Source organism: Cupressus sempervirens, chromosome 3, assembly GCF_028749045.1.
Source record: "Cupressus sempervirens isolate cs-2001-9-10 chromosome 3, ASM2874904v1, whole genome shotgun sequence".
Taxonomy (NCBI): Eukaryota; Viridiplantae; Streptophyta; class Pinopsida; order Cupressales; family Cupressaceae; genus Cupressus; species Cupressus sempervirens.
The window spans coordinates 351,698,763-351,770,851 of record NC_143120.1 but is presented as its reverse complement, the minus strand read 5'-3'; the positions used below and the strand labels follow the sequence as shown (position 1 = coordinate 351,770,851).

Genomic DNA, 72,089 nt, shown 5'->3' with positions numbered 1-72,089 from the left:
AGTAGGATCCCTAGGATCTATGTTTGAATTGGTGAAAATAAGGTCATAAGAATCATGTTTTTCAATGAGTCCTAGATTTAAGTAAGATATTTCATGAGAAGTAATGTGTGGTATTCTATTTATAAGGCACTTTTAGGAGGATAAACAAAACTCAAAAAGGCCTCATTAGAAGGTATATCAATTAAATGCATAGAAAGAGGTTGGTCAACTAAATGTTTCTCGTGAGGAAGGGAATAGTCCATGCTCATATCTAAGGGTTCATACCAAATAAGAGAATCGTCCAAGGATGGAGAAAACATACATTAGAGGAGGAATTTTCACGAGGAAGAGAGTGGTCGATATTCATGTCCAAGGGCTCATCCCAAATAGTAGCACTATCAAGGTTAGGAACATCATGAATCACTAAAGGTTGATCAACATCATCTTTAGGAAGATGAGTCTCAATAAGAGAACATATCGAAGCATCATCATATGCATAAAATGGAATGTCTCGAATATTATGCAAATAGTTTGAAAATAAAGATAACAACCCCATCGAAAGGAAATGCAATGTAAAATTGAACTAGATGCAATTTTTTTGTATTTTCAAAATGCAAATATATGAAAAGGAGACCTAAATACAACTAATGCAAGAAATAGCATATAAAGTAGATCTAGATACACCAAAATATAGCATACAAAGAGAGATAATGAAAATCTAACTCCAATAAGAAAGGGGAACGATGTCGAGTACACCAAAATGTTTAGTGGTAAAATGGAAGCACTTTAATAAGGATGTAGACTTCCACTTTACTAGGTCACTAAGCCATTCAAATATGCGTGTGAGTGAAAGAGAGGAATTTCCAGGTATGATTCCACTTATGATCCAAATTAGACTAGCTAGATCCCAATGGAAGAAAGAGACCTAATACTAAATTCGAATTATAAAGGGGAATGCAATACAAGGAAATGTACTCTCTTTGGCCCTTAATAGGATAATGTGAATGTAGAATTGAACTAATTGCTTAAATAGTGTAAATCTAGATGTTATGTAAACACAATTAGCCCAATTAAGATATAAATACAGGGTAAAGATATGAAAGGAAATAAAATATGACTCATCTTGAAATGTATAAAGGAAGATGTAGTTTCACTTCAAAACTCTCGGATCTAAATTGTATCCCAATATCCTTCTGCGGATCTCAGAATAAAATAACAAAAGGAACAAAACTCAAAAATCTCCTCAAAATCTGAGACTAAAGGTCAAGTCAACTTGGGAAGATATCTTCCAATGAGGTTGACGTAGTTTGGTGATCTACAACTAATGACTCCAAAAATCTTGTGAACAATAGGTTTCAGATTTATAATCCTTTTCGCTCCCAACCTACAAGTCAACACATATAAGAAAAGTTTGGGATTGGGGTTTGATGAGGGCTTGCCTTGGTCAAGCCCTAGATTAAGGAATTAATTGTGATTGAAAAATGTAAATGTAAAGGAAATGCTTGCATTTAGTAGATCTAAATAATATCAAGTGGAAGGTGCAATTATCTCCATAGATGTGATCGCCTTTGATAAGTGATCAAGTATGTAAGTGTAATAGCCTTGACTCAAAGAAACCATAAGGAAATCAAAGAATCCAAAACCTCATGTATGGAAATGTATGTGACATGTCATGGATGTATAATACAAGAACTTGAATAGATTGGAATGATGGATCTTCTCCTTCGAGCCAAACTCCACTACCACCTTGAAGGAAGAAGCTTGATGCAAGAAGGAGAAGCTTGGACTTGAATGCTTCAAGAAGAATGCCTTGAATACTTCCTTGATTATGGAGTTTAAATAACTTGAGAATGAGATGATATGAAAATGAAACCCCCAAGCCTCCTTTTATACTAGTTTTTGGATAGGAAAACAACTCAGGTTGACTAGGTAACAATCACAAACTAATTAAACCCCCGAGGCCTTTCGGGACCCGAGCTCTCAAACTATCGGGGACTAGGTTGACCTGGGACCTGGGACCTGGGACCTAAGAGGACCAAGGTTGACCTAGTCTACACTACGTCAATCTTAGTTGACTTGGTTTTGGAGGTCCAGTCCTGGGTGCCACAGAAAGTGGTAGGAGCTTATGTAGGTAAAATTGGAAGATGGTGATTTGAACATGAGATATGGTCAAAAGGGTATTAAAATGACACCTAGAAGACCAAGTCAGAAAGAAAGAGAGATGAAGAAACATGGAATGGAAGATGAGAGGAGAAAAAGAGACCAAACCCACACTAAGGAGGGCTAAAGGGTCTCAAAATAAAGTGCATCCATTTTAAGATGGTACACAAGCTACATTGAGTGACAAGGTAAAAGAAGGAAGACAGTGTTCACCAAGTGACTATTGTTGTCACCAAGCAGTTGGCAAAGAAAGTTAAAGATTTGTGTTAACTGAGTAATCATGTGTTAACCGAGTGATGTTTTACCCAAAAGAAATGTTATGTTCACTAAGTAACAATTGGAAGAACAAGTTTATAAATATTGAATTTGAGGCCGACTTTTGGTGAAAATAAAGAATGTTCGAGAAGTTTAAATGCCAAAGTCAAAGTTTTATACAATATCTGTAGCTGAGAAAATACAATGAAGATCTGGTGATGGAGATTGAAGAAGGATAAGGATGAGCATGAAATTATATGAATGGTCATTTTTCTAAGTGACTAAATGCAATGAATCTGAGATCAACAATTGTGGTTAAGTGGCAAAACCTGGAAGAATCTGGAAGTAGAGAGACTACTATTTAAGGAGGAGTTGGAATAAGTTTTTGGTTGCTAATTGTTGGTGGAATTTTTGGATAAAGAAGATAAAAGTGTGAAGTTGTTGAAGTTGTAAGAAGCAAGGAGAATTGAGCAGAGCGGAGTTAAGTGAAAGTGTAAAGGAGTGAATCGGCCAATAAAAAACCAGAAAGAAGAAGACAAAGCATAACAAAGATCTGAACCAATAAGGTAGTACTAAACCTAACATATCATTTAAATTTTTACTTTCTTAACATTGTAGCAGAAAAATATCTTAACCAAGTGGACCTAACAAGTATGTGAAATCTTATATGGTAACATCGATTAGTGATATTTGTAAGTCCTTTAGAGCAGGCCACTCTTTAGACAGGATCAAGGAGTGATAAGGTCTAGATGATCTTTTGGTGTAAATCCTCTAACCAAGTCACATTAACAATGTGCATGTAAACTTTTAACAAGGTGGGCTCCTAGAAAAGATCACTTCAAAAGAGTGAAATTATTTGGATTCTCAGTCTTAGGTGGGTTTTCCCTTTACAGAGTTTCCACTTTTAAAATCTTGGTGTCAAATGTGTGTTTGTTGTTATGTTGCAAGTTGATTTTTTTTTTTTTAATCTTTTACTACAAGTCGGTAACAACTAGGTAACAATAAGTTATAATACTGATATTTGATAAAGTAATGAATAGTGAGTTGACAATTTGGTGTAAATTGATTATAAGAGTTAATTTTCAAGTTGAATGGGATCACCAAGTAATTGCTATTGATGTTTATGAAGTTTGAATTGGTATTAAAGCATATGAAGGGACTATAGGATAAGTGGTCATAACTAATTCGCCCCCCACCCCCCCTTATCTAAAATTAATGGTCTCATATTTTTCCACTCATTTTAAAGGATCCATTATCTATATGTTGGTTTCATCTTTTATACTATGATGGCATTCCCTAAATGGACTTGTTTTTTTATGATCTTTATCTCTAATGGGATTGATATTAATATCCTTCTTTTCAAGATCTTCCTTGTATTGAAGCATTTAATCTTATATAATTAATTTATGTACTAAGTTATGTAATCTCTCTCTCTCTCTCTCTCTCTCTCTCTCTCTCTCTCTCTCTCTCTCTCTCTCTCTCTCTCTCTCTCTCTCATTTTATGATTGTACATCATTTATGGTATGAAATTTTTTGTTCCAACAAGGTAATTAAATATTTTCTTGACAATTTATTTCATGTCTCAAAGGGCATGTCTATCATAAAATGTTCTTCCATTTAGGGACTAAATAGTTGATTTTTATGTAAATCATTCACTCCCCTTTGTGGAATTATTTATGTTATAATATAATGTTTGTTTTGCATAAATGTGTTTGTTTAACACAGAGATTTTTTTCTTTTTCAAGAGATTGCATCCTGATATAAAACTTATTTTTTCTTGAATGTACATGCCTGTTATAAAAGATCTACCACTTAGGGTATGCAATGTATTATATTTTCCCTTACCTTCACACTTGGTGGGGGTGCAAATTTCAAATGTCAATATCCTATTGTCCTTCCTTATAAGGATTTAATTTCCTTGGTAAAGTGGCATTTTTTATAATGTAACATTGTTTTCTTATAAGGATTTTTTCTATTTTGATTTCAAAATCTCTTTATGCAATAGGTGTGTGTCCTAAATCATAACCTCTTACTCATTTGAAAAACTATGTTCATCATAAACTATGTTTTTTTTTTTCTTTTTTGCTCAATAAAAGGCATATGGTCTTCATATAAATTTTACATTTTACATTTTGCACCCCATTCAAATGCAGGCATTGGGGGGAAAAGAAAAACTCCAGCATAGACCAATCCTAAATTGGTAAATGCATTATGCCCACCCTAGTTGAGTTAGATATTAGCAGCTCTTTTAGTTACTTTACACTATCAACCAAAATTATATTAAGATCTGATAAATACTAAAAAAATCTGAATTATATAACTTTGTTGATGTGTTTTACAAGATACGCAAAGATACCCTTTAATAACTCTTCGAAATATTGGACATAAGCTACCACCTATAATAGCCTTAATTGACCAACTAAGGTCAATAGATTGGTTATTAATCAACCAAGCTGGTATTTGTAATAAAATCCTCTAATTTATCTATTGTAGATTATCATTATGTTGGATGGCTGATCAATGAACTCAATGCATTTTGTGATTTTGAATAATTTTGAACTGCCACCTATTAAAATGTTACATATTACTTTGTTTACTGTATAAATAAACAATTGAATTGCAAATACTTACAAAAATTTCTAATATAATAGGTCCACAAGCATGAAATAACAAGCTTTTTTATTGTTTAAATTAACTTTAATTTTTTTACATTTTTGAAAAACTATATGACATCAAACTACAAACAATCTTTTGCACCAAAATAAAATTAAAAAATTCTTATGCTTGATGTACACAACAGGTTTTTAATGCCCAAATTATACTTGATTAAAAAATAGTAGGAAAAAATATCCAAAATAAATTACAAACAAATAATTTTATCAATCTTGAGTGTCTTACAAATCATATCCCAAAAGGATTCAAAAAAATACTTACGTTTAGATATGATTATGGTTTTGTACAGGGCATGGAAGGTCCTAAAAGGGTGACTTTTAAATATTAATTTGGAAACATATAGTGAAATTAAATTGTGTGTGTATTGTTTTATTATTGTACATTATTTCTAGTATGAATTTTTTTGTTCGAACAAGGTAATTAAATCTTTGCTTGACAATTTATTTCATGCCTCAAAGGGCATGTCTATCATAAAATGTTCTTCCATTTAGGGGCTAAATAGTTGATTTTTATGTAAATCATTCACTCCCCCTTGTGGAATTATTTATGTTATAATATAATGTTTGTTTTGCATAAATGTGTTTGTTTAACATAAAGATTTTTTTCTTTTTCAAGAGATTGCATCCTAATATACAACTTGTTTTTTCTTGAATGTACATGCCTATTATAAAAGATCTACCACTTAAGGTATGCAATGTATTATATTTTCCCTTACCTTCACACACTTGGTGGGGGTGTAGATTTCACATGTCAATATCCTCTTGTCTTTCCTTATAATGATTTAGTTTCCTTGATATAGTGGCATTTGTTATAACATAACATTGGCTTCTTATAAGAATTTTTTCTATTTTGATTTTAAAATCTCTTTATGCATTAGGTGTGTATCCTAAATCATAATCTCTTCTTTATTTGAAAAACTATGTTCATCCTAAACTATGTTTTCTTTTTCTTTTTTGCTCAATAAAAGGCATGTGGTCTTCATTATCTTATTAATATAAATAAATTTTACATTTTACATTTTGCACCCCATTCAAATGCAAGCATTGGGGAGAAAAGAAAAGCTCTAGCGTAGACCAATCCTAAATTTGTAAATACATTATGCCCACCCTAGTTAAGTCACATATTAGCAGCTCATTTAGCTACTTTACATTATCAACCAGAATTATATTAAGATCTGATAAATGCTAAAAAAAATCTGAATTATATAACTTTTTTGATGTATTTTACAAGATACACAAAGATGTCCTTTAATGGCTCTTCAAAATATTGGACATAAGCTACCACCTATAATAGCCTTAATCGACCAACTAAGATCAAGAGATTGGTTATTAATCAAACCAAGCTGGTATTTGTAATACTAATTTATCTATTGTAGATTATTATGTTGGATGGTTGATCAATGAACTCAATACATTTTGTGATTTTGGATAATTTTGAATTGTCACCTATTAAATGTTACATATTACTTTGTTTATTGTATAAATAATCAATTGAATTGCAAATACTTATAAAAATTTCTAATAAAATAGGTCCACAAGCATGAAATAACAAGTTTTTTTGTTGTTTCAATTAACTTTAATTTTATTATATTTTTGAAAAGCTATGACATCAAACTATGAAAATCTTTTGCACCAAAATAAAATACAAAAATTATGAGTTTAGGTCAACTTATGCTTGATGTACACAAGGAGTTTTTAATGCACAAATTATACTTGATAAAAAAAATAGTAGGCAAAATATCCAAAATAAATTACAAACAAATAATTTTATCAATCTTGGGTGTCTTACAATTCATATCCCAAAAGGATTAAAAAATATACCTACATTTAGATTAGATTATAGTTCTATACAGGGCATGGAGGTCCTTAAAAGGTGGCTTTTAAATATTAATTCGTAAACATATAGTGAAAATGAAATTTTATCATTTAGGCATTAATATAGATTACATATTTGAAAACTATATTTCTTCTAATGACTTTGAATCTTTAAGTGCTTCCAATTTTTAGATCACTATATCAATTGGGATGAATTCTAAAAATCAAGGAAATACTCACCCTCATTTAAACCTTGCTATAAGATCTTTTATTTTTCCATCCACTCATTTCAAGATTCTATCTTTTATTTTGTGTATAGCTTCTACTGGATCATACATTGTTAAAGTATTTGTTTATGGTGAAGATCAACTTAATCTAGGGTCTTTCCAAGATATTTGTCATTTCTTCCCTTGTCTCTTGTTGTAGTGTGTAAGAACCACATCCTAGTCAACAAATGTCACATCATATAATGCTTGAAATGCAAAAAAGTCGAGAGAAAATCCTAGTTGAAAAGTCAAAACCATTTCATTAACCATGTTGGAGTTCTTTGGGGTAAAGAACATATCAGGTAGATTTAAACCTGATACCAAGAAACAAAGACCAGGGACAAGCCTAAGGATGAGCTAAATCGTATGTTCAGCAAGGCTAAATTTTAGTTTTGGACCAATTAATAGAGTCATCAGGACTCACTTCACTTTAGGCTCTGCTAAGCCAAGGCGAGCAAACCTAAGAGATTTGTCTAATTTATCTTGATACTTCTTCTCTGCAAGACTATCCCCTATAGAAGAAATGGTCAATATCTTTTATGATTTGCTGACAAACTTTCTGATTACAGTAGCTAATTACAACCAAAGAGTAACAGCAAATAAGCCATGACCGACATTTCTAGTTCTTCAAAACATAAAATGGGAAATTGATATTCATTTAAAGATTTAGTTTCTCAACATAACCTGGGTATGCAACAACAGAGAACATGTATCCTTCAAGCTGACTAGTCCCTTATCCATTGAGCATCAACTAAACCTTAACATGCAAATGGACATCCTAATATACTCATATATCCAGATATCTGATCTATCTATCTGACTTGCAAATAGACATCTGTCTTCATAACAACTCTCATACTTACTATGAAATCCTTTTGATGTAACCTGCAATCCTATCAGTATAAACAAGCATTTACTTGGCTCTTTGTTCCAATAGCAAGCTTATCCCAACATACAACCTTAAGGGATTGCAATTGAGTTCAAGCTCTTCGTTCTCAAACACAAAACATTGCAGATAACAAAGGAAGGAGACGAGAATCAGAATGAAACTAAAAGAAATGAAGCTCTTGCATTAATTTCCTTGAAAACTAATACATCATCAGTGTGTTAACACTCAGAAAATACACAAAGGATGACTGTGTAATATAAAATGCTTCAAAAGAAATACACTATGTTGTTCATAACAGAGGAACATTGGGAAAATTGGTATCACAGTAAAGGGAAGGGATTTCAACTAGACTAGAACCACAAAGTGATTACACTGTAATGAAAAGTATCCCAAAACTGGAACCCTTACAAAGAGCAGAGAAGGAAGATATATAGGAGAGAAGATATTTCAGAATCTGGAAGGTGAAATTGACATATGTCCCCTTTGAAAATGTCTTCAATATGAAGTTGCTGAAACTAAACTTACTTCAACTGCCTACAATTGAGATCATAAATGAAGCCAAAATATCTGATATATCCTCCTTTTAATAATCTGCAAAATATCCTATGGAAAAAATATTAGGAATTCATTACAAACTATACTGAGGCTTTAAAAATCTAATCTTTGCTTGTTATATCTGCTTTGCCGAGCAATTCAACTACACTGTTGCCAAAAACATAACCACTCCCAACTTCTTTAAAAAAACCATCAAATCATCTTCAAAAATGTTGATAAAGTCAAATCTGATGAAATTCTATCTATAACTGATTGCAATTTCATCTGCAACATAAAATCTAAATTTTCCACTAAGAAGCTCTCGGGAATCAGAAAACCTCCTGTAGCGGCTACCAGTTGATACCTGCACAAAATCTGACTGCAAAAATGGAGAGTTCATCTTTTTCTAATTCCGACAGTATATTACATTATACATTTTGGACAAAATAAGCCCCCCTAAGAGCATTCTAAAAATCTGGCCTCCATGACTGGACAGAGCAATAAATTTTGAAAAATTTAAAAGTTCATATAGTATAAACTATATAAAACTTAAAAATAAATCAAATGTTTCAATTTTAAAATCTAAGCATTGGAATGTTTATGGATTTGAATTTTTAAATCATTTTTCCTTTTTTCCCTTTGCCACTTGTCCATCTTCTTTTTGCTGAATGGGGCCCTTTTTACATTTCATTTCAAACATATGAAATTTTAAAAATAATATGCATTGAAATCCCAATCATACATTTATATTTGATTTTCATCTTTTTAATTGCAAATCCATATTTTGAAATCATCCTTTATTTTAATAGATATAATTAATATATTAATCATTTAACTCCCCTTGTCGCATCTCATTTCTTTTGATTCCATCCTCCAACTATACAATGACATTGTAATATTGCATGGCTTTCTCCCAAGCCTCTTGATCCTATGGCAAAGGGACCCCCTCATCGTAATATCGTGGCATGAAATTCGTAAGGTCCTGGGGCACCAAGACAACAGTCAGGTACATATGCATGAAAATGTATTCATAGGGGCTCAAAATATCTCAAAATTTGGAATAGGCACTCAAAATGGGAATGCAACTTTGAGTGCCACCAAACCATAAACACAATTGACAATTGTTACCATAACAAGTGCAATTACAATACTTTGCCAAGATGTTGATCTTCATCGTACATCCATCAATATGCACATTTACCAACTACGATTATTTAAGATACATTATCCATTTACATATTTACATCATAATGATCATCTCATGATGATAGTTTACAGTATATATATATATATATATCATTGAAGAGTTAACAAGATGCCTCGAACATGTGTCCTATAAGATTTGGGGTCCAAAGCCATCGGACGTCGTTCGTCTGCTATCTGAGAGAAGAGTGTGGCCCAGATGCTTTTACCACGCCAACCACAAAGTATTTAGCTCCCCCGGGGCCCATCCTAACATGAAGGATGCCCTAACCCTGGTACGAGAAGCCTAGCAACTCAAAACAAGAGGGTCGGGTGGATTTGGTGCAGCCGTGTGACATACTACTTTACACATATGCTTAAGTAGCCTAAACACAGAATGTGGCAGGGAAAAATACAATTGCATGCATATATGCAGTAAAAGAAATCATAGCACATCTACTCACATGCTGGAATGAAATTTTAGCACATCTACTCATATGCAGAAAAGTAAAGTACGACATATCTACACCTCTGCGTAAATGAAATAGCTTAGCCAAGCATTTTAAGTGTCGGAATTAACTGAAAGAAGAAACAAAATGTCATGAATGCATTCAATCAGGACTGGCGGATAGAAAGAAATAAAACATCCTGAATCCATCTCTAACCCTCCCTCTATAGCCTCATTACACCCAACCATTAGGAAGTTTAAACGTAAGCTCAGAGTATGTTATGTTTAGAAGTAAACTTGAATAATCCTACGCACTTTGACAATTTCCTCAAGATAAGAGTATGTTCAGTTAAAAGAAATAAAACTAAGGAACACATAATACTTCAAATAAGAACTTCGTGCACTTTACTTAAGAGAGTTTCACATATAAGCTCTAGTAATAAGGCTTTCAGTGGTACTTCCACAGATTCCAATATATATGTAAAAATACACTCAACTAACAAAAACTTCAAAATAAATCAGAGGGTTCATAAAACAAGACATGAGATCAGATTCCCCAAACAACATCATGGTATGAAGGCTGCATCCAAGGATGTTAACAACAATTCTCAATTCCATTGTCCTACATAGATGCTTGCGCGTCCAGGCTAAATTCTACTTAAGAACTTTACTCATACTCCCTTACTATTCTGCAGTGTTTAGAATCTATTCAGCATCTATCCATTGGAAATTATGTGTGCTCTAATGCAATTTGTAGTCAAAGTGTTATCATACTTCAACGCTTACGAATCGATGGTGTAATCAGAAAACAACAGTTTAGGTACCATACCCGAGAGTTGTAATCTTTGTTTAGTTAATTAGTATGCACAGGTTACAAATTCCGAGGCAAATCCCCATTGGCTCTTTACAAGGTTTCAACACAGATATATTTGGTTTTTAATTCTATTTGTTCCAATTAACTCACAGTGAGCGGCTCTTAGGTTATATCCCAAATAGATGTGCTTAAAACTAAGACATCAATCTCACTTTCAAGATTTACTTCAGTCTACGATGTTAAGGCCATTGGTAAGGATTTTTGGATGTCTCAATAATTACCAGGCAAGATTTATTGTCCCATGGCATAATTTTTACAAACGGGTCTTATCATGCTTAATTCAAGGTTCCAGTACAAGCATTAGAGATATTCAGGAAAGCTTTCAAATTTATATGCAATGATCCCCTGTTACACGATAGAATCCACACGATTTCATTTACATGTGACCCAGCACGTAGTTGTTTTGCTTATGGCTGAGGGGTATTTGAAAAACATCGTTTAGGTATTGTAAAATCCTGTCAGTGAATTCTTTTCTATAGACTTGGCTCAATGAGTGGGGTATTAACTAGACACATCTAGTTTTCATTACGCTGCATAGCTAGAACATACCGGCTAATGAGAAACAAAATAAAGAAACATGCATTAATGCTCCGAAAGCTACTACCAAGGTTGACAGATTTGGAATTAATGTTTGATTTACCCTGAGGTACGAACTAAGTAACGACATTTCTGATTTACATGTTATTTCTGATTTAAATGTACTCATGCAGATAACTCAAGCATAGACATCGCATACGCCCATCAATAACAGACATCTAATTTACTAGAGTTAAACATATCGATTCAACTGGAGAAAAATCAGAGATTACAAAATGAGCCTACAAATAGGTCAATAGTTGGAAATTTACACGTCTGAATGAAAAAGACATTTATTGTAAAATGGTGTTTTATATAAAGAAAGTGGAACCTGGAATCACACCCGATGCTTGTCAATCTATCAGCCGCTTTCCCTTCTTGTCTCTGCCATCCATAACTATTTTTTTTAAACCCCATAACTGACCCAATTTTATCTTTTACCTTCTATTGTTTTGCTTCCCGAATAGTATCAATCTTTTGTGTTAATATGTTAGAAGGAAAAGAACAAAGTGGGGTTATAGAGAGTTATTGCTTATATGATTCCACTTGATTGTATTGTGTCAAGATAACTATTAGCAATTGACTCTAAAGTACATAATCTCTTCTAGTAATTTGAAAGAATTTGGTTATTCTTTTCTTTATTTTTTTTAAAATAAATAAAGTAATCACTAATTGCATATATTAGATTAATATCGTTATCTTATTTTCATCGCATTCTATCATTCAAGGGTTAGGGCAGAAATAAAACACAAGTTATGATTTAAATCAACATTTTCAAATCGAAGTGGTGTGTGGGTTGTTTAAATATCCGACCACCCCTTCCGAGAGGCTACCCTTCCCTACCTCAACCTCACCCTCATCTTGTTGAAGAATACGAAAGTTAAAAAGAAGAACAAGAACACCTCTAATGACATGATCCTCTTGCTCAACTAGATTCAGAGTCAGAAAATTATTGTGTGGATGGAGAGTGCCATGGGATGGACCGCGTGGGTTGATGCTTATGATGGTATACTTCACTAGTCTTTGTTATTGGTTAATGTACTTGGACTTTCTAATACTCTCGTTATGAAGTTGTGCCTCTGAATTTGTACTCTTCATTGTAACTCTCTTTTTTTATCTCCTTACAATTAATACATATATATATATATATATATATATATATATATATATATATATATATATATATATATATAATTTAAAAATCAATTTTAAAAATTAAAAGTTAAATAAATAGAGATCACAACATGAGCTAATCTGGATATCGCAAGTAATTTTTTTAAAATAAATAGAAGAAAATAAAAACAATAGTTAAAAGTGGAGATAACACAAGAGATAAAAGTGGAGTGAGATATGAAATGGCCGGTAAATAATTAACGAGAATAATTTACAATTTTCTAGCCAAACTGACAACTTTTCTAACAAAAATTCAATTTTAGGGAACAAAGTTCACACAAATAGCCTATCAGCTAAATAATCATGAGCATCATATCATGAACCAACACAACATTGTAATGCCTACTCCTACTTGACTTTTCTGTTGTATTGCCGGATTCTTTTAGGTCAATTTTTTTATTTTGTTTTATGATTATCGGTACTTGGTTACTGGATTTGATTAGATGTTTTTTACTCAGTTGATTTATGTGATGAGTTAGTTGTTTCAAGTGTTTATGATTATTTCAATGATATTATATGTATGTTCATTTAATGAATCTCAGTTATTTCATGGTGTTAGTTAGAGGAATGATTTATATGCAGTTCCTACAATTACTTACCCCATACTTGCATGTGTATGGTGTACATGTATGTTTTCTTTATATTTGATGTTTCTGATGTGGTTGAGGAAGGGAGTCATAGTCACCTACTAGTCGGGATCTATACAATGTACCACTTCCTGCCATTGTTTGTTTAGTTTAGAATATATGTGTTTGTACATGCATGAATTTTATGTAGATTGCAAGTACCGAGTATCGACTTTCCTGAATTGCTAGGATGAGCGAACCCTATCGTAGTATTTCAATGGAATAAATGGGGAGATAACTCTTGAATCCAAATCCTAACCTAAGTCAATTGTCATAGAAAATAGGACAAATATTTGAGTTAGTTTCACTCTTCCGAATTCATCAAGTGACATGAATTCGTGATTATAACCTTTGAGTTTGATTTAGTTTTATGTTCTGTATGATGGGTTGTCATATTTGGTTTTGTGGGTCTGTGATGATTTTCTCTTTTAATTAAATTAAATTAAAAGATAATTTAATGAAAATTTAATAAACAAAATTTAGTATTTAATTATATTTAATTAATTAAGTAAAAGAATTAAATTTAAAAGATTTTATTGAAGTTCTAATTTAGGTATATTTATATTTATTTAATTTAATAATTATTATTTAAGAGTTTTATTTTAATAATAAACTCTAAATAATGTTATTAATTAAATTAATAAATATATTATTAATTAAACACTTCAGAAATTAATTAAGGAAGAAAGAAAATTAATTTAATAAAGATATTTTAAATTGCTAAAAGTTTGTGCATGAAAAGGCAAAAGGTAATAAAGTAATAAACAGTAATTGATCAGTGAGTTGCCTCTCATGATTGCACAATTAGAGCCCCAAATTAGGGGAGAACTCTCTATCAGAGATCTAGAGCTCATTTTGCAATTACACAAGTTTTGAAGAAGCGATTTTTAGATAAGGAAGTTTTTCAGAACGAAGGGGATTTTCTCGCATGCTTCGTGCATTTTTGTGTTTATGTGTTTGTGTGTTAGCATTAGATCTAAGTAGGATCTCGTGGTTTAATTGTACTATAGATTTCCATTTTTCGAATTCCTATCTTCTTCGTGTCTGGATAAATTTGCTTTCAGAGTTTTTAATGTGTTTGAAAAACCCTTATGTTGAAATCTTCTCTGCCTTGTTCTTAATACGTCTTTGAGCAAAGTAATTTGATTGAAACTCTTGTTTGAGAAAATTGAATTTTCGTTATAGAATTATTTGTGATTTAATCTAAAACCTCATAATAGGTTTATTGTTCTTTGTTTCGAAAACATCTGTGAATTATTATAGCTTTGAAATCTTTGTCTGATTGACTAGAAAATGGGATGAGGGTTTGGAAAGTTTCCATTTTTAGTAGGTTTCTATTTTTGAAAAGTTTATATTTTTAGGAGGTTTCCATTTTGGAAAGTTTCCATTTTTAGTAATTTTTTATTTTTGAAAATTTTCTATTTTTAGTAAGTTTCCACTTTTGGAAAGTTTCCATTTTTAGTAATTTTTCATTTTTGGAAAGTTACTATTTTTCGTAAGTTTTCATTTTGGAAATTTTATATTTTTAGCAGGTTTCTATTTTTTGAAACTTTCTATTTTTAGTAAGTTTTCATTTTTGGAAAGTTTATATTTTTAGTAAGTTTCCATTTTTAAAAAATTTCTGTTTTTAGAGGTTTCAATTTGGGAAAGTTTCTATTTTTCACAAGTTTCTATTTCGGGAAAGTTTTTATTTTAGCAGGTTTCCTTTTTGGGAAAGTTTTTTCAAAGTTTAATAAAATTAAAATTATTATGGTAATAATTGATAATTATTATTATTAATTTTAATAAGTATTGTTAAACTTTTAAATTTAATTATTTGAAATTTTGATTTGTTACTTTGTTATTTAAATATAATTATAAAGTAAATTGAAAATCAAAGAAATTAATTGGGAGAATTAATGGTTATCTTTAGTAAACTTAGGTTGTGCTTGATGATTTGATTTTATATGAAAATGATTTATAACACTAGGGGATTTTTATGATACAAAAACTTTAGTAATTAACACACTTTAAAAAGATGAAAAATGTGATGTGTATGTTCACTGAACTTTTATGTTTTGATAATGAATTGAACTATGAAACAATGTTTAAACAACTTTATATGAATTGTTGAATCGTTTAGAATTCTAGTGAACTCGAAAACCTTAGTAAATCTGGTAATTAGAGAAATGGAAACTGAAACCCTTTTTGAGATTGCAAACATTATGAACTATAATATTTGAAAAAATGAAAATTAAAACTTGAAAACCTTTAATGAAAATTAAACCATTGTGTTTTCTATACCTAATATTTTGTGGAAGGTACTTTTGTATGTACTCTTTTTATGACATGTGATTTTACTGTTGGGTGTCAAGTTGACTTAGTACTTTGACCTAATCAAGATGTTTAGCAAAGGCTCGAGAGTTATATTTTATGATGTCATGATGATGTTTTGATCACGATCTTTTATACTTAACCATGGTAATGTGTCATGTATGCTCTATGAAGTGTTTTGATCTATTGATTGTTATTGCTTTCCAGTGTTCTTGTGTGAAACTGAGGTGAATAGTGTGACATATCTGATATAACCTTGAGTCTACAATCAGTTGTATTTGGATTGTTTTTCAATCGCTTGTATAGGACTGAGGTAATTAAATGATTTATTTTTGTGATGTCATGTTGTGACATGGATTTGGTTTATGTGTACTTGATTTTGGGATCAGTAATGTTAGGATGATTGTATTGCTGAAATATGTGATTATGATCAATGATTTTCAGTACTTATCAGTTGCTTGTTTAAGAACTAATGTATGGTACATGGTCTTTTATGATCTTCTTGCTTTACTAAGCTTAGGGTAGATTATTTGTATGTCATGTTAGGAAGTGGCTTGCAATGGAGGTCGGAGCCCTAAAGAGGCTGCCTAGATAACCCATTGTTAGTTGTTTTAATAAGTGATAACATTTTATTAAATGGGTTTAAAATGAATTAACAAGATATTGGTACTACATAAAGTCACTAGAGGGCCAAAGGATTAAAAGACTAGTCGGGTAACCTTAGAGCTGACTCGTTACTATGCCTTGTCTATATGAAAGAATACTGATGTCGCATAGAGACACTAGGGGATCGGAATCCAGAGAGGTTGCCAGGGTAACCTTAGAGTTGGCTCATGCGATGACACTTGCCCACTTGCATAGTAGATTTCCTACGTGTCTATGTTGCCTCTGAGTTTAGTTGATACTTGTGTCTTGGTACCCTTTGAGATAGTTTGCTTCCAGGTGATTCTTTGAACCTAGCTGTTGGTTTTGACTTTTGAGTTGTTTATCCTATTTGGAACTTGAGTTTATCTCCTCAATGCATTGGGAGTTGGACCTTTTTGGGTTCCACGAGGTCGGATGGTAGTGCTTTTTCTTATACCATTGAGATCCGACCATCGGATGTCGTTGCTAGATGTGTTTGTGCAGTTGTTCCTTTCTATCCGATCCTATATTGCTATGATGGATGGTTATACTATTAATATATTGTATTTGATTTCATAGATCTTACAATATGACGTAATCTATTGCATGATGTATATTATTTCAGCCCTTCAAACCCTGTGACTTGTACAGTGGATGAAGGTGCATTATGATTATTGCCAAGTGGCATCTTATATGATTGTATATTATGTAATTGGATTTGTACTTGTAATTATTCTTTGATGTGGATTTATTTTATTATTGGATTTAGTGTTAATTAAACTCAAATGTGATCCAACGTCACAGAACTCTAAGAGATGTAATTTATTTTATGGTTTGTGTTTATGTATGTGATTATGCTTCTGCTATATTTTATCTTGTTATTTATTATCTTTCAAAAAGAAATATTTGGCAAACTTAATGAAACTTTAGGTTAATTTCTTTTGGGTTCCCTGGCAGGGCATTATAGCATCATCATATAAGTGAAATGCAACATCCTCATAAACCTACATCTATGCATCAAATTAATCATCGAATCACATTAATTAATGCATCACATGTTAAATCACAAATTAGATAATCAACTCTAATTTTCTTAACCAATGCTTAAACAAGAGTTGACCAAATCAAAGTCCGCTAAATCGCCTAAAAATGTCAACAAGCAAGACGTGACAAAGTCTTCATTGTGATTCCACCAAAATAGTTTTAACAACAATACATTCAAAATAATTTTAAATTTTTTGTATAACTTACATCAAACATCTCAATATTTAACAAAAAAAGTCCAAAAGATTAATCAATGTTAAAAAAATTGTAGAGACCACAATTTCTTCAAATATTCTCTAAATGATATAAAAAATTAATTATTAAAAACTTGAAAAAAAAAATAAAAAATAATAATATCACAAGTTTTAAGAATGTCTACTTTATAGTTTAAACTCTTTAAAAAATTTACCTTAATGTTTCCTCATAGTGTCAAATAAAATCTTCTATCTCTGTATCAAAAGAAAAGTGATGAGCGTACCCTACCGTATAATGCCGGTAAGAACCTCCAAATTCTGCTACTGGCTCTCCATCGCTGAACTGGGAATCAACATATGGCTCCAATCTCTGACTCCGAGTGACTGTAAGTCGGATAGGTCCCTGTGCACTCTGCTCAACAAACCCCTCCTCGAGATCCCTGTGAGGTAGCATAGTAGAAAGGACCCCTATAATCTTCTCAACCAATCTACAAATAACACTAGTATCTTGGATGAGAACACCTTCTGTCACTTTATGCGAGTCCAAATGAACACATGCACTATCCAGCAAATACTCCATGAACGGTTCAGTGCAGTAAAAATTATATGAGGAAACATTAACATACTCCCCTTTACACCACAATTGGTCCTCCTGTAAGGGTGGCGTACTCAACTGTACCACACTATCAACTATCTGAGAAGAATCAATCTAGAAACTTGACTCTACCGGTATCCCGAACTCATTAGAACCAGCTACTACCAAATCCTGAATATGTGTGTCAGCCTCAACAATATGCTCCTTAGTAGCAACTGCGGAAGTGTTCTTACCATCATCCACCTCAATAGTCAAATGAACTAGGTCTGGGGCTGGTTTTGACCGCAAATGTTCCAACTCCACGGTCACCTCTTTTAATTGAAGTTGCGATTTTTGTAGATCTCGCTGTGTGTCCTCTAACGCCTCAGTAGTCGCTATGAGCTCCTGGGAAAGCTCACTCACCTCCTCTTCACGATCCAAGAGTGCCTCATATGCTGTACTCCCCCACTCAACCAGGTGATCACGGTCGGCTACCAGTCGTAAGTAATCCTGCTTCAAAATCCGGACAGCTTCACTCAAGGCATGAATCTCTGCCAAAGGAAAGTAACCACCACTGGACTCATCTGTCATAGCAGTACCCCACCCAGTAACGGCCATTAACTGACGAGCAGTATCAAAATGCTCACAAGCGATAGCAATGTCTCGCTTACTAACTTTCAATTGACTAGTCACATGATGGCTCTGGCTGAACTGTCTCCTACAAACCTCTTCTGGTGCCCTGTCTAAAAGAGTATCTTCAAGGTCACTGGTTTCTAGAGTATTATCATTCATATCTCGCGAATCATCTCCAAAACTCATATCCTCATCCGGAGTGTCAAAATCTGTAGTACTGCTGTTAAACTCCCCTGTTCCCAAAGAATTTGTCAAGGAAGCTGAATCTTCAAAATTGTTCACTTCATTCTCTCGGATGTCATCAAGGCCAAAACGATCTTGGGACTCATCTGTACATGCTTCCAAATATGAAAAATCTTCAACACCTTTTAGCAAGAATGGTTGTCTGCATATATGAACCAAACCCAATACCGGTGTATAAAAACTAATACCAACATCGGTCAAGCTGTTGGCACAAAGAAAGACAACACCGGGTATTCTGCTAATCCAGTCCATGATAGTATTTAAACAATCGCTGCTACCATTAAGTGTTCTCCAGTCAATTGAATCCCAAACGCTGCGGAAACATTCTTGAGTCCATATCCGTAAACAAGGAACAGCTAGTAACTCAAGCAAACTACTTACCTGAGTAATGTGACCAATACCAACTAACTCCTCATATTTGTTTGACATTGTCCTTGTATCCTGGATGTGAATGCAAGATGAACTCGTAGCATTATCAGCAACCTCATATGATCCCTCTTCTGTCAAAAACTGAGTGCAAGATGAACTTAAGCTCAGCTCCATGTCGTGCTCATGCCCATGTTTCTTCCCGTCCTGTAATGCCAATGAAGTATTTGCCCGAGAAACTTGAGTGTCTTCAAGCTTGCAAGAAACCTTGTCAGTTTCCTCCTTCCTTCTCAAGACATCTGAGTAGTCTCTGACAAGTCTAAGAAGATGGTCACGATCTGATAGAAGATGCAAATAGCTCAACTTCATCGTCCCCATTCCCTCTCTAATCGCCTGTAAGTCAACGCAAGAGGACTTTGCCTGATTTCCCCTATGTCTTCTCTGTAACTGAATCATCTGGATGTGATCCTCCAACATGTCCCGCATCTTGTCATGATGAGATAAGGAAGTCACAATACTATCTTCACTTACCTTCAGCTGGCTAGTCCAATCATGTGAAGTACTACCAGTTTCATCCGAAGCATCTAACTGAGCCTGGTACTCTCTCTCAGCAAAATCATGGATACTCAGTGTTTGCTCATCTCTACCTGGTATCTCATCATCAACATCCTTATCATCATCTGAACTCACTTCACTGTAATCATTGACTTTCGGAACCAAACCACCTTGAGTACCTGAGACATCACCCTTGGGAAACCTGTATACAACTGTCTCAATTGAAGTATCAAGTTGACAGTTACTATCCATCAGTGTAATATCCTTCACCACTTCTTCCTGTGACCGAACTGAAGCCTCTGACCGGTTGCACACTTGTTTCTCGAACTCCTCATTAAGGTTCCTAGTAACATCGCCCACTGTATCAGCTAGTGCTTTGCGAGAAGATTTTTCGAATCGAAATCCAGTTGACTTATTTACCTTAGTTGGGTCGGACAACCTGTCATTTAAACAGTGGTGCTTAACCAACAGTTCAGACATGTTATGTCTGATTTTTCTGAGCTCGTCCTGAATGTCTGAATAGTCCTTCTTTCCACAATTCCGACTCTGAATACTGTGTCTATTACTTGTCCAAGATTGTGTCCTTGGAGACTTTGTGCTGTACCTATACATCTTGGTTGAAGTAGAGTGTTGATCACTCATGTAAGTCGGTTCTCACCCCACAGGATGGAAAGAAAACCGCTCTGATACCACTGAAATATCCCCAACAGGATTATTGCTTCTTAGACACCAAAATACTAAAACTTCAATGATTAGGCATTTCGTCAAACAGTTAGCACCCAAGGTTGTTTAACGAACTAGTTACAAACTGATGTCAAGTTCTATCCTTGTAATCAGAGTTGTACTAATATACTATGAGATTTGTCATGAATGGAGTAATTCCTCACATAATTCACCAAGACATTTCAAATGCAAAATATAATCATACCTTTAATGTTCAGGGAGAAAGTCCTATTACAATCAAATGTTTCATTGCTTAACCATGATTCAATAATGGACCTGGACCGTAGCATCATTGTACCTTGCTCCAGAATTTAGCAATGGTTGACATTTCTCAAGCTGCGTTGTCAACTCATTTACCTTATTGCAATATCATTTGAAAACTCTCATAGCCAGTATTGTTTGTGGTATTACATGATACCATGTCACATCAACCACTGAGCTTATTCCCAGTCAAGAACAACATATCCGAATGTTGATCTCGAACTCCTCCTTCCACTGCATCTGCCAAGTTCTCAATCAGATGAAGCAGGAGTTGATTCAAACCTGAACATGTGATAGCTCTCAACTTCTTATCTCTGTCTCACGCATTTACCAATATGGGGATCGCGGGTATCTGAGGTTCACCAGTCTCGATTTCGTCCTTCTTCTATTATACTGGTCATAATTTTGAAAAATTACGATGTTCCCTGAGTAATGCCCGTTCTAAGTTCGCTACTGGCCGGGGTCAAGAAACACAGGGGCAAATGTAGATGGAGTCGTCCGTCCTTAATGTTGTCTCTGCAACTAATCCGCATGCGACTTCTTATTAATCAACTCGCTGTGATTAATGGTCTTCAATCCGAGTTTGACGCGAATGAGTTTCCCCTGTGGTGTGTGCTGGAGGAAAGCGTATCAACTTCGCGATCTGCCCTTGCATGTTTGCCAAATCTAAGCTGGCATAGATTCCAAAGAAACCGTGAGTCCTTCAAACCGTATATCCCTCTACCGTGACTGGCCTTGATTCCAATTTATTATAACTCTGAATCATTCACTCAAGTTCACTTGCGTGTGCTTATTATGTCTTCCGCAAAATACACCTTCTTGTCCTATTGTTCCGCTTCAAAGCCTGCACAATATTGGTTGTTGTCGATGATGTGTCAATTGATGATAGAATATTAAGATCTGCTGTAGGATGTTCGGCTAGGGAGTTTGCTGGAGGGTCTTAGGAATTCGCAAGAGATGAAAGATTATATCAGCTCCCACCTGTTGTAGGATTTGCTCCCGGTAGCTAAACTTGCATATAATTTAGACCCTAATGGTTCCAGCTGGCTCCTGTGATCTTGCTCCAAGGATGATGCGTCCCAATTATTACTGCTGATGGAAATATATACACTTCCAGCCGTCGCTAATAAGGATGGATCCTCTTCCTCAATCTTGGCTGACAAAGAACAAAGGCGACTCTATACTGCAGCTATCTTTATCCTACAAATAATTCACACAATGTTCCTATGAAATGACTGTAACGTCACCTCCAATCTGCAATAATTCAGATGATATTTCACACCCTCAAAATTGCGCACCTATTGAGAGTTATCGTTCTCAATGGCCAACTGTGACGATTGCGAAAACCCTAGGTTCCACAATGCACCTGTGATTGAATCACAATCTGAAACCAAAAAGAAGATAAACAACTGCTTGATTCGAATAGAGCCCCGAGGTGCCTATTTATTCTTTTCTCTCCACCTTCTCCAGAGACTTCTAGAACATTTTGATCTTATCTCTTAAGTGACTTTATTAAATATTTTATAATCCAAGTCACTTTATTAAATTAATTAAATATAAAGTTATCTTTTAATATTTATTTATTTAATAACTTTATAAGTAATTAACTTAATATCATTTATTTATTTAATTAAAATGATTAATTAGTCGTCCTCATAAAATATTCATTATTTTGGACAACCAAGTTAATCAATTTAATTAAATCGAACTGTCACCAAAAAATGGGGACATGACACTTGCACAAAAATAAACTAATAAACTAATCCAATGAGAACATACTGTAACCTAGGAACGATATACTAATTCCTAGCTCCCAATATACCCTATAACGATGATTATGTTCACAAGTTGATGCTTACTCGTAACCTATGCACACTTTATAAAGTTTAAGGACTTGATATTATTAAACTGGTCACTTTTCTTTCTTATATTTTAACAGATGAAGAATAGTACTGTAGGACTCTGTTATATGGTAACCGATCATTTCTTTCTTATACGATATTAAACCAGATGAAGACGGGTGAAGTACGATTCTGTTTTTCCTCAAGTTAATCAGAATTTAAACGTTACAAGTCTTGTGATGTTTGGTGTTTAAATATGCATATTGTTGTTTTAACTTTTATGACACAACAAAAATAAATGATCGCACAATGCCACAAAATCATTTTGATTGGTCAAATTAAGATTGTTACAACTATTTGAGTGCATTTTCTGCAGTAATGACACTTCTCTGCATCAACTTTTTGATAAAACAAAACTGCTCAAAACGGCTGGTTTTCCGAAACAGATTCATAACAGGAGGGCTGAGAACAATGTATGTCATTGATTCGTGGTCTCAAGACTGTTCGGAATTGTCGACGTCATTGAAATACTTCCATTCAGCTCTATTTCAAGATTTATGCTATGCCCTTACCTCTAGGGCACCCCAAATGTTATGTGTGGAAGGTAACTTTTATACTAGAAAGTGTTTCGTGGCTCTCTTAGGTTATACCATTCACATTCTCAAATGTTGGAATACCTTTGGTGAAGTTTCTATTTAAATAATTCTTAGTCGTTTGTTCTATGATTATACACCTTGATGACGTATCTATCATACTGTTCATTCAATTTGGCTCAAAATATGTTACACTACTTTCACCATATGAAACAGCATTCAGTGATCATCTTTTAATTTACTATTTCTATCCAACAATCGAAAGTGAATATATACATTACAAAATTTTAACACTAAATAGCTTAACAAGTCCACAGCGAAAAAAATACTTCCACAATATTGCAATAGAAAAACAGTTGATTAGGAATACAGTCCACTGTTTCTCTGCCAACTTCCTGATACAATACTAGCTCATAATCATCCAATTTGAAACCAGGGAACTTGGTCTCTATTATGTACACCATACAACTGCAGTACAACCAATTTTGGGAAAAAATGCCATGATTGTGTACGATGAGTAAGAGCATCTCAAATAGTCAAGTCAAATTGTAAAGAGAGGTCTGCACATAGATCATTCTCCTTGACATATATCAAATAGTCTAAGCCACGGGCCCTCTTTTACCAACATAAATCATCCTCCTCGACAGGAACGGTTGGCAAGCTATGTACAGCGCAGTCTTGCAGAAAACACTGTAGGTTGAAACCACAGAAAAAAAAAAGACCAAAACTGAATAAGTTATTTGGATCTCAAATTCTCTTTTCCATTCATCCCTCGACCACATTTTCCCGGACTTCCAGGACCATTTGCAGTACCACCACTTTCTTCTGAAGCACTGGTATTTCGTGTTTTTAAAGGACTTGTCATGGCACTTGCACCTTTGTGCATGCTCCTTGGCAATTTTAGAGAAATAGTTGATTCTTGAACAGAGGTATTCGATGCTTCCTCTGCAGTATGTGAGATGGGCCTTGCAGACAAAGATGTGTTACTAGCCAAGGAGGTAGCAGGAGTATCTAACTTTGTATTTGTTGTTGCCATTGTATCTTTGACCTGGGCATTAGATTGAGGTGCAACTTCCACTATCTGAATCTGTGGTTTCTTCCATTTTTTCCGTTGGTTGGCCTTAGAATTAGCTTGATCTTGAGATGCAACCTGGTATGAGAAAAAGGGCAGTGTAATTAATATATAATGAAAGTAACTACAATATGATATCCAAACCAAAAAACATAACTAAGGAACAGAAGAGTAAATACAAAATGCAGGCATACGTTAGTGTTGCCAATATCAGTTAACGGTTTACGGTGGCCAACATTCTGTTCTTGTGCCACTTCCTGATCTCTATTTGAATCAGCATGTACCTCCTGCCTTGAAAGTGATTCTTTTAATGCATTCTCTAGCAATGATGCTCCATGCACAGCAAGAGCCTTGGTTTCAGTCAAGCCATCTCCAATGTTGTTGTCAGCCCTCTTGATCTCATCCTTTCCATGGTTTTGTTGCTGCACCTTGCTCACTCCAAGAATCTCCACAGATTCTGCTACTTCCATATCATTCATAGTCAGTGGCTCCACTTCCATCTCCATATTTTCCCTGTTTGCACACTTGTTAAGCTTGCATCCACACCTAGGCCCACAGAAACTACCGGCAGCCTTGCATCCACACTTCATAGTCTTACAACCTGAGACACGACTACATGTGCAGCAACCCTCAGCATCTGATTTTGATTTAATTTCATTTTCCCCACACACAGTGTCACCCTGGGAACGCCCCAAAGATCCATTATCCTGCAAATCACTTCCTACACTGCCACTTGACTTCCTGTCTAATGGTTTAGACCCTTTTAGCCCCATAAAGACCTTGTTCTTCTTCATTGTTGCATGCTCTTCTTCTAAATCTTCAGCCCAATCCACATCCTCGTCATCAGATTGATCATCACTTGAGGTGTCCATATCTTCCTGCTCTAACATGTCAATCTCATCGATGGGTGGAAAGCTGTACATCTGGGAAATGCGTGAAGCCTATGCGGATAAATAGATAGCAAAAAGAAAGCTCGTTAGTGTGTTATGATAGAGAAATACTCAAAAGCAAAATACAAAAGGCATATACAAAAAATGTACTCAAAGCAATTTTTACTGCACCATGCTTGCTTTATGATTATACATATAAAGTATTTTAATTGTCCAAAATTTGCATATTTGGAAGATAATTAAAAATGCACAGCAAAAATAACTGAGAGAAAATTATCGCTCTGGTAGACATGCCTTGCGTAAATCATAAGGGAAACTCTCGTTCCACGTGTTTGAAATGTCAACAACAGATGCTTGGTTTTGTGGCTGTTTTGATGCAAAATGTCCCTCTGGTTGGGATGAAACAAAATTCAAATTGTTTGGATGTTTGTGAGTACCTAAGCTAACCTGTCAAATAATTAGAAAATATTAGCAAAGAGATGCCAGCAAAAACATCTCTTGAAATGTATAACAATGCTCAATCCAATTAGCAAGAATGGTGTAGCCTATAAATCAAAATCTACCTGCTCCTTTGACCGCAATTTCTTCTCTAGTTCCTCCCTTTGAGCATCACTCTGTCTTAATGCAGAGCTAAGCTTGTGCAAATTTATTTTCATCTCCCGAGTCTCTAGTTCTTTGTCTTGTAACTGGCACCTGTGAAGCCATCATCCCAGTCAGTAAATTAAATAATATATTGATTAAAAACTCCACACTTATCTCCAAAAGAAATATTCCAACTGTCAGTAAACCCATCAACCAGGTCACTAAATTAAAATAGTATGCTATTTAAAAACAACAAAATATTATCTCCAAAAAAGAGTCAAACTGTCGGTAAATTCATCAACCTAGCCAGTAAATTAAAATAATATGTTATTTAAACCAACACAATGTTATCTCCAAAAAAATGTTCAAACTGTTAGTAAACCCATCAACCCAATCAAAAATATAGTATTTAAAACCAACACAATATTATCTCAAAAAAAATTCAAAGGTTCATAAACCCATCAACCCAATAAAAGAATATAATAATAATAATATATTATAAACCAATACAATATTATCTCCACCAAATATTCAAACTGTCAGTAAACTCATCAATCCAATAACAAAAACGACGCAGCATTGTCCACAAATGTCTTATCCTTGTAATTCTTCAAAAATGAATATAACAGTGAGAAATGTACAAACACATTCAATGGTCAGCATATAATATTATAGATAAAAACTGAATGGGTGATCAATAAATAATAAAATACCTTAAACTAGCTGCCATGTTGAACAGATAACTGAGTAAAACTTTTGCATCACCCATTGATCTCAACTGATTCCAACGACCTCGCCCACCAATAAAAGTGCGCTCACGTTCTTCTGCTTCAGACAGTTGGGATGCCATGTTCACAAGGACTGCAGAACTATTGTTCAGCATCTCTTCAAGAACTTTCATCCTCGCCTCTCTTGCACGTGGAGAGGCTGAAGGAGTACCACCACTGCAATACCCGCAGCGGTAAACACACAAGTATAACAATAAATTTATAAAATATAAAAGAAATTGATGCTACCTGGACATAATGAACAGATAATTACAAAACATCGCACCTTTCATTTGCTTGCTGTAGTTTAGCTAGCTCTTTTGCCATTTCAGCTCTCCTGTATCAAAACCAGTATTGTCATGCATTAATAAATCATACAAGCATGTGGTGATTTAAGGAGGGGTCATTTGGCTATTTGGCTCTTACGATTGAGTTTGCTTTTCATACTCGGAGCGAACTTCATGTACACGAACAACAACTTCTAGCTCTTGTTCAATGGAATGCTGCAGGGCTTTCCCATTTGTCTGGAACACAGTAACCATGTTCATTGCAAAACAATATACAATACAATAGGTTTAACATAAAATATACTAGAGCAAATTGTCCCTAAGAATGCTGAACTTCAGAAAGAATTGTCGATTTAATACATGTAGCCAAAAAAGAAGAAGATTCAAGATTTAGCATCTGTGGTCTGGAATTGTATAATGCTTTTTTCATCATAATAGTACCTTTAGTACAAGTCAGGAGTATCATCAGAACTAGTCTAACAAATTTGATGTCTAAAACAAACTCATAACAGCAAAATCTGTTCAAAATTACCTGACCACTCCCACTAGCACCTCCTGCAGAAAACAAATCAAATTTGTTAAACAAAAGTTATTCAAATTATCTCCTACTTATCAAAAGTTATTCCATCAATGCAAATAACAGTCTTTACCAGTGGCATCACGTGATGAAACTTTGCGAGCTTCCAGGATCTCTTTTAGCCTCTTAGTAACCATGGCAGCCTCTTCAGTTTTCCTTTGAAGAACCTTCCAATGTGATAAATAGAGATTAGAATTTATTAACATAGATTTGTTGTTTATAAATATAAAAATTTAAATTGGTTTATCCTTACCATCTTTTGCCGTTGGTGTAATGCTTGGAGTTTATGCATCTCATATTCATTTCTCCTCCCTTCTTTTTTAAGCTATTCAAAGCAAGCAACAAACATTTTTTCATATGCCATCTTAAGTTGGAATTATAACCTCTTTGATATTATAATAAAGATTGAAAAAAGGTTCTTTAAATTTACAAAACATGAACTGCAGCATGCACAAGCACAAACTATTAGCCATCATGGTGACCTCTTAAGGTCTCTTGCTCATCAGCATCAAAAGACACAGTTTGTTTATAATCGAAGTAACAAGAAACGGAATTAGCAAGGCCAGATCCAATCGGGAATTGGCCATGAATCGGAATCAAATCGACAAATTTAAAAAATCCTTGAAATTTAGTAACTTATTTCATAAACCCTTTATCCCTGATTTGATTCACCAGTTCACAAAAAATCGTTTGGCTTGAATCGAATCACCGAATCGCGTGAATCACTGTAATTCTCGTTACTATGTTTATAATACATTCTAATGACATGCACAGTGGGTCAGCTTCCTGTGGAATGAATCTATTTGATGTTGAAAGCGGCTCAGTGTAAAATACACCATCATATCACCTTCTACTCCAGAAGGAAATTATTGTACTGAGATTTTAAGAATAATGTAAAGATTAACATGTTTTCTAGACAAGCACAAACTCATGTCTTTTGGAGTAACATGATCGACATAATCCTTCAGCACAAATTTCAACTCTGGGTCTTCTTTTATTCATTTTCAGTAATTATTTTTCTAGGTAAATAATGAATCTTTGTGTGTCTAATACCAAACAAAATCAGGAAAAGGAGAATCTTTTGTGCCTGTATTACAGGTTGGTTTGCTGGTACATACTATGGACAATGCATGTATTTGATTTTTAAAGCAATTGGTATCAAAGATAAGTTGGTTCCTTGAGTTGCGTGTGAGTTGAATGTACTTGTGTGTTATTTCTGCATGGGTTGCATATTCTTGCATATTAATCCAAAGCCTAGATTTGGGCTATACAAGACTCTCATTATAATATTAAATCTTAATCCTTATTCGGGTTGCATATTCTTGCATATTAATCCAAAGCCTAGATTTGGGCTATACAAGACTCTCATTATAATATTAAATTTTAATCCTTATTCAAATGGTATTCTTACAGTTGATCACGTTTAAGGGAACAATATGGAAAGCACTTGCAAGATGGAGAAGGTTTTGTTGACTTGCATGTGAGCTGCATTTACTGGAATGTTAATTCGTGTGGGTGTTTATTGGAAACCTAGCTTTGGTTATAGGACAGCTATCTCATTATGATAATAATCCTTTGGAATTCGTATAAGTTGCTGGTATGGATACGGGCATGAGAATCCGGTATGTGGATATGAGCAACAACAAAAAAACGGGTTTGGGTACATGGTGTGTGTAAGTATATATGTATAATCATAATTTATAAATTTGAAGAAATATACATCTCAATGTTATTGTTTATTCCTATCCTTGTTAAAGCTGCTTTCTTGAATAGGACCTTAATTAGAAAGGCCCAATTAAGGTCCTATTCCAATATCAAGATGAGTATATTTTAAAGAAATGTGCCAGGGGTGTGGCTGCTTTTAGAAACGGGATGTGCCAAGTTTTTTATTAATTTCTACTTCTCAAATCTTCACACATGGATACTTGGCTTTCACTACTACTGCTATTGTAGAATACCAGTTTCTAGGACAATGAATCTTTTCATTTTGTATAGTGTAAGTGTATGCAGGGAAGCCGTTGTTTGGGACCAGGTTTCTCATTTGTTTTATATCTTTTTAAATTCTTATAATTTGCTCTTATCACATCCCTCAATCTGTTAGGGAAGATGTTGTTGCAATAATCATTTTTTCTATTCAGACATGCTATAAATTGGATGTGATTCCTGAAATATTTAGCTTTTAAATTAACATCTGATCTTTAAAATATTTATTTCCTCCCTCATTGATAGAGTTTATGCTTGAGAGTACGACCCCGGTATGACCAGATGCACACAGGGTACACCCCTAGTGCCCCGGGGCACTCTGAGTACACATGTGCATACCCACAATGCACCCGCACCCCTAGGGTGCTCCAACAGCATACTGGAGAGCATAACCGTACCTAGGTGAACCTAAAAGGGGTACTTCTGCATACCCATCAATTGAGTTCATCATGTTTTAAGCCAACAATATGGCAAGCAACTGTAGGATGGATAAGGAGTGGCATCTTAGACTTTGTCATTTGGATGCATGTGGCTTCTTTTGAACATGGAGCTCTACCATGGGATCTATGTACATTCATACTGCAGTCCCTACTTTTGACCCTCTAATCACATTTAAAATCATCGATTAATTGCCAACTATTTGGGGTACATATGTCAGGTACTTGATTTTATACCCTGGTGTTGGAATGCATTGTATGATTAGGCATCAAATGCATGTACAAATGATGTGTCTCTCTAGGTCAAACAAAGAATTGGCAAAGTATGAAAGAAATCAATAAACCATCTCACAAATACCTGAAGAAGTTCCTTCTCACGAGAAGCTTTCCAAAACCGGAACTGCTCAGATTCTTGCTTCATTTTATGTTGCAGTTGTACCTTACCAATTATTAAAATAAAAAAAATGAACAGTTAATCTTACATCTAGAAAGTTTTGAAAATAAAAAGCATGCTGCCCTCAATTAACAAGTTAGAAGTATACCCTATGTGTCTTAATTCGTTGTATTTCTTCTTGCAATCGTTTTGCTGCTTCATCACTTTTTTGCTTTTGTTTCAAAAGTTGTGCTTGATTTTCTTGTCTTTTCTTGAGTTCAGATATCTACAGAATATAAAATCAATCTAAGCATGAGAAAAAAAGAAGGCACATTGTCATTCCCTCTCTTTATTCCAATCAGAAAACTACAAAGATGCAGTAGTTCAATTCTATACCTGAGTCTCAAGTGCCTTCAATTTTTGAATATAACTTTCTTGCATTTTCTGTGTATGTTCATCAGACGTATTTGAGATACTCTCAAGTTCAGCTTTCAGTCGTTCCATTTCTTTCTGTCATTCAACATGAATTAGGCATATTTATATGAAATATTAAAAAGAAACATTATAAGCTTCATTAACAAAAAAATACCAGTAAAGCCTTCTTCTCTTCTTCGAGCTCCATAAATTTTTTCTCAAAATGCTGCCTGAGCACTGTTGTGTCACCCTTGGCAAACATTTTCATCTCTGCCTGCAGAAAACAAATGCAAGAAGATTTAGGTTCATTAGTTGTTGGCCAAGGATAAAATTGTAAATTCTACCGAAAAGTAAGGTTTGCCTACACTTGATATAGAATAAAAGGGATAACGAAAGTGATTATGAGATTTTTTAATCAGCATTTGCATTGTGAGAAACAATTGAGTTGCATTGTTGAACAACCCATATGACTGTTCAAAAAGTTTGAAAACACAGGCTTTCTAGAAGTGAATATAATAAAGAAATGGTTATCAATAAAAATACCTTGATTATGACATCTACAGTTCTAAAATTATGCAAGATTTGAACAGCTATGTTTGACTTGTCTGAACTAGTCCATTGAATACTACATGTCTTCAGCCCAATGCAAATGGGGTCAATTTTTCACTTTTTAGGGTTTTGTTTAAGTGTTCCAGTTTTAGTCTCTGGTCTCTTGCCAGTTCAATGCTTAGAGTTCTGCCAAATTCATGAGTGTCATTAAAATGTAGAAGGAAGATAACATGACCAAATGTGTATTCTAAAGCCACAAAAGTGTTCAGAAGGGCTAAGGGACAAGATTGATATTGCTTGAGGTCAATTCTAACAACTCTTTACTTCTTAGGAAAAGTTGATTTTTATGTTTTTGCTTTTCCAAAAGTTTCATTTTTGGCCAATCAGGGTTTGCTTTTGTTTAATCTACATTTTTACTCTTTTGAAATTTCTATTTTTAGATGTTTATGTTTCTGGGAAAGGTAGAGGTGGCACCTACAACTAAGAAAATTATGAAAGCGTGGAAAGTCGTGCAGATTCTTGACTCCAGTCCAAGAAAAGATGAGAAAATTCTTGGAAAATCCTTGTTTTGGTATGTCTTGGAAAAGTCAGAAGAAAAGAACACTAATAGAAGCATGTTGAATACTACAATTTGGCTGTCTGAAAATTTTAGGATCATCTAAAATCTAGAATCACCATTATAACTTGATATCTGAAACTACTATCAAACGTCCTGACAATATATACATAGAATAGAATATAACTTAAGTATAAGAAAGGGAATTTCTTATACTTATTTATTATATTTTATATTACACCCTCCAAGCTTGAGAACCCCCATTTAGACCTGAACTCCACCCAAGAATTTATGAAAAATCCTCAAGTCACGGTCAAGAAGTCTGCCCTCTCCCATGAGGAAATCCCTTAAATTCACAAGAACTCTGCCAGGGCGAGGAAAAACTTCCCAAGTGCATGAAAACTTCACAAGTCAGCATGGAGTCTACCCAAGGAGAAGGAAAACTCCTAGTCTCGACAGATGTCCACTCAAAACAAAAAGTGAAAATTCCTTGTTTCACACCAAAGTCTGCCCAGCACCTAGGGAGTTTTTGAAGTTTTACGAAGTGTTGGAAAAATCCTCAATCCTACATCAAGCACTCCCGCACTTGGAAAAGATTCTAGAAGCATGAAGGGGTCACGACCTTAAGAAGTTCTAGAGTAAAGCAAGGTGAAGATCAATTTGAAGGAGTTCTAAAAGAAAGCAAGATGAAGATTGACCTAAAGTAGTTCTAGAAGAAAGCATAAAGAAAACAAAAAGGGGGACAAAAATATTTTTTTATCCAAGAGGATCGACCAGGTTCAAGAGAAGTTAAATAAAGCAATAAAGCAAGGAAGTCGACCTGTTTCTGACTATCAATGATTCCTATATATACATAGACTTGATGTTTATCCATTCACAAGTCAAATCAAAACTCTAGAGTTGGCAACATTTTTCTGATTTCAAAGCAAGGATTCATCAGAGTTTTCATGTTTGCTAGAAGTTGAAGACAGATTTCCATTCAAATTTCCATATTCTTCCAATTTTCAGGCAATTTTCCTAAATTTCTGGAAAGTTTTCATAAGATTTTCTAATATAATTGACAGGTTCAGTATAAGCTGACTTGAAGGAGAGTTTCAAATCAAATTCTAGATTTTTGTAGCGTCCCCTTTTTGGGACATTAGAAAAGTTATAGACATATTTGTATAATATTAAAATTGACTTAGAGAGCGTAAACTCAAATTATAAAAGGTCAATTTAGTATTATAAAGTGGGCTAAATAGGACAAATAGAGATAAGACGAAAGGCCAGGAAGGGAGTCGAAGAGTTACAGCTATGAAGATAAAAGGAGATGGGACTCATTCTTTTGGCATGCTTGATTTATTATTCAGATTTCAGTTTCTCTCTTGTGAGAGTATTCGGAAGCTTTAGCTTTCAGCCAGTATGAGGACATAGCCCCTTGTACCGGCAAACAATGGACGCAAACCCATTGTCTGTGGAGACGTCACTTCAGGTGTCTCATATGCGCTTACAAGTTTTTATCTTAGTGGTCCAATCTGACTGTAAATTTTGTGTTTAAGATTGTATTGTGAATGGTGATTATTATATTGCTGTTGTATAATGCAATAACGTTGTTTTGAGGAGTTTTATGAGAGTTTTCTAGTTTATATTGTGAGTCTATAATGCACTTTTATATGATTGAATCCTGAGTATCATTTTGAGAAAGAACGATTTAATATTTGTTGGAGTTTCTACTGGTTTCTATTGTGTTTTGTAATACATCTGCATATTTTTAGTTCTGAATATATTTTGGGGAAAAATCGAGCAAAGATCCACTTTGGGATATTACAATTTTAATCTAAAAATTCTCAGGATTGGGATAGATTCAATGAGGTTGATTTCAATATAATGCGAAAAAATCAGTGAAGAAAGTTTCTCAAATTCGCATGAAAGGTTGTGAAAAATTAATTTCCATGGAATGTTGTAAAATCTGAAGTTGTACAATAATTAATCCATGGACAGTTGAAAAAAAATCCCATAGTTGTGAAAAATCCCTAAGAATTTCCATGGGAAAAAGTTGTGAAAAAATCCTAATTCCAGTTCATGAAATGTAAAGTTTCTGCAAATTCTGCTATAAATCTAACTGATGTAATGCTTTTGCTATTGCTGAAGATGGTCTTTATCAATAATGGATGGTATATTAAGTCCTCTTCCTCTGATGTGCAGTTCTGCAATAATATATTTATTTCTGCTATAATTCGTATGAGGCAATGAATGCTAAAGGAACAGATTTAGTTTTTAATGTGTGTCCTTTATCCACAATCACACCCTATATAAATATAGCAACTAAGGGACATGTCCTTCTTTATCCACAATCACACCCTATATAAATATAGCAACGAAAGGACATGTCCCTCTCTCGTCGGCCTTAATTGCTTTCCTTGAAATCAGCATCCAGTGGAGAAAACATTTAGTTAGTGTTAAACTAACTAATTTGATCACGTTTAGACTTTAACAACAATGCCTAAAGGAGACGCCGATCACAACTAGGCTAAAGACAATTATATAGAGAGCTTTATTAATAAGGGATTTCATGCATGAACAAATCTGTACGATCTGCTAGAATCGGACCTGTGTGATTTCAGAGTTACGGAATTAACATGAAAAGTTGTAAAAAATCGGTAAGTTTTTAAAAAGATATTAATTCCAATCCATGCAAAGTTGTGAATCAGATTCGTGGATTAAGGATTTTTTTTTCCCAAGTATGATTTGTGGAGGATTTGTGTGTGTGTATGTGTGTGTAATAAAAGTAAGAGAAATATACATAATTCTAAAGCTAAATCATTTCATGGTATGAATCTATGATTCTAGTATGGATCTATGAATCTAGTATACTTGATAGTTGATCTATTTTCACAATTATAAAGATGATCAACACATTCACATTGAATTTTTTTCCCCAATTATGATTTGTGGAGGATTCATGTGTGTGTGTGTGTCTGTGTAAAATAAAAGAGAATTGTACATAATTCTAAAACTAAATCATTTCGTAGTATGAATCTATGATTCTAGTATGGATCTATGAATCTAGTATACTTGATAATTGATCTATTTTCACGATTATAAAGATGATCAACACATTCACATTGAATTACTGAATTACAAAATGAAATTATGAAAATTCAAAATATAGAGAGAAAAATAGAGAGCAAATGAACTTGCATCATGAATAAAAGGGTCGTTTTTAGGGTCTAAAGCAAAAAAAAACATTAAAATTTTAACTTGGGCCCATTGTTTTATGTTTTTGTGCCTTGTATTGCCGTGGATCCACGTTGGATCCTCGGGTTGTGGCTTGGATCCTTGAGGATACAGATAGGATCCTCAATCCTGCCTATGGATCAATCAGGATCCGCAGTCCTGCCTGATCCTCAAGGATCCAAGCCTAAATCCGAATTCGGATACGATCCGAATCCGAAACCAGTCTATCTGGGACGAATCCGACAACTAAGGAAATTTACTCATAGTTAAGACCTAAAAATGCATTTCCAAGTATGAGACTGTCATTTTCAAAAATCATCAGGTCAATTCCAGATTAAAGGTAAGATTGTTGAAGTCATTGTAATAAGTTATTGACAATTTTCTCAATGATGTTGTGCAGGTCTAATGAGGGAAACACTACAACCAACCTAGATTTCTAAAGACCGAGATGAAGGAAATGTTACAACCAACCTAGATTTCTGAAGACCAAGACCAAAGGAAGAGAATCCAAACAATATAAGGAAAGATGATATTTAAAGATGAGAAATTGTCTAAGGCATGGTCAAATCCACAAGGTAGCACCAAGTTTTCTCAAGGAAAATTCTAGAAGAAGTCCAACGGGTCACCATGAGAAGCAATATTCAAAGGCAAGAAAAAAATCATCCAAGTGTGGAAGATTCCTTAAAGTGCATCAAATTCCACCCTCCGAGCATGAAAGTACAAGAAATGTGATGAAATTCACTCATGCAAGGAGAAATATTGTTTAATTGAAAGTGCTGATTTCCACCTTATTTATAAACCCAATTTTTCACAATTAAAGCAAGTTCATTGTCATGAACAAATTTTACCAAGTGTAGGGATGTCAACTATAAAAGGGACTTCTATTTAAAAGAGGAAAAAATAATCCAACTTTAAGGAGGTTTAAACTTGATGCAATTTGGGAGTATTTTTCTAAAATCCCAAATTCCCAAAGAATTGATCAAAGCCAACTTCATTCACAGAGATAAGCATGCTGAGGAAGCTACCACCTATCTCCACCAATCAAATAGTTTCAATTCAATGAATCTGACATTATCTTCCTACTAGAAGAAAGCTCCATTTGAGGTATTCACTTTTCAGTGGCTCTCATTGGATAATCATTGTAAACCCTAATTAGGGTTTAGTTGTCTACATCTTGGTTGTTGACCTTAAGTTGATCTTGCCCCTTCCTTTGTTTTTGAACTACTATATAAAACCATCTCATTTCATTTGCACATCTTGAGTAAATTCATTGTTCAATTGTTGGTGAATTTAATATCTCTTGCAAGTTGCATTGTTTCTCGTCTCTCACTCAAAGCACATTTATTTTCAAATTGTGAAATTAAATGAAGGATTTGATGAGAAAGTTCATTGTGGAATCAATACATTCATACTTTTGATAGTTGGCTGATTTTCAAGTATGCTTGTGGTTCATACTTCTATTACTATATTCATTGTTCAAATGTTGGAGTTGCTGAATTTGGCAAAGAAAAGATTGGTTTCGGATCCCTCTTTTTGCAGCCTTGTCTCCATTATAGTTCATAGAATTATCTTCTCAACCTATGCTCTTTTGCACTTTTGTTTCAGAAATCTTTGTTAAACCTAGAAAATCCTCAAAGCGAAATTCAAAAGTTGACTGATAAAATCATGAATAGCCACATAAGTTCCCTTGGAGGTTTTCAGCAAATCATCCTACTATAAGAGTCTATCCTGAATAAAAAAATGACATGCAATTGGAACTTTACAATCATCTTTGTGATCACACAGTCTCTGTTTATGACATCGAAGATTTTGATCAGGAGAGGATAGAGTGCCCCTGGTATTTTATTAAATGTCGTCTATGTCATGAAACACACACCAACAATTCAAAAGACAGTAATCTGAAAATCAACTTACCTTTTACAATAAATGTCATCTTAACAAGGCAGCATCTATAACTATAACAGACAAGGCTCACTGGATCAATAAATAATCTTCTTAGGTAATGCCGCAGGTTCCAAACCAATTTCTTACTACTTTACCTAGCTGTGGCAACAATTTAAGTTTTAATATCCAGAAACATCTGCATTCATATTCATTGATTGTGGAAACTTGATAGATCTTATCTAGAAAAATGTTTCGAAAATATATACCATGTCTATCGTCAATGTAAATTGTAAAGTTGTAAGCAGATCTTTAACAAACAAATACACAAAGAAAATCATTTACAAATATATAGAAGGTTGTCAGTTGTCATACCTCTTTCTGCTCCAGCCGTTTATCTAGTTCTTGTAATTCTTTTCCCATTGTATCTTGCAGGTAAGAATGTTCAAGCTCTTTTGCAGTCTCTTCTTCTTCTTCCCCTTCCCTTGACTCTTCACCTACAGAGGAATCAAACTTATGATTTGGGAAGTACATCAATGATTCAATCCTAGTTAATGATGGAGATGAAAATAAAAAACAGTACTAAGTATAACAAGCAATATAGAAAATATATTAGCCTTAAAAGCAACTCTTTACGAAACTAGAGTTTGAACGAAAGGATGAAAACAAGACAGCCTATCTCTAAATTCATTAAGCTGATACAAAAATATTAATTAATCTTAAAAGAAACACTCGACGGAACAAAAGGACCAGAAAAAGAAGTAAACCTTACCTCCTAAGACTTCATGAGATGGTTCTAATGCACTGTCTTCAATATCAAGACAACCAACCAAAGAGCTAGGTCTTATAGTTCCTGTTGATTGAATATTTGTGGCAGCTTGTAGGTGCTGGACTTCATTTTCCAGGTCTTGTATCTTTGATAAGTAACTTTTAATCAAACTCACATCCTGCAGACAAATGACAAAATCCAAGCCTGTTAATGTAAAGAAAAAATTCTAAGTTTGCTCAAAACTTGGTAATTATCACTTATTATTTACATGTAGAAACAATATTTATTCATATCTGCATACCTGGCTTTGATTGGCATCATCAATCTCTTTCCATGTTTTCCCGTTGCGTAACTGCTCTATTTTGAAGCTCAATTGATCTTTCTCAACCTTAATCCCAAGCATGAAGAGAGATGTGATCACAAAAAATACAATTAAGAGACTAACGCATGTAGTATAAAATCACAAATAACCTCAAAAAATATAACTACATAGTGCCCCTCAAAACCAAATTCTACAGCAAACACTTCGGTCAAAAAATGAAATTGGAACCCCTCCAGATCACAAGATATTATGATATGTTTGTTCCGAAAAAGACATGAAATCAAAACCCATGGTTACTTTTCCAACAACAAATTGGACACAGAAGAAACCTTTGTACTGTGAAATGGAATTGGAGATTTTACTGGGATGAGGAATTTCATTGTAAATTATCTGCTTTGTTATAGTTAGCTATGGTACTGCCTATTTACATCTGGATATCATTTGGAAAGTTGCAATAGCACGTAGTTTCCTGAAAACCAATGCAAGAAGTGTGAAACAAGTTTAACACTGAACAACTAAGCTAGGAAAAAGAAATTAAATAAACCTGTGCTTCCATTGCACGATCGGCTAATATTTGTGAGTTTAAGCGACATTCCTCAAGCTCCTGACGCAGTTCTGCATTGCTTGCTTCAAGCCGTGAGATCTTATGGTTAAGAACCTGCATAAATACAGGAGATACAATGAGGAGACTTAGACTTGAATTAATAGCAAGAATGTAGAGGTCTACCTATTTTACTAGGATTCGAATTACCTGCAGCTCATCAGACGAAGAAGCTCCATTACGAGAACAAAGAAGTTCCGCTTGCAAATACTCTAGTTGATGTCGCATTCTTTGCATTTCAGCAGCCATTGGGTTGCGATTGACCTGGAAGAAAATGCACACCATGAATATAACCAATTAATGAAAGCATCAAAGTAAAACCATTGTTACAAAACTAAACTAAGATATCCAAGGAAGGAAAATATGGCCAAAGTGCCACTTACAATAGCCTTATTCTGAATGTTGCGAGCCCGATTTGCATACTTTAGAGTATTTAGAGTTTCTTCTGCATTTGTGTCAGCAGGACTAACGCATGCTGAAAAAAAACTGAAAGAAATCAGTTCCAGCTAGAACAGAAAACTTATAATGAAACTCGCAAACAAATAATAGTGAAATAGTGTAATGCAGGAATGAGAATAATAAAAATTATGTTAACTTTGCACAAAATCTATTGTCTGCACCCATATTGATAACACAAATAAACAGTGTTGTTCAACAAGACTAATTTTACACGAAATTAGTATTCAATGTTAACAACATAGTTTTCTCTCTGTAATTGGCAATTGCTAAAGGACATGAGAAGACAAGCAGTATTGCAATAGCTACACAAATAACTCCAGTGGTACATTGCACAACAAAGTCAACAACAAGTTGGATTGTTAAACTGAAACTTAGGAAGATTGGTGCACTTCAGATCACACCTCCATGGTCAAATTAATTTTACTTCACAATGACAAGAAACAATGTCAAATGGGAATATATAGCTGAAAGATGCCCTTTAACTGGTTCTACAAAACAGATAGTTACAATCATTGCAAATCAGGTGAAACTGAAATATATAATTTGGGAAGTTGTCAGTTCAGGTTTCAGTATGTGGAAGCAAAATATTTTTGTTGGGTTCGGTTTGGGTCTGTCTGGACAGAAACATTATAAAATTATATATATATATATATATATATATAGGCCTAAAAATAGTAGCTAAATTCATTATTATAAGTTATAACTTACAATATTTGTATTTAATTATATATATAATTAGCCAATGGGCTATTATACAGCATAGTCCGACTGGAAAATGTAATGTCTCACTCATCAAACAGAACTGCCTGCCAAAGGACTGCCACAAAGTGGTGACATGATTCCCGGTCAGCTTTGGCTAATTAAAAATTGGCATTAGGCCAACTCCTTATGTGGCATCTCGAAGCCAACATATGATGTCACAATCAATGTGAATACTACGTTTTGTTTTTTCATACATATGTAAATATCTAAAGTCCTTCGTCGATGGCTGTTTTGTCAATATTGGCAGTTGCATCTTTTAGTTGAATTTTTGGCTTCGAATAGGATTTGATTATATGCCAATTTCAGGGTATATCAAATTGGGTACTCAAACAACCGAACACTGGAGAGTTTTCAGGCAGTGCTGCTGCTATGTATGCTACCAACAGCAGCGGTGCAGAGTCAAGTACGAGGTTTGTGATGAGGGGAAAGAAAATCTGTATTGAGTACAGTTCACTCAAAGTAGCTCAGGCTTCATTTATGGAATCTGTCTGATTTCAATGAACCAATCATGTGTTCCAACAGACAAGGTCATGCATTTTGGTTGTGCTACTCAAAAAATGAACACTCAAGAGTTTACAGGCAGTGCTGCTGCTGGCGGTGCAACATCAAGTACGAGGTTTGCGATTGGGGGAAAGAAAATCTGTTTTGAAGTACAGCTCACTCAAAGTAGCTCAGGCTTCATTAATGTCAACATTTATGGAATCTGTCTGATTTCAATGAACCAATCATGTTTCCCACAGACAAGACCATGCATTTTGGTCGTATTGTTGCAACATTTATTATGCCAACAATATCCAGATCACGGTAACAATCAGATCAACCACAGACCCAGCCCTGGCCTGCTACCAACTTGGTTCAACCAACTGGACGACAATTATAACTATACAGATGCCTCCCAACTTTACTAGTCAGAAACGGAACGTACTTTCCACTCTGCCCTGCAGCCCTGGCCATACCGTTTTGAAACTGTCCTTTGAGGTATGTAATTCACATTATAGTTTCATTTTATTGGTGGTATGGTAGATTAATACATGGTTGCTATGGTGTTTTTGTTATGTTAAATTTGAATGTTTTGGGTATGGCTATTGTGTTTGTGGAGTGAAACCCAACAGAGGACTTCAGCATAAACAGTGAACATATATTTCACTCATAATGCCTTTGCAATTTATCAATCTTTGGTAGTATTAAATTGGTATAACATCTGAGACTTCGGGTATAACTATCATTTAGTTTTTCTTGTCTTGAAACAAATCTGAGAAAATAGTTGTGGTTACACTAAAATTGACAAGTAAACAAATTAGGAACTGGGTTTAGTGTACAGAGCCGGTTATTACATTATGTTCTATGATTTATTTTTTAGATTTTTTAAGAGCCTGTGCCCTTTTTGCTGGACTGGTCATTATTGATGTTTTGTGCAATGGATTTATTGTTTTATCTTAATTGTGTTTGGTCTAAGTTGTTGCATTTCTCCCCATGCTATGTACATTCCATATCTTGTTTTTGGAGTTGACTACATAAAGCTTTAAATTTGTGGGCATCTAAAATTCCAATTGTACTGATTTGGGGTCTCAATGTATTTGTGTTTCTCTAGTCATATAAAGCTTATAGTGTTATATTTGTCGAAAGCTTTGGCATAAAAAGGAACTTCTGTCAGCAGTAGCTCAATTAACTTCTTACGCAAAATTTGTTTGTAGATCATTAGTTACTATGATGTCTAGGCACTCCGCCAGCATTCTGCTGAAGTCCTCTTTCGCCACAACATGCAGAAGAGTGAGGTGCTGAGCATCTGGAGCCATTGTATTTGCCGAAACAATCTACCCATATTTTCTCAGATAATCAGATATTTCATACTCATCGTGCTAACTATTGTCCTGTTCTTCCCAGAACTCTGTCAGGGCCCCGCCATTTGATTGGTAGTTCTCCATTATAATTTGAAATATAGCATATCTCTAGCATGATGCAGAAAATTTTCAAAAGCACATGGAGTCTCCTTAATTTAAACTGTCAGATTTGTGATATAAATCTGCCAGACTGATATATAAAGGAAAAGCATAGGTGATTTATATGTTCACTTGTCAGTCATGCCAAAAGTAATCTATTATCCATAGTTACACTGCCCTGCGAGATGGGGGAACGGCAGGATGAGGGGACAGAGGGGCCTTGATTTGGGGACGGCACGAGGACGGCCACAATGGACAAGGGGTGGCGGGGGGAGCAAGGATGTATATACTATATATATGGTACTTAAAATGCTAGTTATGAAAATATGTACTACAATTATACAATATAACAATAAAAAATTAAAATTGAACATTGCATTGAAGTTCTGAACTGGAACGTCATGATTCATGATCAAATGACAAACACAATGAACATTGACATTGGACATCAGCAACTATTAGTCTATATATCAGTCTTCAGATCAATAGTATGAATAGCTAGATTCTACTATCTAAAAGTAATCAATGATCATATGAGTCATGACTCATAAGTCATCACATAAAGATGATTACAATAAGTATCATGTGCCATGAATCATGATATCAAAATAAGTATATAATATCATAATGCAAACAAAAACTACAAGCCTCCCCACACCCACAATAAAGGAGACTCTGTTGCGTCCCCCCGCAATAAAGGAGACTTCATTGCATCCCCTTGCAATATAGGAGACTTAGTCGCGTCCCCCCACACCCACACATAGGAGACGTCTCACCATTTCGGAGAAATCTCCCTGTCTCCGACAGAGGTGGCGCTCTAAGTGGCGCCACCTGAAATGCTGAGACGCCATCCCCTAGTCCTGGGGACGTCCCCATCTCCGAGACGGCCCAGTTTTGGGGAAGGGACGCGTCCTCGTGTTACACTGCTATTATCAGAATAAGGTTGGTGGTGGTACCCATGGTTAAATTCTATTGTAGGTTTGATAGGTATTCAAGTTGAATCTCACATTTTCAATTTGTATTCTTATTGGACATTTTCAATATCTTATGTCTATTTATAATTTTAAATTTCTACTATGTGAGCTATTATAAATATAAGATCTTTAAGTTTTGGTTTTCTTTGTATAACAATTTGTTTGGATGCATCTTACATAATATTCGGTGTCACCGCATGAAAGTAAAGTTTGAAAGTAGTTGAGTTAGATATTGATGAAAATGATGTAGTATAAAATACATAACTTTTTGAAACAATAGTGGGGTTAGTATACCTTTTTCTTTGTTTTTATTTCCTATAATAAATGAGGATATCCAAAATATTTTATTAAAATTTTCAAAGGAATGTGAACTCTTGAGAAGAGTTCTCTCATTGTGGAGGCACCTGAGAAGGCATTTGAACATGCTTGCAAGTAGTTGGACAGAGAGTTTGTAATTTTGAAATTAAGATATCCATTAATGCAATTAGTTTAGTACTTCATCAAAAGTTCAAACGAGTTATTTTGTTTAGTCTATACTAACATATACTTAATAACATGCTGTCAAAATTTTAAGAAAAATATAGAAATATCTCAAATATAGAAATTCTACTTTTGGAAGAAAATCTTGATAAATGTGATATTGCTATAAGGATTTAACTGTGTAGAGTTTAACTCAAAAACTACACAATTAAATCCTAACAGCAATATCACAATTTTAAAAGCAATGGAAAATATCTCGTACTTATCAATCTTAATAATAATAATAACAAAAGTTATATTTAGTAATTTAATTTTCATGGTTATTAAGATTATTAATTGTTTGATGGGAAGTGGTGCAATGGGTGATGGCATTGCTCATCCCTAGAGAATTGATTGTGGGTGTGGAGTCTCTTTTGGAATGGGCTGCCTCTGGGTTCGGGTTCAATTATAGCAAATGTTTTGATGATTGAAATGAAGGGTTGGAGGTGGGTCATTACTCCTTTCTATGGTGGCCCTATGACTAGCGAGCTGATAAGGCAAGTATTGTTATGGCATGAGAGAATTTTAAAAAGGAAATTCAAATTTTTCAAGAAGCAAAGGGCTTCATGTGGCTCACACCCTCGTCATCATCGATCAACAACCCCTTGATGTTGAAGAGTGATGGTGAGGGTGTTTTTTCAGAATGTGTGACGCACTGCAAACGGTTTGGATTTTTGTTTTTTGGGCTGATGCTGATGGCGTTAAAATATTTGGAGATAGGCGGGTTTCTTTGTGCGAATTAAGAAAGATAAAGTGGAAGATTAATTTTTTTATTAAAAATATGAATGCTTGAATCTTTTTGATGGAAAGGGGTGGGGCATTTTAAGAATCTCACTTGCAACGATGACGCTGAAGAAATGGAAGGGGGATTCGAGCCTATGAAGTGATGAGCATGATGAAGTTGTGGTGCATGGAGGAAGTCGCGAAATAGAATTGCAGTAGGTTTGTGAAGGTCAGCGGTTTCGAACCCTAGTGTGATGTTAATGAGTGTTGATGTCAAGTCCTCAATGGCTTGTCACGGAAGACAATTTTTATGTTTTTTGGTGCCCATGATGTAGCAGTTGTTTAGCCTTATGTAATTTCGCCGATGTGGCTTATTAGGGGCGAGTTTAGAATGTATATAATAGTGTTTGTTGGTTTAGGAAGTTGGTTGTTTTTAAGAATGTTATTGTTGTAAAGATGTTTAGCCCTCTTATGTAATTATCTAAATGTATTGTTTTATTATATTTTAAAATCATATATTACTAGCAAAAAAAGATTATTAACTGTTAAAACTAAACTATGTAAAGTAGTGATAATTTATTAAAAAGTTAACATTGTCTATGGGATATTTGATACTAAAAGCAAAAAATGACTTGCCAAAGACCATTAGGTTAGGGTTAGAATTATTACGATTGTAATTTTGATTTTATAAATTTATATTACTACTCCCATCTGTAATTCCTATATGTTACTATTAGCGTAAATATTGCATCATCTTTTGATGCAAATGCTAGTTTATATAAATAGGCCATATAAAAATAGAAGATTCAATATTCCTTAAATATCCCTTTGGCATTCCACAAACACCCCATGTAATGATGTGAACTCAATTCATTTATAGTGTTCGAGAGTTTGTAACATATTGAAATCTCAAGGCTTTGATATTTACAGAAGTCCCACTTTTATTTGTGAAGTAGAGGGATCTATATCCATTTAGGAAATAAAATATCTTCTCATCACTTAAGGATTTCAAAGATTTTTCCTACATCCATTAATTTTTCCTCTTGCCTTTTCTTAAAGGATTTCCATAGATTTAAAAGTAGGTTGAAGTGTCAAAAGGTGATTGACAAGGTGAGCAGGCACACCACATTCTCATTTCTTCAAATGAACTACCATCATTGCAACACATAAATCAAACACGTGTTTCCCATACATGGAAACATATGTCCAGCCATAAAGAAAAGACAATGTGGAAAGGACAAACACAAACAAGAATTGGAGTTTGCTTTTGCTGGATAAGGTGGTGTCATTTTAACAATTAATAGACTGCATCATAATTGAGCAATGTGAAAAGAAGCAATAAAATGCAATATTTGTCACATGTTCTCAAGTATTAATCACATCTCATTATTGACGACTGTTAGAGTAATATTTTGCTTTCTTACCACTTAAATCTTTTTTATTTAATTAGTTAAGTTATTACTCTTTAGTGCTTAAGCTTTCTCTTAGGTGCATTAATAATTAATTCTTATATTAATTATTAATGTGCAACCTAGCTTTCTTAGGCTTTAGGGCTTCGTTCACCTTTTGTATTTTCGTTGTCATAATCTTGGAATACATTTTTGCTCTCTCCGTTGAGATTTTCCAAGCTCTACTTTTTCCTTCTCTGGTTTCTCTTCAGCACAGGGTATTTGCATGTAGGTGTTCTTGGAGAACTGTAAAGTTGGTTTTCACAACTTCTACATGGCATTAGAGCTTCCTTGTTGTTGCTTGGTTTGGAGACTTTGAAGCCACAATTCGAAGACAAAAACCCCAACTATATTCGAGGTTTTTTCTTCAATCAGGAGGCGCCTATTTTTGGTGCACTTTGGGCAAAAATGGATGCCGCCATCGCGCTTCGGAAGTAGTCAAAATTCATATAAAATTTGTGAATTTTGGCTACCGTAGCCTCTGAAAAAAAATTGGCCTCCCGAGGGCCGTACCAATACGAAAATCGAGAAGAAAATTTTTAAAATTAAAAAATCTCTAGCTCTGCCCAATGGCCACTAGCCGGCCTATGCTCCGCCGCAGCTAGCGCACCACCAATGGCCTGGCCTGCGCTCAGCCGCCGCCGGCACGCCGCCCTCTGACCACCGTCGCCAGCACAACACCGCCTGGCAACCACTGCCAACGCCCGACCACCACCTGGCCTGCTGACATCACATCTCAACACAATGACATCACTTTTTTGACAGGTGATGTCACCTTGCCCACTGCTAACATCACATTTTGACCACAAGGATTTTGCACCTGCTAATGTCATTTTCCAGAGGCTGACATCATTTTCTAGCGACCAGATTTTTTTCCCAGAGGGCCATATGGCCATCAAATTTTTTCTCATACCTGTAATTTTCTAGAGAGCTTATTTTTGGAGGAGCAGTTCGTTTTTTGCCCATAACTTGAGCATACGGAGGTCTTTTTTGATCCGAAAGAAGCGCTAGAAAGCTGGTTCCAAGCTGGAGACGATGATGCAAGTTTCTTTTTGTTACGAGGTCATTTGAGCTCCTGTTTTTGGCATTGAAGTAGAGGCTTCTATTTCCTCCCTCTCTATATCTAGCGTCCAAGTTTTCTTCTCATTTTTTGTGCTTTCCTTAATTGGTTCTTTGGTTTACGAGGGATAGATTTACATTGTGGGGTGGTGCATTTTCATTTCTGTCATTTAATTCAGAAACGACCCTTCTACTTCCATCTTCTTCTCTCAATGGCGAACTCTTCTATCGCTTGCCTTACACCTCACAACTACCATACTTGGAAAGGACAGATGACCAGATTGCTTATGGCAAAGGGGTTATGGTCATGCCTCGATGCGGCTCAGCCAGTTCTACAGAGGCCTTATGAGGTTCTTATGCAGCGCAATAAGATGGATGAGGCAATGGGCCTCATTGTCATGAATATTTCAGATGGGTTACTATTTCACCTGGATGGTTTGACTACACCCAAGGCTGTGTGGAACAAGTTTTCCACCTTGTTTGGCACAATGAATTAGTTTAGGGTTCTATAAATAGATGCAGAATTCACCTCCTTGGTTCCTGAATCATTCATCAACATTGAGGACTTCTTGATGAAATTCAAGTCTCTTCGATCTATTTTACAGGTTGTTGGAAAGACAAAGTCAGATGATGAGTGTACCTTTCTGATACTCTCAAAGCTTCAAGGTCCTTATCAAATTTTCACTTCTACCTTCTACTCCACTATGGATGCTCTAGGTGCATGAAATGTTATGCCCTCTTTTGAGACATTCTGTGACAGGTTAACTTGTGAGTAGGCTAAGCTCACTCAGATGGATTCACTTACAGGTTCACAGTCACAGGCATTTCTTGCCAAGTCACCTCAGGATACACAGAAGCCGAAGCCGAAGCAGATATCATATTCCTCTTCTAAGCACTCTTTTGGTCCATCATTTTCTTCTAAGAAGGAGATAAAGAAGACTGAGACTCCTACCTGTTCCTATTGTCGAAAAGGACCTCGTGATTTGTCACATTGTTTTCAAAAGAGATTTGATGGCTATGAGAAACAGCTTGCAGATTTGCAAACTCTTCTTTAGAAAAGCACTATTTCCTCTCCATCCTCTTCTACCTCACAGGGGTCTACCTTTCAGTCTTCTTCCATCTCTTCGACATCTACACCGGATTGTGGACAAGGTCATGCATTACGGGCATCCATTGCATCCCCTTCCCAGGTCCCTTGGATACTGGATTCAAGTGCTTCTCACCATATGGCATCTTCTCAACGGGTCTTCTCCACTATTGAGGCTTCTCCCATTCCTCATATTCTCGTGGGGAATATAACACTACCCTAACAATCTGCGGGAAAGGTTCAGTTGGCATCCAAGGTGGCACATTCAATGATGTATTGTATGTTCCATCTCTATTTGCAAACCTTCTCTCGATTTATCAAATTACATGCAATGGATCAAGGAAGAAAGTTGAGTTCACAGTTGATTCAGTCTTCATTCGGGATAGTGCAACAAGAGGCCTTATTGTTGTAGGGACAGTAGATCATACCACTCATCTCTACACCTTCTCGCACTTTGCTCCACCATCTCCACTGTCGGAGCACAACTCTTCTCTTTCGCAAGAGCATCATGTGGTGCAGTCACTTGAACCTTTGTATTGTTCCACTCATTCCCACAAAGTGTCATCTAGGATCATTTGCTTTACATTTATTGTCGTTTTAGAATTGGATTGCCTCCATAGAGACTTACTTTGACTAATAACCATGCTAGCAAGTGGCTCTTGCACCATCATGAGTCACTTTAAGACAATTGTGTTGGGATGCAAATCAAGTCTTAGTGACCTATTTTAAAAATAGAAATAAAAACTAAGACAAAAAGAATTTATTGAACTTGAAATTGAATTAGTAATTACTAAAGTAAAATGTACCATTTAGAAACTTAAGTGTTACACTTACCTGCAGACTAAAATGAGCTGTGAAATGTCATGGTTTAATCTTTTTTCAAGGATTGATTGTGTAATAAATTTATTTTTTTTGTTATTGAATAATTGAACCCGAAAAAAAGTTTATACTTTGACATGATTTATAACATTCTTATAGCATTAATGTCATGGTTTGTAAACATTTAATCTCTTCAACCTCAACATGGAATTGTTTGATCCAAATTATTTTCAATCTTGTAGCATGAGGTTGAGAGAGGACTACACAAGGATTCCAATATATGTGTTCAAACAAGACGACTTTGGTTAGTGACATGGAGGTTGTGGAGACGAAGCATTATGTTGTCATCGAGTACTTGGCATACAATGACATCAAATCTAAGTATGCGGAGATTTCAAAGAATGACATCTTGAACTACTCATTTGAGGAAGAGTATCAAAACTGCAAACCTACTTATCAAAATCCATCAATGAAGAGACTTACAACTTGCTTAGGATCTTTGCCCTTTTTTGGAATTTTTGTACTAGCATGCAGGTCCCATAGGCTACTTTGGCCTTGTGAACATTATTAAAATCATTCATTCATTCAACCATGTCTCATCCAAAGTATCTATAGCTCTACAATTCTATGCATTGTCTACTATTACTTAGACAACAATTTGACTTAATGCATTTTATAAGTGTGACTGAATGCATTGTATTAGGGTGTCAGCAATAAATTGTGCATCTTCCACCTACCCCCCACAATCCACAACTTTCAAAAACATTGCCCCTTTAAGCCAAACTGTAATCACATTGATTAATCATCAATATTTAGCACCCTTCCATCCATCAAAAATGATTGACAACACCATTTGTTTCCATGAGGAGTAATGTCAGCCAATGCATGTCAACGCGTTTAACCTCTTTTGCTAGCAAGGTACTACGCGCCTTTTCATAAATTGGCCTTGTGTATCCTTGTGGAGCCTCATTTACTTTTCTCAACATATCCTACCACTATGTTGATCGTATCTCTCTAACATCATTCTCAAATGCTCTTTCTAATGGCACCAGAAAAATTACTATGAGATGAAGAACCTAGGAGCCTCAATCTACAGCGTTTTCCTCTCAATAAAGGATGGTCAACTCTAGCATCTACTTTCTCTTGCTCTCTAGAATATTCTACTATTTGTTGAGGTGACAATCCTTTCTTATCCGTTTTTGGACATGCTTTGACTCCTTGTTGTGAAATGGCACAAAAATGAGATTTCACACAATTCTAGGAGCTACAATTATTCACTTTTCAAAAATTGCATATCCAAACAAATGTTCCATCATTTTACTTGGCTTATTACTTTTACAAATTTCCATAATAGTGAATTTGGGGTGGTTTTGAAGATGGGTTGAGTAATAGAGCTCACAATTGTTGCAAAATTATGAATGTTACAATTAATATAATAACATTAAAAAGAAATCATGTTGTAATTGCAACATAATAATATTCATGATATATATATATATATTTCACATTACGTATCTAAATTAAATCGCAAGTTTAATTTACAATTTTAATATTAAATATATATTAAGATTATATCATTATAATGAATAATAAAACCTACAATATGATATTGTTTATGTTTAAACAAATTTAAAAAATTCATACATTTATTTTTGAACTATAGAGAAATTCAAATAAACAATAAACCAAAGTTAAAACTATTGTCTTAAACAAAGTGAAACCAAACCAACCTATCGTGTGTCCTTAACTTCTCGTTGTCTAGTTCACAACATTCCTAATCCATGAAAGTTCCTTCCAGTTTCGCTTGCTCCTTCATGCTCCTTGTCATTTCCTCTGCTCCATTGTGCTCTGTTGGGCTCGATATTCATTTTTCCATTTTGCAATTATTGCAATTTAATGAAATTAATAACATGTTTGACATTTTTTCATTTTAATTTTAGATTTGCTTTTAGGATTTTTTTCTCATATTGCTTCCGTATGAAAAGGAAAAAATGCCTAAATTTCATTTTAGGATTTATTTTTTATGAATCTCCATGTTGTGATTGAATTCATGATGGGAAACGCTAAAACATCTCAAGCAAAAAATTCTCAACCCTATCCAATTCGACAAGGATTCCAAAACATATATGTATGAATTTAATATCAATTCGCCAAACCTTGAATTCTCAACGCTAAAACTTGAACGTACCAGCCACTTAGAAATATATGAATTTAATATCAATTCGGCAAACCTTGAATGTCGTGATAGATATTCATTGTCATTAGATGATACAAATAGATTAGGATTAGTGTTAGGTATCCATATAGGTAGTATTGTTGTCACACCAAAAGCTCGAACTATTAAAGCCCGATACAAATGTTGAGACTTATCCAAATCCACAGCAAAAAATCTCTGAGGAATCTCCAAGGAAGTGCTAACCATGAAGTCAACACTCTCAACAATCTCCTTCTCGGCACCGATTAAGCCTTCAGCACCAACTAGAGGGAGAATCAAACCCATGACCCAAGGAGGGGAAACTTGAACGTACCAACAACATATAAATATATGAATTTAATATCAATTCATCAAAACTTGAATGTCGTGATAGATATTCATTGTCATTAGATGATACAAATAGATTAGGATTAGTAAAAGCATGTTAGGTATCCCTAAAGGTAGAATTGTTGTCACACCAAAAGCTCGAACTATTAATGCCCGATACAAATGTCGAGACTTACCCAGGTCCACGGCAAAAATCCCCTACAGATCTCCAAGGAGGTGCTGACCACCAAGTCAACGCTCTCAACATTCTCCCCCTCGACATTGACTAAGCCTTCAAGACTCAAACCCATGACCCAAGGAGGGGAAACTTGAACGTACCAGCAAATTGGAAATATATAAATTTAATATCAATTCATCAAAACTTGAATGTCATGATAGATATTCATTGTCACTAGATGATACAAATAGATTAGGATTAGTAAAAGTATGTTAGGTATCCCTGTAGGTAGCATTTGTTGTCGCACCAAAAGCTCAAACTATTAATGCCTGATACAAATGTCGAGACTTACCCAAATCCAAGGCAGAAATCTCTAAGGAATCTCTAAGGAGGTGCTGACCACTAAGTCAACACTCTCAACAATCTCCCCCTTGGTACCGATTGAGCCTTCAACACCAATTGAAGGGAGACTCAAACCCATGACCCAAGGGCTCTGATACCAATTGTTGATAGCATTTGTTGTTGCACCAAAAGTTCAAACTATTAATGCCTGATACAAATGTCAAGACTTAAACAAATCCACGGCAAAATACTCCAAGAAATCTCCAAGGAGGTGCTAACCACCAAGTCAACACTCTCAACAATCCCAACTCCTCAAAATTGAAAATTGTGCAAAAATAGAAAATTCGAAGTCAATTTATTTTGGATCTACATCCAACAACTTTGATGCCCCTTCATTGTACCCATTCATAAGTCAATAAGAAGGTGCAAATTGGAACGCACATCAACTAGCTCCTATGCTTTACTTTAACAGTGACACATCCCCCTCCTAAACCCTAGCATTTCCAAGACAGACATCCCTGAGATGTGGTGGGGACATCATTTATGAGTCCTTAGTTACATCGCTAGGACGCAAGGATGTTTGCATGTCCCCAGTTGGTAGACACTCTTTACCATGAGTTTTGAATATAAAAATATAACTAATTCCAGTAATGAGAAGTTTTCCTTGAGGCCCAACCCCACAAGGGATGATTAGAGGCCTCGTTTTGCTACATTTTGACATTTTGTACTTGTTTTAAAAACATGCTACTCATTGTAATCATCTTTATGATATTTTTTACATAAATTTAAAATAGATATTCCATTTCCCAATTCGACAATTTAAAACTTTGTTTTTTATTAAATAGTCTAATTTCTAATTACTAATTCGATATTCAAAACTTCAATTTTCATAGTTCAATGTCCAAGTGTTTACTATTTAGTATTTAGCATTTGCAATTTTGTAGTTTCACTTCTCAATAGTGTTATACATCTTGTCATAACTAGCTTTATAAGTACCATATGTAAAGTATATAGTATATACAACTCAGCCCCTAACAAAATTATTCCATACTTCAAACAAATCCAAGTACCTTGAACAATCCTAGAAAGATAAATATAATTGTTTTGGGTTCAATATAAGAGTGCCTTGATTTAAAACTATAATACTCCTGTATAGATGACGCTGAAGCTTGAAGTAACATCCATATCTGTCAAGTATCTAGTCAACAAATCTATTTACATCAGACAAATTTCTTCAATACTTGTGTAAGATATAAAATTTTATGCAATAGCTAGTGTCATCTAATCACAAGCATATTCCTATAGATTTTGTAAACCATTCCATGGACTTTTAAGATCAGATATCAGGTCAACTATTGGTGCACTAAATAAATAAAAACACTAAATATCATGTACAACAATAGACTGTTTCTCAAAACTAAGAAATATTTTCGACATTCATAGAATCTAACAATGCTAAACACGAAAAGTTACAAAGTCTAACATGCCAGTAACCTATAGTCAATGAAATCACAGAATCAGAAATAAATCCAAAATGAAACTAACTTACCAATCATCACAGTTCTGCTATTTCCTCCAAGAGAATCCTGCAAATGTGGCAGAATTAGCCAAAACAATTGGAACAAGGTCCAACAATTTAACCTAATTTCAGAGTCAGAAACTTGCAAGGTAAACGATGTTTCTAAGTTCGATGAAGTAAAATTCCCACCCAACAAAAACAGAAACAAATGTCAAAAACACACAGACAACACAGAATGTATGATCAAACCTGCAAGAGACGAGTCAATTTACTATCTCGATATGGCACATGAGAACCTTCTTTGCGTTTTTTATCATCTCCGAGTGCACTTATGACATTCCCAAGTGCCAACAACCCCTTATTGATGTGAACACCTGTAAACAAAGTAAATTAATTGCTCGCTTTAAAAATTCCACATATAATTATCAGGAATTGTAGAAGTTAGAACCAAAAGAAGGATAAACAGCTACCTTCTTTGAAGCGAAGCCCATCTGCACCTGTCCTTTTAGCTCTTTCAGAGCCTGCAAGATCCACCAAATGAAGCTTTGCACATACAATTTCTTCGTACTGCTCTTCTGAAGAACTGGAATCACCACCCATAAGTACAGCTACTTCCGATTTCCGCTTATTCACCATGTTGATTGTAAATATAGCATGGGAACGGCTGCCAGATAAAATAATTGAAGACCACAAAAAGATGACTGGTCAAACAAGTGGAAGGCTTCTGAAGCTAAGAAACTTTGAAAGATGAATAGTACTGGGGACAAAATTTTAAGAAATTGACATCTAGATTATCAATTGAAAATATGTTCACTGTTTTACATGTTTATAGAGGAATCAGGCAGTGACCAAAACATATGAACAAGTATTTGCCCATATACATGCAAACAGATATGTGGCAGAAACCTAAGCAAATGGAAAGATAATTTTCAACATATATAATTTCTATAAAAGAAGTATAAATATTTTCTGCATGAATTATTTTATTCACAGATTGGCTTGCAAGGAATAATTTTACAGCATCACATATCAAAAATGAATGGGTTATAGGCGACTTGATAGTAACAGCTTATTTCTAAACCAGAGCTTTGATTAAGGAAAACTGATCACCATTAACAATTCGAATTTCAGATAACCTCAACTAGCAGGATCTAAAACTGAAATCAAGCAATAAAAAACAGATTATCCAACCCTTCAAACCTTTAGTTCTTCTTTTATCATGTGAATGATTGAACAGATTCCTAAAGCATGTCAGAAATATTAATTTTGATATAAAAGATGTTCCATGGTTGATACCAGAAAATATGACAAACAAATGGATGAAGAAAACGTTCATATGAAGAAACATATTTTAATGTAACATATTAATAGATTTCTTAAGCAATCCCGTACAAGAAAATCATGCAAGAGCATGAAAGTAGAATAAAACATTTCTTACATTGCGGAAGCATACCACACACCAACCTGGATTGCTGGTTCATGTTAGTGCTCCCCGTAGCTCGACATAGTGACCCTTGAGCCAAAACATCTGCCATTTCTTCTTGGCTTGAAACATCTACCTCTTCGGCATTTGTAAGGGTTATGCCTCCATTAGTTTTTTCACGAATTTGTATAGGCCCTTTTGAGTGGTTTGCTTCAAGCAGATCATGGATTTCTTCTTTCAGAATCTGCAACACGAAAAAGGTCCAACATTCACATTTTTAGAAAAAAACAGATTCCATATAAATTATATAATTACTAAACATTCTCTACATTAAATTGACAAATTCTAGCATTAATAAATAATTTGAAGTGTTTTGCCGAATGGAAAAGAGATAATATGGCAATGCATTGTGGTTTTCATATTGAACACTTGTGTCCAGCTCCCCAGGGGATTAGCTAGATCCTTAAAAATGTACAAATATTGAACGCTGAATCAGATAGCTATCACATCCAGTTCTAGATATGACATAACCCCATCAAAAGAGATGTCCGCTTCCAGATCTAGTTGTATTTGACAATAGGGATACCTACTTGGTCAGGGCATCTAAGGCTAAGGTCATCCTGCAAGGGGACCTATCATAAACATAATAATTTTAAGTATCCCTATTTCCACATTTCAAAACCACAATAGTAGATATACTTCATTCACATAGTGTAGCTACAAGAAAACCTAAATATCAATCAAATATAAACAAAATATCACTACTTGATACTCCCAATTATGTACTTCGAAGTTCCTTACCCCTCATTTTCTGGTCAAAAGAAGTGAACAATCTTTGCTATGAAAACTTTCTCCAGATGTTCTTTTTGGTACATGGACAAGAATTGTGGTTATCAGTTCCTGCCTATGTCAGCAACCATAGTGATCATCTCCTTTTGTGTTAGCATTGTAAATTGTGGAAAAGACGATAATCAAAGACATCAAACATTTTATTTTTTTCGTTTTCCTTAGGCAAGTAATTATCTGTTTCCAATGTTGTTATTGCTTGTCTTTTTTTTTCTTGCGTGCGGGCAACACAGGAAAATATAGTTTTTTAAACACATCTAATGGTGACCCTTTCCTAGTGTCCTGTAAAATAGTATAGGGACTGCCATTGTCCACTTCACTGCCCGAATAAGCGGCACATTGCTCAAAATTTTCTGCTACAGTTGCATGCAAGTCTCCCATTCACTGACAACAACCTGTTGCTTGGCATGCCAGGTAAAGAGTTACTCTTAAATAGGTCAGATATTATCAGGAGAAATGACAACTGCTTGTCCCTGCTCTTCCATTTAAGAGAACCATGAGTGATGACTGTAAATTATACTTAAGCGGTGAATTTGTGAAATGCTTAAGCTTTAGTGGCTATGCAAGAGGCAGTTAATGACTTTGTTGTTCGTTTGTTTGAGGATACAAATGTACACTTCATGCCACGCATAGAGCTATAGTGCCCAAAGATATGCATCTTGCAAGATGCCCTCATTTTGTGCATTTAGATGGACCTTGGAGAAACTGCCCTTCCCAATGCATATTGAGACAGGAAAGTTAAGAATTTAGTGCCAGTTAACTGTTCTTAGTCATTTGTAACTCAGTAGAAAATTTTGTTCTCAACCTGTTTGTAACATGGGTGAATGTAAAATACGCATCTTGGTTCTTATCATTTGCGTTCCACTAGAAGACTGGTTTGTAAATTTCCTTTCAGAAATGAGCTGTAGTTTCTCCAAATAGGAAAGATACTTCTATTTAAATCTTCTATGAAGCCCCTATGACTAATGGGATTTTGAATAGAGGAATAAATTGACAGCAAAGAGTTTCAGGCTTTCTTGTGGGTGGAGAAAATTTGGACCAGGCAAGGAGATACTTTGCCATAATTGCTGCAAAAATCGCTCCATGTGAAGTGACTGTTTGTGCCAGGCTGCCAGATATCATACTATATTTACGACAATATTTGCTAAAATGAACTCCAGAAAACATGTATTTTGAATGATCATTAGGAAAAGCACTTGAATTTAAAACTTCTATGAAGTCCCTATCACTAGTCGGATTTTGAACTAAATGAAAAAGTTGAAGACAAAAAGCTTCAGGCTTTGTTGTGGGAGGAGAAAACAAGGAGCAGGCAAGGGGGTATTTCACTATAATTGCTACAAAAATTGATCTATATGAAGAGACTGTCTGTGCCAAGCTATGAGAACTCATATTATATTTACAACAATTATTACTAAAACAAAATCCAAAGAATTTTTTTTCTGAATGATCATTAAAACCTTCTTTTCAGCTGGCTAAGCTAGTGACAAATTATCTAGTATATTAAACTTCATAAAATTTAGAACCTCCATGTGGAGAGCATAAACTGCCTTCTGAGGTAGATAACATTGGTTATTGTTGAGGCAGATCAACTAAGTATGGTAGTGGTTCTCCCCATGTTCAAAACTTCAGGTAGAAGTTCTAGAAGATGGTCACAAATGAGCAAAGGTTGGTGTTAAATGAATTGGATATAATTGGGTAAAGATTACTTAAGTAATTGATGGTGAGCATGAGCATGTATATTATAATATTTCTAAATTAAAAAAATTGTTACAATTTTTTTTCACTTATTGTAAGATTCAACTTGGGGATTGCTTGCTACAAAGAAATGTGTACATAATCATTTTGAAAAAACTGATCAATTTGATTACCAATTAGAATAGCTTGCAAGCTGGATAATAAAATAATGAGTTATCCACTGTCAATTTGAGGATTCTTTCTTTGATCTAAACTTCTCATAGAGCAATTATCACAATGATCGCAAACTCAGAAGAACCTTCTATCTTCTACTATGCAAACACAATTCCAACTGAAACATATAAAAGATGGCAACTGAAAGAGAAGAAGCTTGGACTCTTTAGTGTTTCGTGCATTTGAAAACTTGGGGAGATTGAATTTTTTTATGTAACTATAATTAATAGTGACTTATAGAGATTTTCAAAGATTGCAGCTGTAACATTTAGACACGCAGAGACTCATGCTTGTGATTACAAGTTAGCAAGCTTAATCTTACCTGTACCCTTAGAGAATATCTTAATCTTGGAAGAATTTCATCATTCCTAGAGTGTATTGAATCTTAGAACAATGTCAGATTGAGATTTAAGTTACAAAGATATCCATCTGAAAGAAACTATGACAAGGCAGTGAATTTTCTCAAAACCGCTAGTTGTTGCTAACATACAGTGTTTAAGAAACTCACTCTCAAAAGCTTACTAGGCAATTTATACCTTGAGTTTTCAAGGAAACAATCTATATCAAGGTGTCAGTCCTAATTAATACAGGAATGAGTGTTGAGTTAGGATTTAGGTACACATTTTTCACCTCCAAGTATAGGCATAAGTTCAAATATATATGAAGGGAGAAATTGACCCAGGGGAGCATTTGCTGAACCATAGAAAAAAATTAATACCAATGCTCCCTATGGGAGGGCCATATTAAAATTAAATTCCCATCCAGAGGTAAAACTAATGATGACAATTATCCTAATACAGCATTTCCATAATTCGGGCTAAAACCAAACAAAAGATAGCTACATAAAGATCAAAATTTTAAAATGTCACACACCAATTTTAATTCTTTTGAAGGAAATCCTACATTTTGTCACTTTATGAAGACATTTACTCAAATAAAAAGGACCAATCAATACCCAGAGAAGGCGAGGCCACAATGGTAAATTTAAGAAACTCAATTCATCATTTGTCCCAATTAATGATATAACAAAGGGTTACCACAAAGCCATTGGGACAAGATTGAAACTAGCCAAAAACATCCTCTTGGATGAAACCCAACTCTTATAGCCACATTGAAAAGAATAGACGTAAGGCCTTGGCACCATCTAAGTTTAATTAGAGACTCAACAACGATTCTAATCACCTAACTTGATCCCTCACCTCCAAGAACACAACATGAACATTGAGGAAATGCTTGTGTTGACTTTGTATTCGTGCATAGTTGAAAGGAAGAGATTTCCCACCTCACCCACACTACATAATCACAATTTGAGCACTAATCATGAAAACCTTCCTTAAATGAAAAAAAAAGATTTCCCTAAAAAAAAATCTGTCCCTTTCTTTGCTATTAGATGGTATCCATCTTGTCAAAGAAATAAATATGGCGTGGTTGCAAATGAGGCAAAGCAATAAAAAATGCCACCTCTCACAATCTCTCGCCATATTTCTCATAATTATGCAGGTGCCAAAAACCATACATGAACAAAATGCAAACTTCAATTCGTATGTGCAGCCACCTTTCTTCTTGTAATTTTAAAGAGCTTGCTCTCCTCAATCAGCAATGCTGCATTATTTAAATGATTTGCATCGAATTCTGTCCGCCCATCCAACAATTGTTAATCAACCATCTCATCTCTATATATATAACAAAATTGGCCAACTTATATAGAGTATTATTCTCTCTATTAACATGATTTATTTAATAATCTTCCAAACAATTGAAGTGAGGAAAGTTTTGACTTAAAAGTCTATTTATTTTCCATTTCAAAGAGCTCTTCTCTATTCGGATATTATTAATGATCATGTACTCATCATCTACTTGCACCTTCTTTGTGTCAAAACTCTTGCACATTAGAAGTCTCATTAGCAACACTAAACCTCTGCTTCTCATTTGTTCTCACAATTATTATCAGGAAGGCAACTACAACTATTGAAACTTCATAATGTCTCGTGATACTTTGCGCTCTAAAAGCACTAAGGCAAACCCTAGAAGCTCCATTAAAGTTCAATTAATTCCAACCATTAGATGGTGCTATCCAAACTCATCATTTAGTCTTCAACGAAAGAAATTGGACTATCCCAAAGCCCCTTGAATGAGGGATTTTGCAGATATAAAAATATAATTTGCAAAATATATAATTCATTACCTGCAACAAAAATACAAATTAATTTATTTATATTAACTTTTAAAATATAAGATATATTTATGAAAATAAAATAATTACGAGTTTAGGCTCAAGCTTGAATTTGGGTTTGAGGTCTGGTTTATTAACTATTCAATAAGAAAATCGGGGATGGTTTTTTTATTTTTTCAAAATAAAACATAAATATTATTATAAATGAATATTCTTTAATAGTAATATGATATTATATATATGTAATACCCATTTATAGGAAAAATAATGGTATTTACCTGAAATATGATATTAATGTAATATTGATTTACTAATTTATTACTTTATAATAATTATACATAAATTTATTAATGCTATAAAAAGATAATGAATATTAACCAGTATATATTTTATAGTTTCATCTAGCACACCCATTGTCTCATCTATGAATACTTACACAAAGCGCTTGTGCACAATACCATTATGCAGAAAACCATAACTCCATCTCATCTTTGCTTGCTATACTGAAATTTGACTATGAAACCTAGTATCGTTTATGGCTCTTTGTCATCCTAGCTATTTATGGATTGGAATCACATTATTTTGAATAAATGGCTTCTTCGCGAGATCAAACTTCCCCATGGCTTCTCCTAGGTTGGTTTGGAATGAACACACAGAATATATTAGACCTTAGTTGCACCCTTGCCACACCAAACCAGTATATGGACCTGAAACGGACCTTAGTTACTAGCATTATTAATAATACAATTGTTCTCATTCATAATGCTTCTCGACACTAAATAAGACATTTGTATAAATTATATTACCTACTTTGTGATGTAGTTTCTCGCAGCAAATAAAATATATTTGAATGACATATTTGTAGCAATTGCAAGCTACTGAAGCTTTTATCCATGGTAACAATGGCATATCTACCCTTCACTCCATTTGAACTTCATAGAATAATATTTTGTCAAAGTTGTGACTTCTTTTTTATGCCACAAAAGAGGTATGCTATACTGAAATTTGACTATGAAATCTAGTATCGTTTATGGCTCTTTGTTGTCCTAACTATTTATGGATCGGGCTCGCAATATTTTGAATGAACGGCTTCTTCGCGAGATAAAACTTCATCATGGGTTCTCCTAGGTTGGTTTGATATGAACCCAAATAGTAATTATCTAAGATACCAATGCATCTAGTTTCAAGCTAAATGCGGGTGTTGATGCGTGGTGATACGCAAATCCGTTAGAATGTTGCATGGGTGTTGTCGAGAAGCATGATTCTTTCCTACGGATGTGCGTAGGATGCTTGGGAAAGCATCCAGAGAGAATGATAAAGCATCCGAGTGATTCCAAAGAGCATCCAACTTTTTTGAGCGCCCAGTTACCTAAGTGACTTACTAAAAAATGTGTTTAATTGTTTTTTTAATTATATTTTTTCTCCTATTTGCCTCAAAACCCTAAAACAGCCCTAAAAGAGGCTATTCATTGCTCATTCTTCTCATTTTGTTTACAGCTGGGCTCTCTTCTCATTTTGTTTCCATACATAAATTATAGAGTGTGTGTGTGTGTGTGTGTATATTTAAAAATATATATTTATATATGGATGCACCTAAACGCATCCAAAATCACCAAAAAAAAAAATCCACGCATCAACACCTTGCACCTACATCACATCACTACCAACATCAGTAACTTAGGTAAATATCGGACCTTGGTGGCACCCTCGCCACATGAACCAATATATGGACCTAAAATGGACCATGCACAAACCCACAAGCTAACAACAACATAATAATTATTGTATAGTTTTGAATGTTACTATCATTATTAATAATACAATTATTCTCATTCATAATGCTTCTCAACACTAAACAAGTCAGTTATATATATTATATTACCTACTTTGTGACTTGTAGTTTCTTGCAGCAAGTAAAATATGTTTGAATGACATATTTGTAGCAATTGCAAGCTACTGATGCTTTTATCCATAGATGTACTATTGGTAGAGTACTCTCCGAGCTTCAAAAACTGGCTGAGTTTTCTCATTTGGCAAGTTTTACTAGTGCCAAAAACTCATCGATATTTTTTGCAAAACCCTGTTAAGCTTTTGTGAAAAGCTCGGCAAGTTTTTGTTAAAAACTTGGTCATAGTTTTATAATAACACTAAAGGCAAAAAATGACCCAAATAAATTTCCTTTCTCATTTCTTAACTTGTATTTTGCTAAGAGGGGGAAAATAGTCTTCCCAACACTTGCAAACTGATTTCTATCTATTTGAAGCAAATTTGAGGTGCTTTTTGAGAAGGATGACATTTATGATTTGGAGAGGTAGGCTATGGAGGAGGGGAATGGATTTGGTTTCACACTAGATGGCATTGAGTTGAATTAGTAGTCAATGGAAGCTAAAGGCAGAGCTTCAACTAGGATGGAGGATAAGCCACAAACTAAGTCAGATATACTGGGCGAGGAGGTATAGTCATGCCATTGCAAACTTCTAGGACTAGCCCCTCTAATTCTACCTCTCCCTTAGTTTTTACTAGAGATGGGAAGAGTAAGAGTTAATTGTACTATGTTGCGTCCAGCCATCACTATTCCTCACAAGAATGCAATTGTGTATGTTTTAATATATCTAGACTAAGCTTGTTTTCTTTGTGTTCTCATTTATTGACTCAACAGATGCATCTTCTCATCGAACTTTGCAATAAAAAATGCATTTCTAATTAATATTAATCAATTTTTAAGTTCTCGAGTTTTTCTCGAGCTTTATTTTAGGCCTTAGTGGGTTTTTGGCCTTGATGAGTTTTCCAACTATGCTTGTATCCATGGTAACAATGGCATATTTAGCCTTCACTCCACTTTGGCTTCATGGACTAATATTTTGTCAAAGTTGGTGACTTCTTTCCTATGTCACAAAAGAGGTATTTTCCATCAAGACATTTTTTGATGCTATCAAACCCTGGCATTTCCTTCCCCTACCTCGAACCCTTCTTTCAACTCGTACTACTAAACCACTTACAAAGTTTCATGTCAAATATATCAACTTTTTTCTAAATTTAATACAAGATTTTTCTAACCCAACCCAAAGTGAACTTAGCACCATCCAAACCTAAACCAAATCTAGTACCAAATTTAATCCATACGAGGACTTAAGTGGGAAAACCCAATTACATAGATCTATATTGTGAAGAATACATTCATCTAACATCATAGACGATATTGCATCTATATAGTAACTACATGTTGTTTCACACAACAAAACCGAACAAAGTTGCATACAAGCTATAATGTTAATATAGTTTGAGAAACATCCATATCGATTGTCTAAGGTCTTTTTTTTTATATGAACTCAATATTAATGCATTTTCCAATGATTTCTCTTGTTTTTCCTATTATATAAGGATTCTTTGAAATACAACATTATCAAATACCATTCATATTATTAAAAAATTGACATTCTTTTTAATCATTCTCACTTGAACTTGCAGCACTAAGTAATTGGGAATTGCCAAAATGTGATTTTGCCAACATTGGCTTGAGATTTGGTGCTAGCAATGTGTCATAGTGTTGATGATCATGACCAGCTTTTCCAAAATTTTGATCAAAAGTTCATCTCAAACCAATCTCTTCAAGTCATGGATTTAACTTCAACACATCCATTATGGCTTTACTCATCTTCTACAACTCCTTTACATCCCTTCAAGTTATTTTCAACACCCTTTTTTAATAACTTTTGAGTATTTCAATGAAATTAATGTCCTTCTGATCTCATCACCATTCACAGCAAGTTTAAGCAAACTTCTTCAAGTTATTTTCAACACCCTTTTTTAATAACTTTTGAGTATTTCAATGAAATTAATGTCCTTCTGATCTCATCACCATTCACAGCAAGTTTAAGCAAACTTTAGTTTAAGAAGATTATTGCAATTTTGCATCAATACATTTACCCCATAACTACGCATTTTATATTGAGGCCTCCCAAATAGACAAAAACCATTCAAATAGCTATTAGTATTTCTTTGTGCTTGGACTCTGGTTTACATCTAACTACAGTACTAAATGCTCATGAGTGTGAACGAATCTTTATAACAGAAAATACAATATCTGATCAGAGTAGTTTCAGACTTTCAGTAGAAGAATGCAATTTTCAAAATATTAAATAATTCATTCCATCTGTTCAGTTGCAAGCAGGTCACATTAGAAATCTCAGTAGTTACTGAAACTGGATTGCAGCCCCTGTTGATAATTGTAATTAAATATTTGATCTAATTGATCTGACTCCAAACCCTATTGTCTATGCACAAAGTGGTTCTTATTATGCTCAAATTTCTTTTCAGATTTGCAATCCATATTGCTGCGTATATCCTTTACCTAAGGTTATAAAAGTACATTCAAGACTTTAGACAATGTATGTGTATCGAGGACTTGGTAACCAAGTTCTTTCTCACATATTGATCAATTAACAATTGGAAAGCATCAAATGATTCCATATTCCAGATTGCCATTTTTATCAATACAAAGAACATTGCTCAACATAGTTGTATAGGCCTATTGTAAAATTGTATTTTCCCCATGAAAACATTGCCGGCTAAATTGTATTGAGGTGACATAATTGATACCTGATAACATAATTGAAAGATAGCTAAATCTAAGTACCACTGACAAATCAATCTGTGGAAGCCATCTTATTTTCATATCAGTTCCTTTAAATAAATGAATTAAAAGTAATAAATTGGAAAGACAAAATTACATGGGAATACAATGGCAAGTTTATATATAAGTAATAAAAAACGCTTGATTGAAGGCAAGCAAGAATCCTAACCCTCATCTTGAATAATAGGGGAAAATTCAACACTATGTGGATAAATAGTCCTTATGTGTAAGCAGAGTAAAGGTCAAACCATAGAAATGGATATTTCACATGTCACTTCTTCATATGAGCAGATTGGCATGAGCGATTAAGTCAAAAGATTAAGAAGCAAGAAACAAACCTCAATAAATGAAACCTTCAACAGTACTTCTCCTTGGTGCTTCAACTCTCCAACTTTCTTAAATATTGCCTCCATGACTTTAGGAATTACTCCTTCTGTATTCCCACCCACCGTGTAAGCAGTTCCCATTGTGTAAGTTTTGCCTGAACCAGTCTGCATCATGATGAAAGAGTTTATAAAAGGTGCCTTTGTATGAGAACTTATTGTAAAGACAAGTGTCAGATAAAAAGTAAACCTCTGCATATCTTTTTTTTTCTGAAAACTGCAGAGCCATGCACCTACTTCTACTAGGCAATAAAATAATCCCAAAACATGCACATGACACAAGCATATCCACTTCTAGTGCAGACCTGCCCATATGCCAGAACTGTAGCATTGTATCCCTGGAATAAACCATCAACAAGTGGAGCAACACATTCTTCAAAAATGGCCGACGAAGGTGAGCCTGTACTCCCATATACATGATCAAATGTAAATGAATGTGTTCCAATTTGGACCTGCCAAACAGATGAAAACAACCTATCAGGGCAAATTGGACACAGATAAGTTGGTGAACATAGAAAACATGAAAGAAAGAAAAGAAAAATGATGAAGTGGGTACTGTAAAAAAACAAATTAAAGTTTGCTATTTAGAGACCTTCTAGTCTGCAATTTGAAAAAATATAACACAAATGTACTTTCCTATATAATGGGAGAAGTCAACTTCTGTCTGCATCACAAAATAGACTGTATGGTTGACAAAATTGAATGAGTTTATTTCATTATTTCATGAAAATCTGTGCATCAAAAGTACACAGATATTTGTTAAGCATTGATGTTTGGGAAACCTAGAAGTCAAAATTATATTGAATTTCATTAATTTTCCATACAATATATATCTTAACCTTGAGGTACTATTCCAATTTTTGGAATTTCCTGTGAATCAAACAAAAATATATTCATGGAAATCCTTCAAGCACAAATCTGAAAGAAATTCAACATAATACCTCTTGCAACTAACTGTACAGATTTGGAGGTTTTAGGAAATAAGCATGGAAGAGGATTTTCCCCACTGCACTATAAGTCTCTCATCAACAAGGCATTATCTTCTTCATATTCAAACAAGTGTACCAAGAAACATGTAAAATGGCTCAAACCAGATTGCAAGACAATCAAATTATTTACCTTACTTGGCTCACAAAATGAAATTCAATTTGTAAGATCTGTCAATGAAGCTGCTAAAACCCCATGAATTTTGTTGAATCATGCAATGTGTATAAATGTGCATGTGGTCTCCAAGAATTCGGGAATCTATGTTTTTCATTTTCCTACTTTATAGATTTTGATTAGTCGAGATTCTAAACAATTTTTTTAACACTATTCTGTAGGATAAAACATATCATGTGCCAGATTTATTAAAAAATTAAAATGAAATTCCCAGAAGAAATATAAACAAAATAAAGTTGGTGAAGCTTTTAAATGAAAGATGGAGACAGCTTTTAAATCCATTGGATGGAAAAAAAATGTGAAGCCATTCTACAAAATAGATCTCACCAAAGAAATACTAAAAGGAAGACAGGCCAGTGGGAGATAGAACAATTAAATATGATAATTATGCTGTAAGATTGTTCCTGCACTGTGAGATGGCAGCATTGAGAGTTCCTACATGGCTTTAGGCTACTAGTTAAACTTAACTACGATGGCTTTATTGCTACACAGAGTACAGACCCTCAGAGCCATTGCAGACCCTCAGAGCCATTGCTCCAATTCAACATCGGAGGCATTTACTGGAATATCTAAAATCAAAATCCTATAAAGTTCCTCTTCAAATTCGTGCATAAGTGTTACTCAAAGCCAAACTTCAGAGCGATTAACTGCTGAAAATGCAACACTGTTCTTTGTCCTAATTTATTAGACAACCGAGACTTCAAAAAAAGTGGAATTTAAGTGACAGCACTAGAAAGGTACAAATCTTGCATTGCATAATTGCTAAATCTCCTCAAAACTGAACACAAAGTAAAATTAAACATAAGATTCACAAATCTTGCACAACATTTCTCATGTTTTTCATAAGCTAGACAATTGACATGCTCTTAATCATAAGAAACTCTATTTGTCTAAAAGTTAAGATATAAAAGGTTTTTATTTAATGGAAATAAATCTAGCACAATATCTAGACTAAAACATTAATAGAATCGATAAATCATTTTTTGCTATTTCATTAAAGCACAAACAATTTACATTGTTTTCATTAATAACAATCAGGAAACTATATTTTTCTATATTTTCCGTGATGGAAATATATCTAGCACAACATTTGTTAAGCTTCTTCATAATGGTAGGCCTGAATAAATCATAAGAAACTCTATTTGTTTAAAAGTTAAAATATAAAGAGCTTTTATGTAATGAGAATAAATCTTGCACAACATCTAGAAACATTACTAAAAATAACAAATCAAACACACCATTTTTTGCTGTTTCATTTACCACGAACAATTTACATTGCTCTCAATAATAATAATCGATAAATCATTTTCCGTGACAGAAATATATCTAGCACAACATTTGTTACGCTTCTCGGTTATGATAAGGCCTGAAAATCCTTTCTTTTTCTTCTGCTGGATAACTATTCTTGTTTGTTCCTCTGCTTGGAAGTCTCCCTCAAATGTGACTCTTGGATTCATGGCTGGTCATCATTTTAGGATGGGCCAGATTGACAAGGGGATTTATATTGTCAAAATGTAAAGTAGACAACATTTTATTTTGGTTCTTGTTGGAGGTAAGCTAGTGGAAAACCTCATTGGGTTTTCTTTCTTCTGGCCTTATTACAACATTTAAGCTGAAATTATTTTCAATTGGAAATATTATAGTCAAATTAAAAGACCTTAAGGTCGTCATGTTCTCGGACACCCAAGTTTTGTAATAATTCAGAATTTTCAGAGAGAGAAATCAAAGAAACCCACAACATTTATATTAAAATTTCATTGAACTGAACAGAACAAATAATTTTTTCTTAAGTTGGATAAGATAATGTATAAATAAAACTTGTATGTCACAACATTCTCAAATGCTCTAAAAACTTCAAAATAGGCATTTTAAGTGACTGTGCTACTAGGTCAGGAATCAGGCAAATTATTTTAGCTTTTAGTTTAAACAGAAAATTAAGTGAAATCAAAAGAGCTGGGACTCACATTGTTGTCTGCTCGTGCCCATTTTAAGGTCAGGATTGAAAGGATAGAATTTCAGCACAACTGTTTTGTTAAAATTTCTTCAAATCAAACAAATAGAGTAAACACAAGAAACCTAAAAAAATCACTGTTTTCAAGTATCTTAGTCATTTTCAGTGACAATAACAAAGGGGCACAAATCTTGCACCAGATTTTGCATGAAAATTCTTTAAGGTGAACAAAATATTTGGAAAAGACCCAGGGATCATAATGTTCTGGAATCTGAGTTACTGACCGTACAGACTGAAAATGATTTTTTAGAGAAAACGTGACATTTTTAGTAAAGGACCAAAGATTAACAATAACACGATAAAAATGCTGCCGAAGAAAAATATTTGGCTCGCATTATTGTTAGATAATTTAAAATTTTCCAAAATTGATGTATTTTGAGGGAGAGTTCTAAAAGGGCAGAATCAAGTATGAGAAATTACAAAGAATAAAAGTAGAGCAAAATACTGAAGGATCGGGGAGACAGCACATGTCTAAGCCTACAGTTTTAGTGAAAGTACTGGAAGGACAGAAATATAGGACAATATTTACACAAAAATTTCATTAAAACAAAGGATATGAAGAAGAAGTAAGAAACCAGAAGGTTGAAATATATGAGATACTTAAATCTTCAAAACCCGGGGCAGCTTCAATGAGAGTACCAAAAGTCTGCACATCGAAGCAAACAACTTTTCAATTATAATTATTGACAAAAGCATCTGAAGTGGAGATTGTTCTCGGACATAACAAGAAAAGTAACTAATTTTAAAATCGCCAGGACAGAGTTTTGAACTTTCTTAGAATTTAATGCATTATCAATCAAATCTCGCACAACACTAAACAATATTTTCTTTAAATTGAAAGAAATCGGAGGTAACGCCCATAAAGTTACGATGCCTAAATCATACGCAAATCTAAGATCTAACAATACTAGATCACAGAAATCTAGCACAATATTCTGCTAAAAGTTATTCAAATTGATCGAACATAAAAGCAAAATAAACAGAGACCTGAGGCTCTCCGGGAATGACAGTTATGCATTCTTTACAGCCTTGGAGGCGCTCGTGATTAATCAGAGGCCGAATGTGCACTGCAACCTGTACGCACTGCATCATATCTTTTTCAGCACCACCGTCATTTGATAGATTACTCACTCCTCTTGCTAAAGCAGCGCTCCCATCGTGATTGTTCCCGTTGCCGTCCATCCCTGAAAACAGAAAATATGTTTCTTCCGCCGTTAATCAACAACTCAAATCCCGAAAATGTATGAAACGCCGAATATTTTTCAGGGCAATGAGAGCTCCATGGCTTAAATAAATGATAAACGAAAATAGAAAACGAACAGGTTGGGATGGCAATTTCCTACCTGATGAGGGCTCTGTTTTGCTTAAAAACAAAGTGAAGTGTGCTGCAAAAGTTAGTGCCAATGCCAACCCCACCCTAAAAGCGGATGAATGGAGAGGTACAGGGTTCGAATCTCGCTCCCTCCAACGCCTTGAGCGAGATACGTACTTCCTCCAGAATCGATTTTCTTGTTTGCAGCATTAAATTTTGTTGTGAATTTGAAGCAGGATGGCGTTTAAAGAGATCTGGGGAAATGGGGAAGAAGCCGGCCCAGGACTGTCCCTCTCCTCTCTCTTAATTCGAACGTTGCTTTGATTGATGATCGTTTTCAATTCAAATCATCTCTGAATGGATGGATGGATGTATGTATGGGTGAGTTTTAATGATTATGTTCGCTTGCGGCCGAGTCCTTTGGTCCGTTTAAGATATTTAATTTGATTTTGAATTTCTTTCTTTAGCACTTCATTCCTATGACGTATGATTATGTTTAATTCCTATTAGCTCTATCTTGTAATTCTCTAAGTCATATTACCTATCAAATAAATGGCTAGCAGTAATATTTACCCATCATAGTTTGTGTAACTCAGGGTCCGTTTGGTGAGCGGAATAGGAATACGTATTCCGGAATACATATTCCACAAATTGTGAATTCCTTGTTTGGATGCACCAAAACGGGATTGGAATACGAAGCAAAAATGGAATACGTATTCCATTTTTGGCCCAAAAATGGGGTTTTGCAATTCCACCAAAATAGGTGGTATTGGAATACGTATTCCTATTCCATTTTTTTTTATTTTAGAAAACATAAATTTTTGAACCCGCGAATTCCCATCAAATATTCGCTGAACCAAACGGAAAACAGGAATATGTTCTATTCCAGAATACGTATTCCTATTCCGCTCACCAAACGAGCCCTCAATGAATTTCCATTGTTTTTTGTTTTATACCAATACCTGCCACATCACATAGCTTATCTTGATCAATTTCCATTGCTAATTTTGATGGACTGGAAGGAATAAAACTTTTATTAATCATTTACTAGAAGTATATTACTTAATGGAATGAGTTTGATAGGCCAACATATTTTTGAAAATGTAGATTTAGAATTTTGGACCGAGATCAATCATTGTAATATGAGATTTAGGATAAACAATTGGATTCAAGACATACAAAATTCTAATAATAACTATTGTGAGGAATCATTATTTTTAGACAAGAAGATGGAAGAAAAATATATTTAAAAGTTTATAAATCTTTGATGCATGCATTTTACAATTCATAATTAAGTGTTGATTCATGGCTTAATAAAGAAATAGTTTGTGCAAATATCTTTTCTTAAAGCTTTAGCTTAGTTTTCCTAGGGTTTTGAACGGAAACTTTAGTCCTAAAAGAAGTGGTATGATTCTTTGCTAAGAGGACATTTATATAGAGGGATCATTTTTTCTGACAAACCCAAAATGAATTTGGGTGGGGATTTATGGATTGAAAGATAGTTGTGCCCTTCAGTTTAGGTTGTAAAATGTACACCTTGTAGGAGACTTAATGAATATTATTTTATGATCTTAAGAAGAAATATTATTCAAGCCAAATGTTGCATAGTTATTTAGAAAAAATGGTTATCATGTCCAAAGGATTTGAAAAATTATTTCTTACTCATTTGTATAAAGAATATACTAAGGTGACCAACTTTCAATTTGGAAATTGATTCGATCATATTTTTCTCTTATCAATGTTAGATATGACATGTGAGCAACATATATCTTATGTTCAGATTATGGACCCTTTAATTTCCTTCTACTTGCAATTGCTACTTACTATTTATTGAATGATTTTGTCAAATGAGCTAGCCTTTTATCTTTGTTTTGTACATGAGCACTTTTAACATAGTTAGTGTTGGGATTTGAGGCCTTTGTTGGCACTTGGTATCAGGATGACAAGTTTTATCATTGTTGACAACATATGTTCTTATGTTCATGACTGACACAGATTGTGTACATCGCATGTGATTTATTAGATTAGCGAGACTAGTGGTTGACAGAATTAGACATGTGACCTTAAATGTATGTAGTAGAAAGAGAATAGATATCTTGAAGTATTGTAGAGATATCTTGAAGTGTTATAGTACATGTCAGATCTTTTTTCCTATTAGGTAAAGCATAATTGTTTTATGTCCAAAATTTGTTTTGTAAGTATTGTCTAGTAAAATTCAGTCTTGTGTATTTGGTGATAAGCGACTTAGTAGACTTTCAAGGTTTGTTTATTTTAAATCACAATTCCCATAAGTAGTGGGTGGTGACTTAGAGGTTATAGAACCAGTGTCATTTTTAGTTTGAAAATATGGATAGAAGAAAGAATACATGGGCCTTTGTTAGAAAGAACCCAGAAGTAAATCTTCAAGGGGAGCTTCCGCCATGAGGAAGAAAGGGTTGGTCAATGAAGAAGAATGAATCACTAAGAATACTAAACCCTTGGGAACAAGTTATCACCAATAAGCAATCACATCTTTCCCTCGGTAGAAAGAATCTTCATATAAAGGTTATAAATCCATTTGTGAGCTCTCTAATGGTAATTTTTATGACACCCCAGAGATTATAGGTCAAGAGAAAGTGATACATCAGGATCCAAAGAATATAGAACAAAGGAGAAATAGCAATGTGTTCCATACCAATCAAATCCCTGGTTTTTCAAATCCTCCTCATATAGAGTTAGAATGTATCTATCATGTGGATACGGATATGACTTCTAGTTTTGAACATGTTAGGCCAAGTCCATATGATTTGGGAATGTTGAGAATGCAATTTGGTCAGAAATTAGCAATAGAAAAACCTCTCCAGAAGGATAAGGAGGAAGATATTAGAAAAGTAATAGAAGAAAGAGAAAATTTACTCAGAAGCATTGTTGCTCTAAAAGAGAAAAATGAAAGAGCTACTGCTCCTTGGCAACCAATAATGTGGGATGATGTTTTTGATCTCAAGGAGCGAGAACATTTGTTGAACAATCAAGAATTTGAGAAAGAAGGCCATGTTATTAAATAGGTGTAGAGTTACACAACTATATTGGTTAAAACTCATGAAGATAAAAATGTAGGATCCTCTTTTGTTAAGAAGAACAAAGGAAAGTGAAAGGTGGTTGATATTACAATCAATGAGCCTGTAAAGGTAACAAAAACTCAAGTTACCATGTCAGGTTTT

The 72,089-nt window shown here is 34.4% G+C and overlaps 1 protein-coding gene across 1 annotated transcript; it reads right to left on the bottom strand.

Annotated features, from left to right (window-relative positions):
* Positions 1-23,731: 23,731 nt before the first annotated feature.
* LOC149566434 (kinesin-like protein KIN-4A) lies at positions 23,732-69,252 on the bottom strand. Its single transcript, XM_089819788.1, has 28 exons — positions 68,921-69,252; positions 68,565-68,761; positions 64,711-64,857; positions 64,361-64,513; positions 54,504-54,706; positions 53,510-53,703; positions 53,289-53,413; positions 53,070-53,106; positions 39,073-39,164; positions 38,840-38,953; positions 38,633-38,746; positions 38,068-38,154; positions 37,770-37,944; positions 37,373-37,494; positions 30,971-31,069; positions 30,778-30,891; positions 30,551-30,667; positions 30,367-30,447; positions 27,842-27,913; positions 27,662-27,755; positions 27,544-27,566; positions 27,151-27,248; positions 27,011-27,061; positions 26,671-26,901; positions 25,939-26,068; positions 25,670-25,822; positions 24,680-25,426; positions 23,732-24,563 (listed from the first exon to the last, which is right to left on the bottom strand). Exons 2-28 carry the CDS (start codon positions 68,757-68,759, stop codon positions 24,150-24,152), a joined length of 4,182 nt encoding a protein of 1,393 aa, XP_089675914.1. The 5' UTR covers positions 68,760-68,761; positions 68,921-69,252; the 3' UTR covers positions 23,732-24,149.
* Between the last annotated feature and the right edge of the window lie 2,837 nt (positions 69,253-72,089).

What these genes read in the sequence shown, in the direction of transcription:
- LOC149566434 (XM_089819788.1), bottom strand. Translation starts at nt 68,759, where the DNA reads ATGGACGGCAACGGGAACAATCACGATGGGAGCGCTGCTTTAGCAAGA. An exon ending in TAGCAGAACTGTGATGATTG is followed by an intron (nt 39,165 to 53,069) that starts GTAAGTTAGTTT and finishes GTTTTTTTTCAG; the next exon opens with CATGCGTTAGTCCTGCTGAC. An exon ending in ATCGTGCAATGGAAGCACAG is followed by an intron (nt 38,155 to 38,632) that starts GTTTATTTAATT and finishes CTTGGGATTAAG; the next exon opens with GTTGAGAAAGATCAATTGAG.